We start from the raw sequence: 72,089 nt of genomic DNA on the forward strand, positions 1-72,089 counted from the left end.
CTTTCCAACCCTAACTATTCTATGATTCTACAATTCTACTGTCATGTCTGGTCTCAGTTAAAAGCCATTAAGAAGCCCACCAGTTGTACTCCCAGCTTTTTACTGCCAGTCAGAGAATTTCAGTGGTCATTACTGGTCCCAAGAAGACCAGTCCTCTCCTTAATCTTGTGATAACCTGCCATGGAACATCTGTAGGGATTTGTCCTACTGCTCTTCAGATAAGAGAAGCATAATGTACTGGAAAACTCAGCAATTTTTCAAGGTGTCCGGTGCCACAGTTTTAACATTTGTTAACAGGTTGGGATAAGGAACGCTTTGCTATATGTCAGATGAATAGCCGGATTTACTGCTAGGAAAGATTAGAGATTAGAAGAAAGTTACTTAAGAAACAGGTTTTCAGTCATGGAATAAAGTTAAAAAGATAAAATGACAATGGTATCATTAAGATTACACTTAACAAAACACGTTCTCCCTGACTGAATTCAATAGCAGCTGTGCTGTACCTCATTTTCTCTTAGTTTGGTTGGAAACTTATCTGCCACTATTAAGACAGGATGATTTTGTCATGATGGCTCTTGTGTCTGCCATAGGTCTTCCTTCCCCACACTCACACCCACTTGGGCATGGAAAAGCACAGGACAAAGGCTGAGAACCCCTTTCTGACTCATCTCAAAGCGGAATGTCTTGTCTCCAGAAGAAAGCTTTCCTCCTCTTTGCTTGTGAGTGATGCCACACAATACTGAGGAACACAGAATTACTTTACTCTCTCCCCACCTCTCCTCCCAAAGCTTCCATGATAAAGACTGCCACTGTATCTCTCAATTGGCACATTCAGCCTGCCTGTTTAAGACACATGTAAATTAATGAATACAGGAAATATTATAGGTACTATGTCTTTTTAGATCTGTTAGTCTTATTCTGAATGAATAAAAATAGGTAACAACTTGAGTAATGCAGATCCAGTTGCATGCTTTTGGTTGCATGGATTTTCTTTTACCATATCAAGTTGTATTTGTATTGCTGTGTACAGTAGGATGGTTAATGTATATATGTGAAAAATAAGGATCAATGGATGAAAAGGCTTCCATCTCTAGACCACCCTATTGAATAAGAGTACTCTCAGTGGATTCATGAATCAGTAATGATTTAGTCAAGCACAGAAACCCCAGTGAACTGTCTTTACTTATGTCTAGACCAAGCAAAGAACTACATCAGCTCAACACCCAAAGGAGAGTAGCATTTACAAAGCTAGAGGGAACAGGTAACAGTTTTGTCAGGAAGTACCAAGGGAGTCGGGACTCTTTCCTGATTGAATTGGGGACGAAGCAACTTCCGGGAGTGCCAGGCACTTGTCTGACTCCAGAGACTTAGACCTGACTGCAAAATCTATATCCATGTCTGGAATACAAAGAAAAAGTGGGACCTGACACTTCTGGAGTTTAAGAAAAGGCAAAGCAAGGATGGTTGTGGGTCTCCTGGCTGAAACATGCAGAGTAAGGAAGAGTGTTAAAGCTAACTGAGGTGACTGGTAAGTGTGGAGCTATTTCCTTGCACTTCTGCACACATGCATTTCTGTAAAGCTTCTTCCACTCTGTTGTCTGATATTGACATAGGTACAAAAATACTTTTATTTATTTTAACTTGACTTAAAGGGATTTCAAGGTAACTCTTTAGTGGCAATACAATTTATCCCTTTAGCTTTGACATTCCTCAAATCAGGATCCTGGGACACTTTACGGCTGATTTGAGAGCTGGTAACAGAGAAAATGTAGTTAAGAAAGCTCTGTGGCATAGACGAAGGTAGAGGAAAGTATGCACAGACCCCGGCAGTCCTGAGATATATTGTGGCACTCACACCTGAAGGCTGGTGGCAGTGCTATGGAATTGCAAGATAAAGGATTAGTGGACGTGCGTAGTGCCTGGTAATGAAGCAGGCCTGAACTTTCCATCACTTTGTGCAGTAAAGATACAGATTTCTGCACAGGTTTGGGTTCTGATATTACCTGTATTTTGCTGTTTCTCTGTCAGACTGTAGGTAAATCACCAGCTGCTCTCAGCGTCATTTTGCACTATATGCTAAAACATGGAAAAAGGCAGCTCACGGCAGAGAATTCACTTTGAGGTACACGGAAGAGGAATTGAAAAGAGCACTGTGGGTTCTGAACCTTTAGGTCTGGCCTCTGCAACAGGCCAGAAAACAACAACATCATCTGAAAGGCAAAAGGATTAAAAATCCTGTCTGTCATCCTACATCACATTTTCTGCAACTGCGGAGGGGTTGGAAGGCTGCAACTCTCACCATTTTTGTTTCTGAACACTAGGGGCAAAATCATGTGAGTACTCTGATAACTTCCTACTCCCTTGGAAATCAGTTCTCCTAGAACTGACAGAAACATGTTCTGAAAAGTATAGGAATAATGCTTATTATATATAGGAAGTAAGTAGTATAGGAAATAATGCTTATTTCCCCAAAAGAAGACGACTGGCATCATTGTCTTCCTTAACAGAGGGGATCTAAGGCACAGAGTTACTCAGGGACACTTAGCAGGTCAAAACCAACCCAGTCTTTCTTCTGCTCCCACATCCACCTGATAGTCCCTCTTGGGCTGTGACAGGGGCCCAGGGCATCAGAGGCATGGGGCAGTGCCCATGAGAAGGGTGTTGTGGTGGGTGATGTGGACTTCGTGCAGGGGAGGAGCACTGGGAAACACAGCTTCGGCAACCACTGGGACCAGTGAAGCCTCGGGTCTCCTTGTGAAGGTGAAGAGTGGTAAAACATGGGCAGCAGAACAAAAATTATTTTCCCTGGGGCAGGAGGTCTCAGCAGTTAGGTTGAGAGTTTGCCTTGCACTGAATTTCAGTGTTTCAAGGAAAAATGAAATTCATGGAATGTCTTTTTATATGCAGTGAGGATGGGAAAACAAGCTATTAAGCAGCTCACAGAGGTGAGGTCAGGCAAGAAAAATGTATTTATCTATCTATTGTTTCTTTTGATCAAAACATCATGAAATAAGTGTCCAGACACTCAAACACATGGTTGGTACTAAACTCAAGCTGTCCTTCAGACAGGCACCCTGCCCTTCCTCTGCCAGATGCTGACTAAATGAAGGAAAAAAGCATTTTTTCCCCTGCCTTCCTTATTCCTGGGCTGCTGGCCAAGTCCTCCCCCAGATCCCTGTGCCTCTCTCTCAGGAAACGGGAGTTGGTCTCACCTCTTCCCCTGTGGCAACGGGAGGCACCTCAGGCATCCATGCTGTCCTGAGATGAGCTGCCATGGCGGGGGACAGGAGAGCAAACCCTTCGTCCCCCTCCTGCCCGCACCAGCGTTCACAGGGTCTTCCCAGTCTTGCATGGGGCTGCCTGGCTTTGTGGGCCAGGTCCTGAACTCCATCAGTACTGCCCGAGGCCGTGTGAACTCAGCAAATTGAGCTGGCTGGCCCAGCAGTCGTGTCGTCCCCTCCATGGTGTACAACCTATAGCCCAAGCACAGCTGATTGACAGCTTCCTCCTGAAAGTCCACAGCTTTCTGGCCAGAGAGTTGACTGATTTACAGCTGTAATATCACTGTCTACCAGCAGTCAAGGGTCTCAAATCATTCCCAAACAGTGATGTTTGGTCACTAATGCAGCACATACTCCCTCCCTCAGTCAAAGGGAGTGGCATCACCTCCACTGCCTACAGCGGCCTTTTATGCAGTACATGAAAGTAAAATTGCAGTAATCTCAGATATTAAATGAAATCAATACTTGCCAACATAAGCTGCGCAACAGTACTGAAAAACTGTACTTCTTTACTAACCTAGTGGATCAGAGAATGTACAGTCTTGAGCTAAATGAGTCTTTTAGCCCTGGAAGTTTTCCTTGGGACTTAGAAGCACTCCTGTTGACAAATGCAGGTCCCTCAGATAAAGAGCTACTGGCATATTCAGGCAATCTTTTAGAGAAGATATAATTTTCCTTGCCATTATCGATGGTTTTTTTTGATATTTCTTTCTCATAATTTTCAGTTTTGTAAATAATTTTTATAAGAGCTATTTGGAAAGGGAAGAGCACGAAGCCTGGGTTTGAAAAAGGTTGGTTCAAAATCTTCAACTTTTCAAACAACTGAAGAGAACACTTAGGATTATTTTTAAAGCATTAAAAATCTTCACTTTTTTCTTATAAAACTAATTTGCAGCTATACAAACCCCCGTGTTGTTCCTCTGCTTGGGAACAACTGCTTCATTAAATGCAATGGGAAACATCGCATCGCTCTCTTCACTATCTTTTTGAATTATAGGTCTGAATTCTTATCCTTTAAGAAGGAGTATAGTCTCTAGACAATTCAAGGATTTAATCCACATATATTACTCATGCAAAAATCCCCTATGTAAAGGAGATTGAAAGAATGTGAAGAACCTTATTCTATTAAATGAATCAGTAACCATGCAGCTTGGAAAAAGCCTAGTGGAATCCCTTTAGGACCTTACCCCAAGCCTGATTAAAGGAACTCAATTATATCTGCTGACAAAACTCTCAGAATACTTTGTGTACTGTAACTGAAGTGTGACTGAAACCTGTCATTCAGGCAGAAATCAATTCACTCTTCCTATAGCAAAAATGTAAAACTCCCAGTACTACTAACTCTTATTTAATTGAAATAAACACTGCCACTGAAAAGATGAGTTGGGCAAGAGTATCCTACAGAGTGTTGACATCCAACTGTTTTCTGTGGAAGCTGAGTTACAGCAGCGCCAATTTATGAACTAGTGAGAAGCTCTGTGATTTAATTAAAGACAGAAGAGATAAAATCCTTCCTTCATAAATGAAAGCTAATACCCTCTAATAGAGTACAGATGAGGAAGAATACAGAGAAGCGTGTGTGAGTCTTCTTTCCTTATAATACCCTGGAGTTCCCAGTTCTGGGAAATTGCAGGATGGTTATTTTTTCAAGTATTCAGTTCGTCTGTATGTGCACAGACCCACTTAATAAACCAGAACATCAGGAACTGAGCCCTAGATTTTAAAAGCAGTCTACCAGTGCCAGAAACCCCATTCATTGGATGCCCACTCTGAAAGACCCAAGGGGATGCCTCCTTTGAATGCAGTCTTTATTGTACCATTCAGAGTAAATTTTGAGCTGCAACTTAACACCTAACAGAGGAGTCATGGCTGGGAAACTGGTAGAAGAGCCAAGGGTCTTAATTCCTCTCTGCCTAATGCAGAAGGAGAGCAGGGTGGGCTAGGGAATCAGCATTCCTCAGTACGGCCAGAGACCAGAAAACTGTCAGAAGTGCTTCCTTGGGATTTTCAGGCACAGTGCAAACAGACTGAGCAGAAATGCATTTAGAAATGTGCTGTTTCTTACAGTAGTGGTTGTACTCTGTGCCTGCTTCCCCTTGCCTTGCTGTTGAGTTGTCCTTGCATGGTAGAAAGAGGAAGCCTCAAGCATCATCTCAGATATCTTGGTAGTTAGAGTGCAAGATTGCTTGTGTCCAAAAGAGGCTTCAGACACACCCTGATGATACTCTTTGTTTTCCTGAATGTTTTCTGATTCTACTATGTAATCTCTGAGGCACGTTTGACCTTCTTGTATTATGCAGGATACAGGACACAGGAATTTACAAGGTGAAACAATGCTGTCTTCTGCCTTATTTTCTATATGCAACATTTTGTCTGCTCTTTTAGTTGTGGTTGTTCTCACAGAATAGTATCCCCAGTGTATGTAAAACAAATATTTTTGTGATTTTATTGTGCATTCCTACACAGGATTATTTTTTCCCATGTTACATTATTTTGTCCTTCTCAGCATCACTCCTCTTTGCTCACTGATTTTCCAGCCTCTCTAGTGAAAATGCTGAAGAGTGTATGTGTCCTAAGCATCTGTGGGATTTGGCTGTTGTTCAAGAGGAGGACAGTGCCTCTCCCCAAGGTTTCCGTGAGGCCCCAAATCACAGACTTTATAGATCATTTCTTACTTTTATTTGAAAACAAGGAAGTTATTGGTCTCTGGGTTTAGTTGTATGTAAATATACTGCTCAGAAGTACATTTAAGTATGTAAGTACATTGCCTAGGCACCAATACTTGTTCAGTGCCTTACTGGTAATCTCACAAGGAATTAATGGTATAGCCTGGTAAAATTTTAGCCAAAGTACAAGCACATAAATGAAAGAGACTGATTAATTTATCATGATGACTCCTTCAATCAGGTTTTCCATTAATGTGGAATTTGTCAAAGCGCAAAACGTTTGCACAAAGGTGCTTCAGATCTAGCTGATATGTAAGATGTTTTACACTGAGGGTGGTGGAACACTGGAACAGGTTGCCCGGAGAGGTGGTAGATGCCCCATCCCTGGAAGCATTCAAGGCCAGGTTGTACTGGGCTCTGAGCAATCCGATCTGGTTGGAGATGTCCCTGCTTCTTGCATGGGGGTTGGACTAGATGACCTTTAAAGGTCCCTTTCAACCCAAATTGTTCTATGATTCTGTGATTCTAAACTTGGGATATGCAAGATCTAGGTCTGACTTGGCACACAAAGGCCATTATTCTTCAAGGTCCCAAAACAGAATAGCTCTGAAATACTTGTTTATGAGCTGTTGAAGATTGCTTAGTGGCCATCTAAATAATCATGCTTTGCCTATAGTGTCTATACATTCATTCAGCATGAAGAATTCATAACAGGTTTTTGGGTTTTTATGCTCTTGTTATATTTTGGTAGGTAGTTTCTGACATCCTAAGTAGCTCAGTCTACAGTAGACATTTAGTCTTCTGACATCTGGAACAGTGGCTGTCAGCTATTTCCCTTTTCCTTTTTTTCCCAAAAGAGATAAAATGTTAGCTTACGTGTCAAAAAGCTCATCTGCATCTTACAAAGTAGTACAGAGACAATGGCAGGCGGCTTTTCCCAGACCCATCATGGAGGGGCCAAAGGGCCATCAAAGGCCTGTCTCCACAAGCCCAGAAGAGCACAGGGGCTCAGTGCAGTTGGTTCTGGGGGACACAAAGTAAGGACTTAGTGGAAGGTACAGCCTGTCTGGGTCCTTCCCAGAGCTGTCCTGGGGAGCCTCAGCCCCAGGCATGAAACCCACTACAATAAGTCAACAGGATCACCTCTTGTACTGGGGGAGATGACTACCTAGGTGTATGGAATGCATTATGAGATGCAAGAGAAGAGCATCTGGGGATAGCACAAGACTTACAGCGTGATGTTCAGTGGAGGAATCAAAGGGGGGAAAAGGGAAGGCACAGGGAAAGGGAAAGTTTGATGGTCCAGCTTATGTCGTATCTGTGTCCTTCAATTCTACAACAGATTTTTCTAGGAACTGAGCTCAGGGAAGAACAGTCTTGTCCTATAGATAGGAAGCAGGAACCTTGCTTGCTTTTGCACTAATTCTTTTCAATGTACTGATCCTAATGTTCCTTTTGAAAACAATGTTTCTTATCATTTGTGGGACCACATTTTAGAGGGCGGGGTCCAAATGAGATTCATGTTCTAAAAATGGCTTGTAGGTAGAAAAAGCATCAAGTAAATTAAATTGGAAATGTACAGGAAAAAAAGAGAGAATGAGCTTCAGAAGTGTGTGTCTTAATATAAAAGCAGGCATGAATGTATTAATAAATGCTAATTTGAACGTATCTGGGAATATAAAGATTTTTAGAAACGATATTATGAAACTAATATTAGGATAGTAGGATCCCTGAGGTACCTGGATGGAAGGAAGCATCTAATTTAATTTCCCCTTCACTGAATTCTGGAAATGTATTTATTATTTTTGGCCCATTCTGTCCCCAAACGTGTTCCTAAAATCTAATATGACCTCACTAATGCTGAAATTTTCCAGATCTTGTTTTTTCCCGTTATTCTAGTTTTTGCCTCAGTTCTGTATAAGGAAAGAAATGCTGAAAAGGGGTTATTTTACATAATCATTCCCTGTTCCTGTCTTTCCTATTTTTCCATGACCATTCAGCCTAAAAGATAGGATATATGACTACTCAGTGAAAACCCTGCAGTCATGAGCTCTATCTATTTTGTGGCCTTCAAAGTATTACTTGTATAAAGACAATAAAAAAGTCTTGTTCCTTTATAAGGCTGGCTGCAAGGAGTTTGATCTCTGAGAAGAACAGCAAAGATTTTCTTTCTCCAGCTCTTGAAAATGACTCAGTAAGAGATTTTGATCTCTATATTGTAAATTTGATATCCTGTGGATCTCCTCTTCACCTCGACTATTGAGTTGCCTGTTATATTACATCTTTCAAGCTTAATATATGATTGATTAAAAAGTGTTATTTTCTGCTTGCTTTTCTATGTTTCATGATCATTTTTATCAGCCAGACTCACTGATGTAGGAGAGTTCACTTAAACGGCATCTGTGTTTTGTTTAGGTACAAATTGTTGGAATATGTAAAAAAAACCTCTTAATACAAACTACAAACCTTTCTATCCTGATGTAGACAGGCTTCTGAGGATGTATCTCAAATACGTGCGGTTCCTCTAAAGACAAAATGTTCCCAACACATGAAAAGAAGTTAGCATCTACTTTATTCAATAAATACACACCTGTGATTTTCCTATATGTCTCTGAGTATGGTTCTTCTCTCTGAAACTATTTGTTCACCTGTCTGCTGGGGTCCTGAGACCCAGGAGTAGTAACCCAGGGCTTCTTCCTTACACCCAGGTCAAAGCTTGGAGATTTTTGACTTCTTTGCCCTCTTTCTTTGCTATAGGCTCTCTTCGGTGGAGAAACCTGTTCTTCATTCTCTGCTACACTTCAATTTAAATGGGATTTCACCATTTGAATACAGAATTGCCCTCAGAGAGGCTGCTCAGCCCTATTTACTGCTGCAAATCACAATGCTTGTTCTGCAATGTTACTACTACTTGGGTTTTTTTGCTTTATTCTCTGAAAGAATAGCTTTAGCCTGACCTGGATTTTCAGGTAAAAGTGCTTACTTCTGACAATACCCAGGCCTTTCAGACCAATCTCTTGCATGGAAGCAGCAACTATGAATCAGAAAACCATGGGAGTGCTCTCCTAAAGGAAGGCAGATTGGCTTTTAGCAGGCAGGAGCAGAGGAGGACCTAAATTGGCTGCTCCAAATGGAGTATGAGCTGTCATCCCTGCTCTATATGGTCCTGCAGCAGGCTGAAGGCCAGGCCAGCTTCCTCAAACAGTGTGACAGTGAATATGGTATATGTCCAGATAATTAGTTGAAATCCCTTTTGTCCCACGAAGCCTTGGCACACCGGTCAAGGCATTTTCTTTTTCTTATGCAGGCAGAAGAGGAAGAACTTTGTAGGCTGCTGCACAAAGGTTCATCGCAAGGGATCTCCCCTCTCAATTTCTATATTCTGCATCTCTGTTTTATTAATTGGAAGAGTGAGAAATGCCTCTTAAGAAAAATTGAGGCATACTAGGAAAATAGTGCAGCTATGGAGCTGCAAACAGCTGCTCCCACAACCGCAGCTACTCTTGAACAGTCGTAAGTCTCACAGCACTTGCAGTCAGCAACACTCTCATGCACAGATCCCTTACTGTGAAACGTGGGAAGCATGAGGTTTGCAAATGTGCGATCAACTTCCAACCTCAGCACCCAGCAGAGATTTGTCTCAACAACATCATTTGACAATGTTTGAACCCAATGCAACACACATATAGATAAGAGGAGGGCATGCTGCTTCGGAAACAGCATGGGCTTAAGGACCTTTAGAGTTTACCTGCAAGGTCATGAAGGAGTTTCCATGACAAAATAACGCCAAAAGGCAGGGTGCTCTGAGCCCCTTCCACAGGAGTACGGGCACAGGGTGGACAGAAAGTACATCCTCTCCTACTGAAAATTTCAGATGCTCCATCCTTCCAGAGGCAGAGCACAAGTGACCAGTCACAACAAGGGAGTGAAGACGCAGGAGGGCAATATCCTCAGATCTCTTTCTCTCAAGTCAAAACTTTACCACTACATCCCTGAATCCTAACATCTTTTAAAGCCTAGGTTCAGCCAGGACACATTCTGCCAGTCACAAAGAAGCAAATAGCTCACACGGGCCTCCCTTGCTGTAATAAAACACATGATGTGAATCTCAGAATGTGTTTTACATATTTATATTTCCCAGCACTGAGGGATGTTTGCCCTACATTCCTTCTCTTTCCCTGCGAACGGATGCGTGTCCTCACTCTACCTGTCTCTCTGCGGGAATGGTTTTCTGAACTAGACAAGGCTGCTCAGCTAAGGCAAGGCCTTTAACTAGCAGGTATCCCAGCAGGGCTCCACTTAGTTTCTTCGCCTCTGGCCCCCAAGCCACTTGGCGCAGCTTTCACACCAACTGTCTTCCCAGCAGCAAGTATGGTTATCTGAAATGTTTGTTAGTGCAGGAAGTTCAGCACTTCAGCATAAACTTGGAAGGATAATTTCTTGATGAATTAGCTTCACCGCTTCTCAGCAAAACCCTCGCATCACATCAGAGAGCCACGAGTATTGGCTGCCAGCTGCTGAAGACTGACGTATACTCCAGCAGTGTGAGGACCATGAAAGCCCAAGTCCTGAACCTCACGCTCTCCAAGCCACATAACTTCGTAAAACTGACAGAAGACTCAGCTCTCCGTGGAAATGTTGAAAATTTTACAGTCTCATTTTCCATTTTTTGGACATATAAGAAGCCTAGTGATTTCCCTGAGAATTTTGGGTAAATGAAATTCACTCTACAAGACTGGAAAATGACAAACGAGAATAGGTTAAGCATTGTATGATGTCATCTTCCTTGCTTTTTTCACCCTGGGGTATGCAAAAAAAAAAAAAAAAACATTTAAAAGGGATATAAGCACTTCAATCAAATAAGCTAGTGGTTTAGAAAAATTCCTCTAATTTGTCTTTAATAAATTAAGAGGGTACTTTCTAGAAGCATAGCATAATAGTTCTCTTTTTTAGAGGCACGCAATTTTGAGGCAAGTCTTCTGGATTTCTTCAAGTTACTGAAAACATTTATTTTCCACTACTTTAATTTATATCTTGCAGACTTCTTTCCTGCTCATGAGCACATCTTCCTCTTTACAGTTAATGTGATTTTCAGAAACACAGATGGTCAGGTTTTTTCTTTACTATTCAATTAGGTAAATAAATCCTTATTACTTGAATGACTCTCTGAAGAATAACAGGTAGATAAATCGTGTAATACTTTTTCCAGTCTTTATAACAGCCCCCATCTGGAATACATATATACAGTTTCAAAAGAACATTGATTACAGTATCCACTAAGTGCTAAAATAAGTTTTGTTTGCTTTGAATGGAGTAAGAAAAATATTTGTAAAAAAACACCTAAAAATTTAATCTGGAACTATATGAAAATAATAAGAATTATACCTAACAGTACTGGTTAGGATGAAAGCAAAACTGCCTGTTAAAAATCTGACCACTGATCGAAGCTTGTAATTTCAGCCTTCATCAACTGCTCTCTTGAGTGACTCATCAAATCAACGTTACCTAAAAAGTCAATATTAAGAAACCAGGTAAACCAACAAATACTCCTCTCAGTCACACAATTGCTACCAAACACTTTTGAGAACACAGTAAAGCGTTTTATTGTTTATGCTCATTTTCATTTACACATAGGAGGAACAATCAACGCAGTTCTATCACAGCAGGTGGACCATATCCTGCAACTCTGACTTTGACTGCTGAGTATGTGCAGACCTGTCTTAAGGTCTGATCAGAAAAAAAAAAAAATAAGGGGAAGCAGGGAGGAGAGTAATTTTACTAACATCAGTTAATTCATGATTCATGGGTATTTATTTTGCAGGTGATATAGCTCTTCTGAAAGAGCAAACTGCTTCACTTCTTTACAAAATACACTAAATAATGTAATTAGAGAATTCTGAATTTTGCAGTGGTTCATGCGGTAAGGGTGTGCAACTGACACAAAATGGAAAACATGGTTACAACATCAAACTGCTACTTCTGTTCCCAGCAGGTTTATGGAAAAGGTCATCAGACTTCTTGCTTTCCGCTCCTGAGTTATGGAGCAGAAGCCAGAAGTGTTTACTTTACAAAGGCAACTATGAGGACAGACTATAGATATGCAGTGCAGTTGAACAGGTCTACAACTCTTGTTTCTACAGCATTTGCATTTGCTATCGTTTTGAAATACAAATACAACTTTTGCACACTGTCACTTCTCACACATGTTCAGCTGAAGGAGTCATTTACAGACCGTACTGCGACGCTCCTATTTTAAATGCTGCTTTTTTCTCCTCTTGGCCTCACAAGTGAAGGGAGCAACTCTTTCCACCGAAATAAAGAAATTACAGGTGTGCAGAAGTACAACTATGCTACCAACACAGACAGAGACAACTGTGCTCTTGTGCACACCCCTACAACCGGCCGGAGAACAAATTAAGAAGTTAAGCCTGCAAAATAAATGGAGTTTACTCTCAAACTTTTTCTTCAGTCCAGATGAATTATAGACCTTGATTCGAGGCTGCCCTCTTTTTTTTTTTTTTTTTTTTTTTTTTGCAACTGATCTGCGTGACTATTGGAACAGCATCTCTGCCAGAGTCATTACACTGAAATGCAGAGCTGAGCAGTTTGGTGGCAGTATGTATTGACGTTTTTGCAGCATCATGAGTCTGGCAACTGGGCTTGGGGAAGTTTCAAGCAGTGGGTCTTTACAATAGCAACTTGATTCTGCAGACGAAAAGCAAAAGATTGGCAGGATTATTAAAGTTATCACGGTACAGGCAAGTAGGTGTTTCTGCAGATCGTGGCGCTGAGCTCAGCTATCAGCTGGCGGCCACTTCTGTCACAGGCGCAGAAAGGCACAGCTTTTCCGCGTGTGAAGGGAAACATCAAGGTGGAGCGTTTCAGGGTGGCTGAAAGGCAGCTTTTTCTCTAAGGATGCCCGCTCCCAGCCAGCTTCACTCCCAGCAGGAGCAGCCGGAGCCGTAAGGAGGCCAGAAAGTAGGCTGAACTTTACAAGTAGCCTTAATTTGGGGCCTGGCCTACCTTCCTTCCCTTAAAAAAAAATATATATATATACATATATATATATATATATACACCCGACGCTGGCTTTCCGCGTTGGAAAGTAAGTGCCATTTAGCACTAATTGGTCTAAACAGGGGCATTAGCATACGAAATGGCGGTAGGTTGGTTTACTAGGTGGAACGAAGAGCAGACCGCCGTGAGTCACTCCTCGCGAAATTGGAGGGGGGAACGGGTGTGGGGGGGTGCGGGACACACGACACAAGCACGCACCGTGAAATGTCAGGAGCGTGCAGCACCGCCGCCGTTCGCCGAAACTGGCAAAGGGGCTGAGGAGCAGCCGGGGGAGCGCAACGCCGTCCCGACCCTCGGTTGGGCTGGGCTGGGCTCGCAGGGAGCCCTGCAGGTCGCTCCCACCAGCGGGGCTCGCCCCTACCCCATGTCCTGCCCGAGACGGGATGGAAAAGCTGTTTGTGGGGGCCGTACCCTCCTCCCTCCCCCAATTCCCGATTCCCATCCCAATGCCCTTCCCGTCCCGAGCATCTCCGCTGGGGGAGGGGGGTGGGGGGGCCACCTACCTGTGGCGTCGGGCACGGGCATCCGTGGGGGCAGGCCCAGAGAACACATCGCCTTCAAAAATTTTCAGCCTGTGCATCGGAAACGTATGAGTTTGTGGAAGGCTTGTTTGAAGTCTTCGTTAGACATGGTATAGATGACAGGGTTGATGAGGGAGTTGAGATATCCGAGCCACGTGAAAAAGTCAAAGATGGCCATGTGGAACCAGCAAGCGTCCTTGCAAATAGGCAACACCAGGCTGATGATGAAAAAGGGCAGCCAACAGACGATGAAAGCTCCTAAAATAATCCCTAAAGTCTTCGTAGCTTTCCGCTCTCTAGCGGCTGTGAGCTTCTTCTTCTCCAGCAAAGCATCTGAGACCTTCACCTTCACCTGGTTCATGTAGACAGGAGAGCCCGTTTCGCTGGATCCCTCGGGGGCCTTGGAGTTTATGGACGTGACGGAGGAGGAGGACCCCGGGGAGTCTGTGATAAGCTGAGCCCGCGTTAGTCTTTTACCTGCTTTCTTTGGCGTCTGCTTCAAAATCCGCGAGCGGGCTTCCACGTAGATCCTCCCGTAGAGGGCTATCAGCAGCAGAGTGGGGAAGTAGAAGGCTCCCACCGTGGAGTACACGGTGTAGAGGACGTGGTCCGTGTTCACCACACAGTGAGAGACCTCCTCGGCCTTTGCCTGCCGCCAAAACAAAGGGGGCATGGAGATGCAGATGGAGAAGACCCAGACCAGAGCAATCATGCCCGCTGCCCGCTTGGGAGTCCGTTTCGTGGAGTACTCGACGGCGTCGGTGATGGCCCAGTAGCGGTCCAGGGCGATGACACAGAGGTGCAGGATGGATGCCGTGCAACAGGTGATGTCCGAGGACAGCCAGATATCACAGACGACCTGGCCCAGCGTCCACTTGCCGGTCACAGTGTACATGGTGCTGATGGGCATGACGAGGATGGAGACCAGGAGGTCGGTGACGGCCAGCGAGGCGATGAGATAGTTGGCCGGCGTGTGGAGTTTTCTCGTCTGGTAGACGGTGGCGATGACAAAGGCGTTGGAGAGCACCGTGGCCAGGGTGACGAGCGCCAGGACGACAGCCAGCACGATCTTCCCGGAGAGGGGGGTGGCATCTTGGTAGATCCCTTGCTGGGGGCTGCAGTTTCGGCCGTGGTAAGAGTCGTTGGCGGGGAGCAGCGGCCCTTGGCAGGGGCCGGCCGGCTCCATCCCTCCGCGGCCGCCGCCCCCGCAAGACGGCGGGGCTCGGCGGGGCCGCTACCCCGGCAGGACCCCGTCGGCGCCGGGGAAGGTCTGCAGCATCCCCGTGCCGGCACCACCTCCCGCCCGCCCTTCCGGGAGCACCAAGCCGGGCTCCCCGGAGCCTCACGCCCCGCGGGCGAGGGAGCCGGGTGAACCGGGGGCCAGGCGTGCCCGCTTCCCCCGCCAGCTCATTGCCCCGGGCATGGGGGTCCCGCCCCGGCCGCCCCTAGGCGCAGCCCCGCCGCCCGCCGCTCCCCACCGCGTCTCGACGGGCGCAACGGCAGCGGCGGCCCCGCATGCCCGCGGGGGGCAGCTTCGGCCCCCCCACCCCACCGCCCCCTGGGCCCCCGCGGGTGCGACGGCGGTTGCGGCGGGGGCTGCGAGGGCAGCGGAGCCGCCCCGCCGCGCCCTGCCTTCACACGCAGCCCGCCGCAGCAAGTTTGCAGCCGCGGGTGCGGGAGGAGCGGGAGGAGGAGGAGGAGGAGGAAGAGGAGGGTCCGCGGGAGGCAGGGGGGAAGACCACCTCCCATGGCTCCCCGCCGCGGGCCATGCTGTCGGGGCCCGGCCTCAGCCCAGCGCGGGCAGCCGCGGGCAGGGACCGGTGTGAGGGAGCGGCGAGCGGCCGCCGCCCCTTATATAGCGGGCGGCACGGCACAGCGCGGCTCCGCCGGCACCGAGCAACCGGTGCCGCTCTCGGGCGGGCTGCCCGCCTGCCCGCGGAGGAGGAGCCGCCGCCTCCCTCAGCCCTGCCTCCCGCACCCGCCCGACGGGGGGGGAGGGATGCCCACCCCGGCCCCGCGCACCGCCTTACCGCCGGCCCCCCGCCCCTGCCCCCGCGGGCGTCGGGGGGAGACCGGCCTCGCTCCCTCGGCCCAGCTCCTCCGCAGCGTGGAGGGGGAGCCGTCCCCAAACCCCCGCAGCCCGACGGTATGGCGGGGGGGAGGGGGTCTGCCCCACCGCCGCCCCGTCCCACGCCGGGGTTGCGAGTGCCGCTCGGTGCTGGAGCTAGGGGTGCGGGAAAGAGGCTGGGGCGAGCAGGACGGAGCGGGACAGGGGCGCAGCCGGAGAGGGCGGCCGGAGCGGGCGGGCGGGCGAGGGGCTCTGCAGGGCAGCGCGGCGGGCTCCGCCGCTGCGGGGGCTGCGCGTGCCACCGGGTCACGTCGCCTGCTTTACACTTAAACTTTTAGCAATCCAGCGCCTCCTGGGCTCAGGCTTTCTTACTCTGTTTTTTTTTTTTTCTTTTCTTTCTTTCTTTCTTTTTTTTTTTTTTTTTTTTTTCCCCTGATGTGCTTAGAAACGCACATCTGTGATTGAACAGCCCTGACGTGCCCTGCAGCATCCTTCGCTGCTCGGGAGGCGGGGCAGGAGGTGCACCGGGAGCACACGCGCTTCTCCAGCTCCCGCAGCTCCTGCCGGCGTTTGTCCTCCGCAGGCGCAGGAAAGTTTTGCACACAAAGGGAGGTGCAAGCTTGCTTTTCGCTGGGTCAGGGTAATTCCGAGCTCAGTGAAACGTCTGTGCTCCAGCCCTCGAGTAAATCTCCCGAAGATGCCACAACAAACCTTTTCAGGATGCAATAGTTTAAGTCTGCAGGCGTTTTTGTGCACATGTGCACATGGTGCTGCTACCTGATGATCAAAGGGCTGGAGCACCTCTCCTATGAGGACAGGCTGAGAGAGTTGGGGCTGTTCAGCCTGGAGAAGAGAAGGCTCCGGGGAGACCTTACAGCAGCCTTCCAATACCTAAAGTGGGCCTACAGGAAAGATGTAGAAAAACTCATCAGTAGGGCCTGTTGTAATAAAACAAGGGGTAATGGTTTTACAATAGAAGGAGGTAGATTTAGATTAGATATTATTAACAATTTTTTTTACAATGAGGGTGGTGAAATACTGGAACAGGTTGCCCCAGAGAGGTGGTGGATGCCTCATCCCTGGAAACATTCAAGGCCAGGTTGGACGGGGCTCTGAGCAACCTGATCTACTTGAAGGTGTCCCTGCTCCTTGCAGGGGGGTTGGACTAGATGGCCTTTAAAGGTCCCTTCCAACCCAAACTATTCTATGATTCTATTTTTCTACGTGTCTAAGCTCCCTTTGAGCGCTCAGCAGTCCCCTCTTGGATATCTCCTCCTGACCAGTTTCGGCTGTGGGAGGAAGGCAAACTGCTTCCCTGTGCCCCCATCCTTCTTGGGCCACACTCAGCACCATGCAGGGATAGGCACTGCATTTTGCTGTCTGGGACACGGTGCTTATGGCCAGGGTGAGAAACCTCGCCTTGGTCATCCTTGAGCAAGAGGGACTGGCACACCTGAGAGGATGCAGATCAAGGAAGGACAGCAAGAGGAGGCTGGCGAGGATCCATCATGGCCCAAGAGGGGTGAGGAAACTAGCAAGAGAAGCACTGAACTGATGGTGAGCCAGGGCTGCACAGTGGTGTGGGAAAGCCAGAGCCCTGCAGGGACAACCCTTTCCCTCCCTATTTCAGTACTGGGCAAGGTGCCCTGATCTTGGAATGCTCTAAGAACCCATCAGTCCCCTGAGATCAAAAAAGCAGCAACGGTTCTTGAGATTTTGTAAAATCAGTCCCAGATGCGCTCTTTAATTAGACTCTCTCAAGAAATGAGGGAAGGAGAGGATTGCCTTGAATTAATCAAAGTGTGGTAGTCAAGGTTTGCTTGCATTCACTGAACTGATAGGAAGACAAAATGTCAATAAGCCTTTCTGTTTTCCCAAAAGGGCTTGGGATAGGATTTGGTCTGTTTCCATGTTTTTATTTTGTGGTGCCTCCTTGTGCTCAGTGGAGCCTGGTAGTTGATTGGAGCCTCTGGGCTTTACTGCATCAAAAATAATAATACAGAGCTATCTACATTCTTCTGGTCTCTTTGACGGGCAGAGATTTTATAATCCTGGTTTCTAATACAGTGTGCTATTGCTTTCACTTCTGCTCGACATTTCTGGCTTAATATAGTTGTGCTTAAGTTGGCAGCTGCCCTTGAGCCTCCGTAGCTCAACATTCTTCCCAAATACGGCTACATATCTGAGACTGATTTAAATTTAAAACACCAATAATAACAAGAGGAAAACCTAGCCCTTCCTTTGGTTTTGGAACAGCTTTCCTCTTGTGGAAAGGCTCTTCTGATAAAGCCTCGAAGGGCAGTCGTGTTCTAGCCCTAGCCACGGTCATCAGCCATGTCGTGTAATGCAGACAAGGACCATATGAATGGGCAATGAGTTCTGGCCACCCTACTAATGTCACTGTTTACCCTCATTATAAAATGTTTATGTTCTCTGCACAGCTTCTGCTGTTGCCCTTCTCTATTAATTCTGGGTTATTATTCATTAGTAATTATCACTTATTGCTTCCCTCTCCGTCTTGGTAAGAAGATGCCTTTCTCCTCCCTTGTTTCTTTTCTTCTGTTGTGCTCACTTCTTTCTTACTCAGTTACGTAGTACTGCTGCTAGTGGTCAGGAAAACATTCACCCAGGGCATGCCAGGTCTAGCTGTGGTAACTTCACTTGACTTCCCACAAGGATCACCTGGTCCTCCTGGGCCTCCCATACTTCTCTCTGGTGCTCCAGTCTTGGCTTGGGAATAGCTGCAGTTAGAAAGTAAAGCCAGCTTCCTAATAGTGTTCCATGTCACGGACATGGTGCTGTGCGTCACTGCTGGTGGGGCATGCAAAAGCCATGTCCCCACCCAGGCCCTCGAACTGCTCCTCGCTTTAGGCTGAGTGTGCAGGTTCCCAGGATTTGTGTCGGAGCAAGAGGCGGTCCAGTTTTAAAAAATTACTCTTTCTCTCTGCCCAGCCAGGCAGCACATAGCCCCGTGCCACGGCTGGGCTCCTACGGGCCAAGCCTTGATGAAGGCAGGAACCAGGTTCTGCCTAGATCATCAATAAGTACTGGAGTCTTGGAGCGCCAGTCAGAAACATCTTGTGAATGACAAGTATTATCACATGAACGATCATATCTCACTGCTGTGCTGTCACCCTGAAGCTTGCATTTCATTGTTTACCTTCCCCTCTCCTAACTGGATCTGCAAAGATGCCTGTGGGAAGAGATCCCATTTCCTGAAGCTTTTGGCTTCTGTGCAGAGGCAGGCATAAAATTAATTTCTTTCTGCTGGCGTAAGACTGTTAATACTTCTTATATCTAGATTCTGATGTACTGAAACACCCAAATATAGAAACTGCAATGAAAACTGAGCCTATTACTGGTTTATTGCATCACAAACTGCCCATGTATAGCACACATGTCATCGATGACTTATAAACAAATTAGAGACAGACTCATAGAAACAAACCTAAGTAACTGAAAGGAAAAGCCCTCATCCTACAGTTAGATCTGTCCTGGCCACAGATAATGTTGTGTGGGTTTTGGCTCTTGGATCTTTTAGGTATATTTGAACACTGGGCTCAGTGTGCAATATAAACTTCACCTCTGCGCTTGACTCAGGTGGCAAGTTGTGTGTAATGCCATCTGTAGCCTCTTGCACTGTGATGAGATTCATCCTCATATTTTAAATAGTGCAATTCTGAGTCCTTCTGTTAGCAAAGATAACCTTCACTATGTAAATCAACGCAGTGGTATTTTGTTGAGTTTGCCAACAGACAAATAACGCTAATGTATGTGTGAAGTTTCTCAATGTTAACTTTGAAATATAGCTGAGGCCATTTAAATGCCAACACTTTTAAGTCACTAGTCAAAACAAAACCACCCAGCTTGAGTTACTGAAATTTAATTATAAGGAACAGCTGGGTCTGGTTTTGATTTTGACTCTAAGGACCCAGAAAAAGAAACAAGCACATGGGCTCAATAGGCACACATATACACTGAGTTTCTCAGCCCAAGGGAATAAAGCCAGATCAAGTTATCTCCTTGTTCTTCATACTGGTTAGGCACAGTTGCTGAAAAATGCACTCAAATACCCTCTGAAAAGTATGCAGCTACTCTTTAAGTAGACAATGGAGGTCAAGCAAAAAGAAACTCCAGTCCTTCCTTACTCTGTCTCTGCCACTTCATCTCCAGACACTGCCCCCATCCTGACACATTTCAGCTCATGGAGGCAGCAGTTGAGGTTGGTGACTGTTCCTCATTCATCTACAAGGGGTTTGCTCTTTAGTGATGTTCCTGGAGATGCTCCACAGGAAACCGCTTCAATCCTGCCCCGTCTCCTCTCCTTCCATGCTGCCCATTATTCTCCTGCTTCCTTACAAAGCAGAAGAAATGACTGCTTGTGTGAAAAGGGGTGTTGCCTCCTCCTTATTGTGGTTTCTACCTGAGGCTGCTGGAGCCTCTAATTCACACTAAAACGAGGCTGCTGGAGCCTCTAATTCATACTAAAACCAGTGCAAATGCCTGTTTTGCTGCCAGAGTGTCTGGCTGAACAATCATCTCTACAGTTCAGGCTGTCTCCAGTTGTATGCCTGAAGGGGTTTTAGCCCACTGGGATCTGTCTACGATGAAATACATGCAGATCAACTGGGGAATGAACTGTAAGAAATAGCCGTGACAGTAGACATAAAGGTATAGTTGCCTATCAGGGCTGAAAGTCAATGGCATAAAGTTTAACTCCAGCCTGTCACATAAGGAAAAAAAAAGAAAAAAAAAAAGAGAAGAGCATCTCTTCAGCATTAAAGCAAAGGACCCTTTGCTTAGACTCTGTAGGGTTTCAAATGAAAAAAACCTCTCATATTCTGTGCTCAGACCTGGCAGAAGATAAATCCTCAGCTTTCAGATATGGACCTATATCAGGTTTAAAGCTTCAGTATGTTCAAGTCTTTCTTTTTGCTTTAGAGGATGAAACCTGTAAGGGTTCCTTTCAGGATCCAGAGCTGATTTCAAACAGGTCCCAAATACCAAGTTTTCAGAAACAAAACATTGAATTCCATGTTAAAAAAAAAAAAAAGTCTGTACACATTTTAAAGGAACAAGCTACTAATACAGAAAGCTTGACGGAAACTTCTGCGATACAATGAATAACAGTAAAGAAGTAAAATTGCTGAAAATTAAGAATCAGATCTTTTCCTTGCAAAATCAGCATGTCAGCATTGATTTAAGGGGAGCTACAAAGATTTCTTCCTACTAAAGCTCTGGTTGTTCTGCATGGCTAATTAATATTTATCTAGGAAAGAAGGTAACATATGCTAAGCCCACTGCCACTATTTATAAGCATGCTCTAGTCTTCTTTGTTCCCGGAGGTAATCAGAAGCTAGAAGCTTTTGCTGGCATGCAAATTTGGGCTGCTAATTTAATAAAACACATTACCCATTAATTTGAGTTCTTTTAGGATGTCAGTGTTTACTAGTTGACAGTTTCTTCTGCAGTATGAGATTAATTGCAAAGTTTAGTTGTCTATTCTGCTTAGCAAGAGGCTTAGAGAGACACGCTTGCAACATGCTGAAATTCAGGAAAGGAAGAAATTTTGAAGGCCACAAAGGTCTTGTAGGCCTGCTTTCAAGACTAAAGCAGTAGTGAATGGCTCTGGCATCGTCCAAATGCCGGAGCTTTGCAAGGTTGGGAAGCCCTTTGAGGGATTCAGGATATGCGCAGTTACTCTCAGTAGCACTTTGCAAGGTAGCGCGCAGCTGAAGATCTCATTCTGGTGGCAAGTGGGACTTTCTGTAAAACAATTAAATCCAACATAATCTGGTCTTGGAGTGAGGCTGTTATGAAACTGTTGGTCTAGATGCTGCAAAGTGTGAAATCCACTCTACCAAAGGATAATCGAGCCAGTAAAGGCCATCAGTATCACCACTGCTCTGTGTAGCTCTTTCTTTGAGGAAGAAAACAAAGTCTCTGAGAAGCCAAAGTCTTGGAAGAGGTAGGTAAATAAAATTGTGTCACTTTAAGCTTCTGCCAAATACGAGCCAGTGGTACGTACCACCGGCTGGAGACAGAACTGTATCTCATCTGACTTTGAGAAAAGTAACCAAGTAAAACTACAGAGGCAGATCAGCAGCCCAGACTGGCATTGACCCAGTAATCTAGGGAAGCAGTATCCAATGCCATCAAAGGATGTGGCCTGTTATTATCTTCCAATCTTTTCATTATCCAAAAATTGTTTAACTGACTGGTCTCACAGAAGCCTGTAAAACTGTATTTATTCGTGTCTACTGTGTATGTGTGTGTACTGGAGAAGGGAATACTTAACTGTAAAAGATAGATGTGATCTCTATTTAGAAAGATACTTTTATTTTTCACTACAGGAAGAAGCCAGTCTTAAAGGATTCAGGTCTCAGGTAGAACAAGCCCAGATAAAGGTTTTGAGCTCATCTTAAAAATACCTTGCTTCTGGGTGTAGCCTTTAAAATGTTAATGGATTTCTTTTAAAATTGAGATGTGGTCTTGTCCTCATTTGCAAGATCATGTCTGTGTTTGTGGAAGCAGAATCAGATTATTCTATTTTGTAGCTTTTATATTTCAACTGTGAACTTCATGGGTTTCCCTTTCCTTCCTTGAGAAAATCTTGTTACGCCTCTTCCCCAATGCTTATGCTCCTCATAGTCCTGTCTTTACACCCCAGGAGCTCTGCAAAGGCACATGGAGTGTACAGTTCACCTCTTTAAGAGCAAGCCAAGGCTTCCAAACCCATCAGTCTTCTTCTTACCAAGTACAAAAAAATATGCATCTATTATTTAAAAATAATAATAATAAAAAAGCAACCTGCAGCTCTCTCTGGGTTTTCCTTGGCTTTCTCATCGCTGTCAAACATTCTTTGAACTTGGCCCAGATCTGTCCACACATCCTCTTAGTTCATGACTTTTCATCCTAGTCATGAACATTCTCCCCCTCACTTCCAAGCTGCCTTCTCCATGTCTTGCTCCTGCAGCTGGGCACACCTCTGCACAGAAGCCTGACATCCTGTTCCCCTGTTCTGCTCAAACTCCTGTCACTGGGAAGGAGGAGAGAGAACATCCTTGCATATCCCTCCAAGACTCACAGCCTCCCTCATGTTTAAAACAGAGCACTAAATCATGGGAGATTTCTACACTCCAAAACTCTAAACCCCATGTAAGGTGCTGGAAGAACCTCAGGTGAAGTTATCTCGCTGCCTCGGCTTAAGGGTGGAGCTAGCGAGGTTTAGTAGCTAAAACTACTAGTCTGGTTTCTATCATGTTTCAGATACTTTTTTCTAGCCTTGGAAGCTGCTCTACTCCTACCCAAATGCTACCACACATTTCCACAGCCTGCTGTTGTGGCCATGACCTCCTTCTCTCTTCATCCCTTCTTTGTGCATCCCTTCCCTTATCTCATTCCTCCACTAATACCTCACTAACAAGCATATTTTCTTTACATGACTTTCAAAGCCTTTGGTCGTTTATCTGCTTCTCATCACATATTCAGATCAATTACTGCCTCCCACTAGCCTCTGATGCTGGCCCCTCCCAGAGTCTCATTTGATTTCAATCAGACATCTCCATGCCTTCTCAGGTTTGAGAGAAGGTTCCTGTCACAGGCACAGATATCCTCATTATCTTCCCTAAAAATCCTCCTTTGCTCTGATGCTTACAAGACACACTTGACAAGAGTCAGGCTGTTGATTAAGGTATGACTGCTACCTATTATTCTTCCTGGTAGTATTTTGTTTGCCAATGTTCTCCCACCTGCCTGTCTCTACTAGCACTAATCTTAGACTGCAATTCTTTAGAACAGAGACGACGTATTTGCTCTAAGTGCTTGCAAAGCCTTGAAAATAGCTTTGAGGGTCCTGATGCTGGGCTTGGAGTGGCTTGCTGTAAACTGCTTTTGTAGCAATAGTAACTATTAACAACATCTTATCTTGTGTTGTTTTTCATCTGTACAGTTCAGAAATCACTTTTTTGGATCCAAGAATGACACAAGGTGTACCCTTAGCAACATGTGACTGATCCACATAAACTGACATGATCAGTGCAGCAAAAAGTTCAAAATAAGATCAGTCGGAACCTACAAAATGAAAAAAATCCTCATTTTCTGTGTGAGTAAAACTGGAATGTTTTGCTGTTTTTAAAAGATAAGAACTGTCCCTTATTTTCCTTATGCAGCTAGCCAGAAATAAAAGAAAGTAAAAGATCAGACTATTAAAATGTAATGTGCACCTGGTTGTTCACTTCTATTGCAGCTCTGAATTCTGAACTGTAGAGATAAAAAGGAAAAAAAAAACCCAACAACCCAAATCTGCTAGAAAAGACGTTCCCAAAGACTGGGGTTTTGGGAAGCAGAGAGCATGATTACACTTCCCCTTCTGCATCTGCTTCTTATCTGTCCTAAGAGATCAAGTTCTCCAAAGTCCCCAGATGATAATTTCTCACTTAAAGTTTGATTATAAGAACTGGGGGTTTCATCTTAAGTGATCCTGCCTAACCTTTGCCTAAAGTGTATACACCTGAAATAAAACTTCAGGCACCTGCTCATGGCAGGCAGGATCTCTATTCTCAGTGGCTTTCCAGGCCTCTTCCTCTCTCCTTTGGCTGTAGTGCAAATATTGGCATTTATTCTAGGAAACCTCTTTCATTAGGGTTTATGTTTCTTGCTTCAGCAATGCAGACTTTCTTACTGGCTTAGCATTATTTGTAATGTTAGATGTTAATTTACTCTTGTCTTCCACTGTGCTGGCCCATCAATGGCCTTTGGACCAGTGGTGACAGACCCAGTAATTTAAGTTGCTTTTCTACTTGATTCAATACGAATCTGGTAAGATCTCAGCAGTGTTCTCATTTCCTACATCAGGGACACTTTGTAAATTCCTGCAAAAAAGAGTTTTTTGTTTCATGTTCTCACAGAGACTTGTAAGATTTCAGTAGCTCCCTTTTCAAAAAACAGCGTTTTGGCAGCAGCGTTCAGTCATTGCCATTTTGATTGCCATTAAGTACACAAAGTCCTCCGAGATATCGTCCTCTGAGCAGCAGTGAAACATGGGTCAGTCAGATGATGACAGCCTAATATTATCTGGCTGAAACAGTATGAGGAGAGATATTCCTGGGAGCTGATGGTCGTGTGCACTTACTTTCTTGGATTTGTTACATGAAAATTACTAGAGCATGTTTAGATATCCTCCTTTCCTTCATGGAGGGAGTCCTTTAAGCTTGTTTCGGAGATTTTAATCCCACTTTAAAATCATCTGCTGTCTTCTCAGTACTTCACTCCTTTTTCTGGGCCCAATTCTGCTTTTTTTTAAAAGGAATTCTAACTTTTTTTGCTGCTTTTCAATGAATCGTAGAGTCATGGAATCATTTAGACTGGAAAAGACCCCTAAGAACATTAAGTCCAACCGTTAACCATTTTCAAACCTTTCACTGGTGTATCAGCAGTTTCCAATAAATTGCCTATCAGATTTACCAAAGACCAGAGAAATGAGGAAACAAATTACTTGAATGTCTAATCATAAGCATGTTCAATGTGACCTTGAAAAGGGAGGACTGGATGAAATGGTTCCAGGGCTTTTTCATGAAGTTTCTACATTTTGATATATTTGAAGCTAAAGGGCATGATTTAACTCTCTGTAATTTAAAGAACACTTGGTGGGCACAGCCAGATGAAGGAAAGCAATAGAGGAATTTGAGAATATTTATTCAACTGTTTTAGATAATGTAAGTCTTTGCATCTTGACAAAAGTAGATTATACAAGCAGTAGCTTTACTGAATTATACAATACTCAGATGGAGGTGATTTTCAAATGTGTATATCTCTGTAGGAAAAGTTTGTGTGGGTTACTCTGAAAGCCAGGAATGTGAAAGTATAGAAAATGAACAGCAAATGATCTCAGGGACCAAAAATCAATTTTGACAAAATAAGGACCAAATCCCACTATCATTTAAGTAATATAACTATGTCCATTTGCAGTTAAATTCCACCTACACTACTTACATACTGGATAGCATTTTTTGAATATTTGAAACCTGTTAGAGAATTTGAGCATCCTCCTATTACAAACAGAAAAAAAGTTTGAGATAATGGCAATATCTTGGCAGGTAATTTTTTTAGGCTGGAGTCAAATTGAACTTGGCACCACATGGGATGAGATTGTTTGGAACTGATATAACCAGCGTGCGGAAGACAAAAAAAAAAAAGGACCAATACTGGAGATCATACGTAACTAGACTAGTGGAAATTATGCTTGAAGAGGTTTGGATAAAGACAAAATCTTTGATCAACACATCTAACATTTATCTGTAACCACAATTCATACACAGGAGAAAGAAAATGGTTAGATACTCCTATGAACCATCCTTCCCTATTTATCTGTGATACAAGATGAGAGAGTAGAGGGGCTGCTAGGGACATAAGTTCCTTCACTCTGATAATACCACAGTCACCATAGTTAAATGTTGTCATAACTATATAGCAGAAATCAAAAGTTAAGTAAACATGGCTCTTCAAGTAGGGAATCCTTCTCTTGATTAGACAATAATAATGAAGTAAGCCTTAAATGTAATTTGTTGAGAAGTGAACAAGCATAGTGGCAAAAAGTCCTGCAAAATGCTAATGTAGTGGGATGATAGAACAGAATGGCAGCCTGAGTGTATCTACAAGCTGTTTTAAGAAATAAGAGCTGTCTATACACAGAAACAATGTAGAAGTTGGGGAAATACATCTACCCATCTGAGGCTTCTTCAACCCATGGTCAAGTAACCGATTTTTAAAGACCCAAGGAGTATTAGGGATTATGATAACCACAGGGCACACAATTTCACCAACCCTACTCTGACTCGAAAGTTTGTGACTAGTTTGTGACAATCAGGCCATAGAGGAGAGAGATAGGCAATATATTTTATCAGCCCAGCTGAGATACCTGGAAGAAAAGCAGACAAATCTTCAGGGACACAAGAGAGAGGTCTTCAGCAGGTCACACATTTAAACGCTGAAACATCCCAACTCGTTCTCTCACATCCCTTTTTAATCTACTCCACTGGTAAGTTGCTTCCTCTGATAAAATTTTCCATCTTCTTTTTAACATGAACTTGGATGCCTTTGGTGTTCAACAGTTTCTGGTCTTTCCATGCTTTTTTTTCTGTTCAATTAAAGAGTACCTGGTATTGAATGACTTCTGCCAATATAGTTCTCTGTAGCCTGCAATCGAATAGCCTTCAATCAAGCTTCCTTCCTAAACTCTTTCCACAGGTAAAATACACTTGTGGTCTTCAACTCTGAATCCCCATTCCTACTTTTTGTGATATTTGACTTCTCAGTCTCATTAGTTCTTCCTGCACCATTCTCTTAAGTTGTTTCCCTTACATTAAGTTAGTGTAAGAAGATTGAAATATATAGATCTCAGATACATATGAAATACATATGTATCATTATATGTAGATCTTATATATGTTGATATATATGTGATAGAACTATATATATGATTTAATATGTATACATGTATATAGATATATGTGTATGTGTGATATATATAAATATAGGTCCAATATAATCACAAAAAGGAAGGGAATAATCTGTTGTTCGTGATCATGATGGTTAGTATAAGAAGAAATGGGAAATTGCAGTCAGGAAGTTTCTTACAACACATTTGTAAAACTTTTTAGTTTACCTTGAGAATAGTGAAGCTCTTAAGCTCCTTCTACGAGGAACACAAAACAGTATAAAATCACAGCTGTAGGTTTTATTTTAAAATAGCTGTTTACTAGTAAATTGCAGATGTACTCTACCATTTTATAAACTAATCAGTGGAAGCAAGACAGGGGACAACTTCAAAGAGAAGCTCCACCTACGTCTGCTGTGTTGGTGAGGCAAAGCCAAAGGCTGACCTGACCTGGTGCTGGCACAGGTCTGCTCCCCAGATCAGGTCAGGCTGGATGACTTCCAGATGATCCTTCTCCAGCTGTCATTTCTACATTTCTTTGTATTAATGCAGCAGGATTTCTGGACATAGCCATGAAGGATTAATAAATAGTAATGATTGAATTTTGGAAAGGTAGCTTTAGCTATCAAGACAATGAAGATTTTGTCAACCTTGACATAGACTTGCCACTTTAAGTATTGTATATGGGTGGGAGTGGGGGGAATCACCATTTGGGTTAAAATCCCAGCAGGATTTGGATCCTGCCTTGTTGTGCCACTGGCTAGCACCATGTGTTAACAAAAAAAAGGGTGACTTGATGCTAGCAGTGTGCTGTTTGGTTTTCAGAATTAATTGCTGTAAAATCAAGGGAACTAGAGGAAAAGGAGATCGGACTAATGAAGTAAGAGATAGGAGGGGTTGCCAGGAATGTGCAATGTCCCAGTGGAGAACAGGAAACAGTGGTATTTCACCAATCCAAGTGTGGTTAAAGGGAGGACACAATGTGCTAGAAAGCAAAATTGATGGACTGAAGCAAATCTGTTTAGATTATTGATCAAGGCAAAGTTTTGCCTTAGCGCATTTGAAAGCAAAGTGTTACAATTCTGTTACTATTATTGTTGTTCCTATTAGTTACAACTCAATAGATTGCTTTTGTGCTAGGCAAACCCTGTGGATCTTACAATCTTCATAAGAATTTTCATTTAGCAGGAACACTCAGCGGCTTCTTCTCTGACTATTTTTTTATGCTAATAGAATATTTGTATGACAGAACAGCTCTTACTAATCTAAGGATTTAATAAGAGGTTCAATTGCAGAGGTGTTTTTCTGGAAAGCAGAAGGATATTTATTCGCTCCTCAAATAGCCATGAGGAATGTTAAATGAAGAGGTTTGTAGTTTGAGAAGAATACTGGGTTTAAATTACACCTGACCACTTCAGCAGAAGTGGGTTTATAACAATCAGAGCAATGAAGGAAAGAACAGGGAATTAGTTCATTTGTTGCAGACAAGTCAGAAATTTGAGTCTTCTGTAAGCTTGGAAATTAGCCTGTAGTAACACATGTGAGTTCAGCTTCTCTCTGATAACCACCTCTCTGATGGGTGTCGTGACTGTACAGTGCAAAATGCGTTTTTGTGGTATGGGAGTCTCAGAGAAATCCCAAACCTGTTCACGCTGTCTGGTCCCTCATTAGTGAGAATAAAAGACTCGCCGTCTCTCTCTGATAAGTGGAATTTGGGGGTCAGCATTCAGCCATCAATACACACGGAGAGCCTGGTCTGTGCTGATGAGTGCTGTTACAAGCATTAGAGCCCGTGCCAGGGCAGGACAGAAGATTTGGTGCTCCACGTCTCTCTCTCTACTGCGGCAAAAAAACCCAGGGAGGCTGCCTTAGCCTAGTTGCCTCTGCAACTAAATATTTGCAGCAGACATTAGATTTTTCCCTATAAAAATGTGTCTTTTGTGAGAATGGTATAAAGTATCCTAATGTAAATGAGACTCAAACCCATATTGCACACTAAAGTAATGCTAATTTGTTACAAAAGGAAGCGCTGCTGTTCAAGACTGTATTAATGAAACGGTGAGATGTATCCATCTTGAAAGCACTGCGGGGAAAGGATGCTGAAGCAATTTATTAGGAAACAAGGAGAACTGAAAAGATGTATTTTTCATAAACCAATGTTAAATATGGGCGGTAGGCTTTCACTGCAGCTCTACAAAATTCATATTTACTCCTCATTAAGGAAAAGAATATGCTCTTTCTATGTTGTCACCTAAGTTGACACTAGAAGACTCATTTAATGAGTTGTAATTAGGTTTTCCTAGATCTAAACTGGAAAGGAAATCAAAACTGCAGAACCACATTAGTGTGGGCCACAGAAACCTGATATTATACCCTGCAAATTCTCAAGATTTTACTTTGTTTGCCAATTGTGATTCTGTTCTCCATTCCTTTGCAATGCCAGTTGCAAAATTCAGCCTTACTTTTATTTAGTGTGATACTTTTATATGATTATGGCAACCATAGATGTTATATAGTCAGAACTATACCTGTAAGACCAGTCAAAAATATGAAGTCATATTGCACAGTGCTGGAGATTTATCTAGCCAATAATCACATGATTACTTGTAAAACAGTGAATGGAAATAAAGGCATTTCTTACTGTGGTATGGTTTTGTTTGTTTTGTTTTTATTATATCAGGAAGTTCAGTGATAAAGCCAGCTACTAACAAGGCAGTGGCAGCTTTGAGGATCTGGATATTTCTGTTCATTGAAACAGCCAGAAAATATTTCAAATCTTTGAGATAGTCTTAAAAAAAAACAGAATTCCTCTTATAAGGAAAATTGTGGGCATTGTAAGTCAGTGCTTTTCTTAACCAAACTATTAATTTGTTTCTTTTGAAACTTTGTTTAAGAAAAAGGAACTGGCACACAGCTCAGATGTTTAGTGTTTTGTCAATATGTGCTGCCTTGGGATCCTTTTCTCTCAGAACAGAAAACTGAGCAGATTTCTTTCCATATGATTAAGGACTTCTGCAAATCTGCACCCTCTTCTCCCTCATCTCCTCCATTTAACCGTGTGCTGTTTTGCTGAAAACTCCTCCCTCCCCAAGTCATTGCATTGACAGTTTCCTCTGAGCTACAACCTTCTTGCTTCACCTTTCAGTTCTATCTTTCGTTCTTTTTCCTCACTGGCTTTTTTTGCAGTCACCCTATTGCCTTTATGAAAGGTCTCCTTGGCACATGCCTACAATGTTATTGAACTTTGCATCCTTTCCTGTCACTGCGCTGTTTCTCCCCCTGTTCTTCCATCCACACACTCAGAAATCAATCAGCACTGATTACCCGCTACATCTACAGGGGGTTCAGAACTGCTGTTTTGAAAGAAAAATTGTGGAGGAATTCAGACTTCAAAGGGGGTCTCATTCTGTTCGATCAATTTGGACTGAGAAAGGTGGAGTAACTTACTGTTCTCTGAAATGAATGCTTCCACCAGTCGATAGCTGAATAACTGAGACCTTGCAGAACACATTTCTTTTCAAACTAGTAAAATGCTTACTTTGTCTCTTTGGAAAAAACTGAATGGTATCAACAAAAGCAAGGGAGGGAGGGCTGTTGTTATTTTAATTTTTGTTCTTGCTGGCAAATAAAACACTGGAGAAATCTAAAGGTTTGTGTTCACGATCTGGCATATTCAAATAATGCAGATGCTATCACAGAAAATTATTTAAATGCCTAATCAGCCTATAGCCACAAAATAATAAGATCTTAAGCCAAGGAATCTTTGGGGTCACATTGATTTATTTAACAGCTGATGCATTTCATATGATCACAGCAAGCAAACAGAATTGATTTAGAGACTCTATTTATGGAGATCAGCTCACCAGGAGTTGTAACTGTTCAGTCTCCTGAGAAGACTGTCTCACGCTGTATTACTAACGCGCAATGCAGAGTGACAAATTCCTGTGACTATTTACCCTGTTCGTGGCACTGACAGATCAGTACCACTATGCCTTTCTGGTAAACTTTATGGAATCATAGAATCATAGAATCATTTATGTTGGAAAAGACCTTTAAGATCATCAAGTCCAACCCTTAACCTAGCAATGCAAAGTCCACCACTAAACCATGTCCCTAAGCTCCACATCTAAACATCTTTAAATACCTCCAGGGATGGTGAACCCACCACCTCCCTGGGCAGCCTGTTCCAATGCTTGACAATCCTTTCAGTAAAGAATTTATTCCTGATATCCAATTTAAATCTCTCCTGTTTCTTTGCTCACTGTCAGTGGATCACAGAAGAGTTTCTTCTTGTGGGGAGTCCAGCTGGATCAGGAAAAATCAAAATGCAGGGGGTGAGGGAACTGAGGAAAGCAAAGTTTGAGAAGAATGAAAATTAAAGTCTGGAGGAGGTGAAATCAGAGCACTGGAGCATGGTGTTTTCAGCACATACGTAAATGCTTAGGAACTCACACATCATTAATAGGAAACGTATTTAAAAAGCAAAGCAAACTTCTAGCGCTTGGTTCTCTCAGATAATTTTGGAGGTTTCTCGAGAGTTTTGGAAATCAACTTGTCATTAAAACACATAAATCTGAAAAAAAAAAATTACAAACAATAGAAAAGTGTGCCTGGTATACTACTGTATTATATTGCCTTTGAAGCTCAGCCATAGGGGAGATATTGTAATAGGATGTGCTGCTTCTCTAGCTTGGGGAAAGGATAATGTAGGCTTGTTCTTGTCAGTTGTGTGCTACACTAGCAAATGTTATAACATCCAGTAGACGCATTTAAAAAACACATTCTTTGAATTGCAGTTTGCAAAAACAACAGTTGGTGGCACTTTGAAACAATTTTTATTTCTAAGTGTGCATTTGCTGATTGTAGGTGTGTAGAAGATTACATTAAAATATTAAATGACTAGTCTATAGTGATTCAAATTACAGTAATGACACAGAACTTATCAACCGTCTTCTGCACGGTGCACAGAGAGCTTGCTTAAACTGAACCTGAAGATCTGCATTTGTAAAAACAAGAGAAGGTGCTCAGGGAGATTAATTCTTCTTTAAAAATGTCAGAGAGAAATTACCAGAAGAGGCAGTAATGACAACGGGTGCAGGGGAACTCACTGTGTAGTTTACTTCAGCCCACAGAGACACTGAGTGCCGTGGCACGTTTCTGTGGACAGCTTGCCTTCAACGAGTTTGCATTTTGAAGGGATTTTTTTTTTTGTTATGGCATGGTATGTAACATGCATATAGATTTCTATTTTAACCAGCACCCATTAGGTAAATGGACATTTCCCAGGATTTGAATCCCCAAGAAATGTGAAGAAGAACAGGGAGAGACTACTATGGCCTTACCAGAAGAATCAAGCATTTATCCACGGTGTTTCTATCAATCAAGTGCAATTACACCACCTGCACAGAACTGCAGCATGTCTGATATCACAGAGGGTAACCTGGGCATTACTGGAGAAAACTGATAGTTTGAGAGATATTCTCTCTATGTTATCACACACCTTGTGTGGATACATGACATTTAAAGTGGTTGACAAGCAAAACCTCTTTCCTTAGAGATTATATATAAGCCTTTCTTCCACAGCCCTGTTTCTTTTGGGCCATTTCAACTCCAGAAGGGACACATCACCTCCTGGTCACAAAGAAAGCCCTGAATACCAGAATGACTTGCTGCATTAGCTGCAGCCTTTTGTTCAAAGGACTGGAAGACCAGACCACAGCTGGTGCTTTGCACTCTCTACAGCTTGGCCAAAGGAGTTTCAGTGCCTTCTGTTCCGTCTCTAATTCTTGCATATTGGAAATGAGAAGCCTCTGTCAACAGAGGATAATAAATCTGGAACCACTGCCGGGGTATACCCCTCCCTATCATCCTGCGGATCAGTTGCAAATTATTCCCATTTGCCCTTTTGGCCCTGAATATGTTCGTCTTGATGGTATAATCCATAAGTTATTCTTATTTAGCTTTCTAAATTACATGTTTTGCAGTTATTAATAGTTCTTTATACTGGCCAGTTTGGGTTCTGTGACAAAATTTTTCCCTCGGCTTCAGACAAACGTTACTTAATGCGTTTACAAATATGATCTTGCCTGGGAATATTTTGCTGCTTTCTCATTTGTCTCCACAGGGCTTTTTGCACTGAGAGGAGTGCTTGACATATCCAGCATGATAAGGCAAACCTCCTTATTGTGAGCAGTAATGCTGCCTGGCATTCTAGGTGTTTCATAATGTGCTGGTAGATTTGGTGTAACTGTGAGCTAAATACAGATTTGAAGTGTACTGGCTTTCATATACTTCCATGTACCTTAGCTTTTGTAATATTCTTGCTTCAGCTACATTCACATGATGCTTAGGCAGCCCAGCAATGCCTACAAGTTTCACAACTTAGTAACTTTCTGAATGCTTGATACCCCTGCACACCTCTCTTTGCAGAACAATACTTCTTTCAGTCTGAGAGTACAGCTCCTGCTTCAGTTTGAGATGATCTTTCAGGACTTTTCAAGACAGTTCTCTCCAGTGCCTAATGCAGCAACTTGTGTCTGCACCCACAAGTTGCTAATGTTGTTCTTTTGTATGCCTGACCTTGTGCTTGCAGAGGGCTGAGGAATCCTTTGTTTAGGCATTTGGTATACCTGCCCAGATGGCAAATCAATTTTCACACACTGATGCTTTCAGTTCAGGCGTGGATGCAGAAATACCTATTTCCTACCTGGCTTTTACCTTGCCTGCACGTAGACTTATGGCCCGCCCTTTGTACTGGCTGCCAGCCAAGGCAGTTGTTTCTGCCTCAGCAGGTACTATCCTTCACTACATTTCTGACCTGCAGACTTGATTGGTTTTATCATGCTACATATAATTCTTTTGATCCTGCTCTCTCTCTGAGCAGCTCTCTCCAACTGGGTACCTGCTCCCACTGTGGCTGGGAATGCTGTTGTTTCAGCTGGAAGCTTGGGGTTGCAACCTGGGACTTTCCAGCTCTGATCTATTCGGGTTTTTTTTTTTTGTTTTGCAGAGAACTGTCATTCTGGACTCACAGTCCTATTTGTAACTGTCATTACTCACAATTTCTGACCTGCCAACCACTCCTGTAGACTGTTTTTTAAAAATAATTTAGCCTGTTATTAATACCAGCTCTGAAGTGTTTGTTTGGAGTAGGTGTAAATCAGTGTCCCCTCCAGAGCTTTCTTGCAACTCTGGTTTGTGACCGAATTTCTTTCCCGAGCTCCCCCAGGTCAAGTTTTGCGAACCTCAGCAGTCCCCTGCTCCAACGGGTATCCCTTCTCGGAAGAGCATCAGGTGGACAACACTCCAAGTGAGCGAAATTATCTGATCTTTCTCACTGGTTTTTTGTACTCTCTGAGGAAGAGAGGCAATTCATTTTAGTGCCTCATCACTCCCTGAAAACCCCCAAGTCCCCTGTGCTGTCAACAAAGAGGCAGAGGTGTCTCTCTTTGGTGGATGAGAATGCCCTCTGTCATGTTGGAAAACCACAGCTCTCTTTCCACTGACTATAAAGATCCCTTTATAGGGAATATATGTCGTTATATTAAGTGGATTGGATCACTCTCACCCTCCTTTATTCCTTCTTTCTCTTTGTCCCTTCCCTTCCTCTTGTTACTTCCTCCCTAGGCCAGGTGCCAAAAATGCTGGCAAGGCAGTATCTCAGCTATCAGCTTAAATTGTCAATCTGGCTTCCACCTCTTTCCTTTCAGAGAGCAGTGTAATTGAAATTCCTCTTATTTTAGGCAGTTGTAGTATTTTAAACTCAGAACTATGTAAAGAATTGGCGATAACGCTGAACTGCTTAGCTGCGAAGGGGTGGTTACAGACCAAGTGAGGAAATGTTTGCATAAATCCTATGTAGGCAGATGCTTACCTAGAAGAAGCCGTCATTTCTGCCAAAATATTCAGAATCTCTTTGGCATCCACCACAAGACAATTGTCAGACTTGATTGGTCTGGAAGAGAAAGGCTTTTGCTTTCATTTCTGTGTGTTTGGTGCCAGCATGTTTCCCTGACAGGGATGTGAGAGGTGACCGGCTGAGTTCATGGACTATGGAGATGCCAGCACAGGGAATCTCTTTCCTTCTTCTTCAGCAGAGGTGAGTGGAAACTGCAGTTGCTCCCAATGAGGATGGGCTGCCAATTTGCTTAGTTTTTATAAAGTCCCCAGGTTGCATGGGCTGGTGCTGCTTAAGCATTGCAGGTGGCAGGGTGGGTGAGCCCAGGCTTTGCTCTGGAGCCAGAACTCTGAGATGAGAAACTTGGGAGGTGTCCTGGCTGGGGAAGCTTGATTTGAATTATGCCTTGTGCCACGTTTATCTCTTTCTTTTTTTTTTTATCAACAAGGCTAAAAATCGGGGATTTCAGAGACACAAGAGTCCCAAATTCCTGTTTAACACTTCAGTAACTAGGTGGTAAGTAAAACGTGACTCTGCATTTACTAAAGCAGAGAAACTTGATTAACTTGCTGTTCACTTCTGTTGTGCCTATTTTGTCAAGTGTTAGGGGGCAATAGCAGGAGAAGGAGAGAATATAGATTGTAACATTTCTATATGGACCCGACTGGGCTTATTCGTGGCTTACTTCCAGAAATGTGAATGTGCAAATGATGGGACTGCAGTGGGAGATTTGCTTGGTTTTATTCTAAAGGTGGAGAGACATGCTTCAGCATGAGAGACATGCTTCAGCCCTTAAAATGTTTGCATTTCTCAGTTGGTATCAGCTAATCAAGAAAAATCATGGGCATGGAGCCTAAGGAAGAGGCTAAAAGGGAAATTAAGACTGGACACAAAGATGGGACTGTTTTGCCTCAGGTAACCCGAGTGATGGTTTGTAGTCTGAAGTATTGGCAAGGGGAACAATGAGGCACAGCATTATCCACAAAGGCTAAGAGAACTGTTTTACGAAGGCTGACTGTGGAGTTGCTGACCTTAACAAAGAAGGATTTCTTATGCCACAATAAATATGTGGTATAAATAAATTTTAAAGGAGAAAAAAAAAGTGAAATGTCGTATCTTTTGGTTTGTTAATGGAGAAATACTGCACAGCATGTCTCATACGCAGTCTACCAAATGTCACTAAGCACTATGGATGAGAGGGAAAACAGAATTATCCTTTGGGAGATGGACTGTATTGGGCAACTGAGCATCTCCTGCATGGGAAATCTCTTGCACAGAATCAGAGTTGATTGTTTTGTTCAGCTCCAGTATGAAAACATTTTCTCAACATTCACATTGTTTGCAGAACTGATACTTAAATTTCTCAGCCATCTCCTTAACTGCAGTGTCCTCTGTCTGAAAATATCTATTTAAACTCTGTTGCATCCTCCTAGCAACCTGTTCTGACACGCATCTCCCTACCAGGTGATACCAGAGATCTGTATGGCTTTGCAGATCTAAGTATGAAATACAGAGTTATTTTTCTATTTTAATATGAATTCAGCTGCCAAGGCAAGCATCTGCATTACCCCACTTTAGCATGCGTGCATGCTAAATCCATTATTTATAGGCAAATTTCTGCTCATGACTATCTGTATGCCACTGGCAGAAATTTGCCTACGTGTCCCTTCAGAAATAGGTTGTCATTGCGTAACCTCACCTAACCAGCTATACTATCAGCATGTGTAAACAGTGCATCTCAAAAAGAAATTAAAACATTTAAATGAAACATTTATTTTCAAGTGACACCGTATGTTACAGTTGTGAGTCTAAAATTATTAAAAGCTGACTTACAAGGTGATATTTTTTTAGCGCTTGCTGTTTGGGAGCCAGTCTTAGTTGTCTGTTAATGATAAGAAAACAAGCCACTAATGATGTCCCAATAAAATAACACAAAGAAATAACAGCTAATTCCTATAAGTGGTTACACATTTAAAAACTAGAAAAGCTTCTTCCAAACTAGAAAACTGTATATGTAACGTGTAGACCTAGCCTTAGAAAACATACTTGCAGGTCCTGTTGTCTCATCTGCAAAATATTTCCTACCTGGGGGAGCAGTGGCCCTGTCACAGAGGGCTGCTCACAGAAGTAAAGGGTTGAGTGATATCCAGTTGTCTCTTGTCTATCCAAACCCAAAACAAGCAAAAAACCCAGTTATTTGCATAGAAGAAGGCTCTTTTAAAAGAACAGATGAACAACATTATGATATCTGTTAACTCTGTTGAGGTCAAAAGGTCAACAAAAAAAAACTTTAAAAAGCTTTTCATGTGTCCGAACAGGCATAGGCTTTTGCAGACGCTGTCAGATTTTTTTATTTCACTTGTCTTCCTGTGTGAGACAGTCACTCAACAATGGGATCAATTACTTTCATCAATACCTCGCTCAGTATTGGGAAAGGTCATATATAGTTGTCTCCCAGCAGTAGGGTAATTTGCAAACAGGCGCTCCTCGTATTGGAGTCATGCCCAGAGGATTCAAGCAGGAAGGGAACACCACTGTGCTGGGCGGGCACAAAATAAAACCGTCCATGCTTGCCGTTGAAATAGGAATGAGCTGTGACAGCAGAAAAACACAGGCAGCAAAGGCATGTGAGGGAAGGGGTAAGTGAAAATAATGGCAGAGGAACGGCAGAGGAAGGCAGTGCCTTTGAGCCGCTGTTCCCTGAGGCTGAGAACTGTCTGTAAGGGGCAGCTCATTAGAAGACTGCAGCTGTTTCTAGCACCTAAAGCAGTAAGTAGATTTTCTGGAGGAGCTGGTGTCTGAATATTTCTGAAAATCTCCCCATAGCATGACTGCGGGAGCCACAAGCTACTGACTGCTACTGAAAAACTGACTTTTGCGTGGCTGTTGACATGGAAGATAAACCCGTCCAAAAGTCTGTGTTTCCCTGTGGCTGCTTGCAGCATGAGTCAGTGCGCGTTCCTCCTCCACGTCCATTACTGGAGTCTGTTCTGTCCTAGATGTGGGAATTACTGATATCGTCAAAGGTTAATAGCTAAAGAAATAATTTCATTTGTAAGAAGCCCCAACTGACAGGCTGTTAATCACATCCCAGGAGAGCTTGCCAGCTTGCATTTTTGAAGATGCAAGGAAATAATGTTATTGCCTGGTATTTGTTTTACAGCACTGTCTAATGAGAGTGGGTGCCTTGCTATTTTATAGTGTCCAGATATGAAATATAGCAGTGCCTGTCTTGAAGTGTTACTCTGTCTTGGTACACATTTTTGGGGAAAATGGCATGCATTTATTATACTCCATATATACAGAAAGCTGTGATCCTTGATTAGGTTATTAAATTGACTCACGCTCAAAGGGAAAACAAAATATTTATTTGCAAGTGAAGATAAAAAAATGAAATTAAATTGAGCTTCACAGAACGAGATGGATTTCAGGGGCTGTGAAATCAGAGTGCAAAAGGAAACATTGCATTCTAAATATTTTATTAATAATTATAATTGCTTTAAGTATATCATAACTAGGTTAGTGGTATTTGTTGTTTTGCTTTAGGAACACATTTAATTTCTCAATTGTCTACTGACAAACATTGCTTTCAGTGAAGTCAACATGAGAACAGCATCAAGAAGGAATCTAAAATAATACAGTCGAGTGCCATGAAATGCTTACTAGCTTTTTCAGCCACTGTGTGCAAGTACATTCATCTGACTGTCACTGGGATGTAGATACACCACAGGATAGGTAATGACGCTGTTTGGGTTGCCCTGTTTCCAAATTCCTCTGTAAACATTTCTTCTCTAAAACTGGAGAAATCTTCTGTGATGCACCTTCTGTGATGGCATCATGATCCAAATTCAGAATACACAGTTATGAATTATTGACCATTTCTGGCCATTCTGAATATTGAAATGTAGCTCATAAGCATACATGTGACCAATTTTCTTCAATTAACATGAGATGCTGTCAAAGCCACACCAACTCTTCTGCACAGATTGCCAGAATTGTATCTTTCTTTACATTCATTGCGGGTAAATAGACCCACGATAACCAGCAAATAAGGAATTATGGTGGCAAATCCATCAGCTGAATCCTTGGCTCACAGGCATAGCTATATTCCAACAGCAATATAAGATGAGCTGGGCTTATTTCTACCCATAAGTTACACACAAAAATTAAATGTAAAATAAAGCAGATACTGGAAACAGCAGGTAGTGGTTTTGTACAAATTTTTCAAGTTGAGGATTGCAGGATTAAAATCATCCAAATAGAATCATAGAATAGTTTGGGTTGGAAGGGACCTTTAAAGGTCATCTAGTCCAACCCCCCTGCAAGAAGCAGGGACATCTCCAACCAGATCAGGGTGCTCAGAGCCCTGTCCAACCTGGCCTTGAATGTTTCCAGGGATGGGGCATCCACCACTTCTCTGGGCAACCTATACCAGTGTTCCAGTACCGTCCTTGTAAAAAATGTTTTCCTGTTATCTAATCTGAATCTACCTCCTTCTATTTTAAAACCATTACCCCTTGTCCTATTACAACAGGCCCTGCTACAGTTTCTCTCCATCTTTCCTGTAGGCCCCCTTGAGGTACTGGAAGGCCACAGTAAGGTCTCCTGGAGCCTTCTCTTCTCCAGGCTGAACAGCCCCAACTCTCTCAGCCTGTCCTCATAGGAGAAGTGCTCCAGCCCTCTTATCATCTTTGTGGCCCTCCTCTGGACTCTCTCCAACAAGTCCACGTCCTTCTTTTGTTAGGAGCTCCAGAGCTGGATATAGTATTCCAGATGGGGTCTCACCAGAGCAGAGTAGATGGGCAGAATCACCTCCCTTGACGTGCTGGCCAAGCACCTTTTGATACAGCCCAGGATGTGGCTGACTCTCGGGGCTGCAAGCGCACATTGCCAGCTGATGCTGAGCTTCTTCCACCAGCACTCCCAACTCCTTCTCCTCGGGGCTGCTCTCAATCCATTCTCCACCCAGCCTGTATTTGTGCTTGAGAGTGCCCCGAGCCATGTGCAGGACCTTGCACTTGGCCTTGTTAAATAACCCTAATTAAAATCATATTCATATTTTGAAACCAAAAAACTTGACATGACTAAGTCTTATGCAGTACAAATTTTACATTATCTGAGAAAATGATACTAGATGGTACTAGACTAGATTGTGATTCTTGCATTCACATGGAATATCCTTTTCTTCCTAAATGAAAATACATTGGATTCACTCCAGTATTTGAAGAGCAAAGCACTACATCTTAATGCAGTAACAGCCCACCTGAGCGACACTGTGAAGATCCTGACCTACCTGAAGATGAAACAGTATGAGGTTTGCTATTCCAGAGAAACTCTTCTTCACTGTTCATATGTTCTGCCGCTGCTAAAGGTGCTATTACCACATAAACACACAAACCAGACCTTAATAACACTCAGTTGATCGAGAAGTAGAAAAATGTCAGTGACTGTAGTGACTACATGCACAGGTTTTTTCCTAAGAAATTACTTGACCTCATCAAATGGTTCATATTTTTATGTAACACCTAAAAAGTCTTGAAATCCCACATTGCCCTCCAAAATACAAATTCTTCACAATACATCTATTATTAAAGCCTTTAGCAAAGGTCTTAATTTCAAAATAAATTAATGGAAACCTGAATATACATCCCAGTCCTAGTCCAAGATGCCGACTCAGGTGAACATTTTGAATCTCTTATTTTGTCAGTATGCATCTTCTAAAACGTGGAGATCAATTTTGCAAGTAAGAATCCAATTGTCTCCAAAAGTGAGTAAGTAATCCCAAATTGATGTTTGAATAATTCAGCAAATTTAAAAAGAAACTTATTAAATATTTCCATCTGTGGAAAATCCTTATGTACCATAAATATAAATCCCCTAAGCAAATTTGCCACAAATATAAGATCATATATCTCTTGAGATAGTTCTTCACCATTGCACCAACATGTTGTCTGAGGGGATTTTTTTTTTGAGGAAGTTAGAGGTAACAACTTTTTATTTAATCATGAAAAATTTATTGCAATGTTAACTACAAAGAGCCCACTCCTACTCCATAACCATTAAAATGCAGGAAGTCACCTGTTCAATAATGCAGAATTGTTGTGTATTAAAAATTTAAATCTATAAATATTAATAGAACACAGGTCAGTCTCTTAATCAACAGAGGTGGTTGTACACATAGCTATTGTTGTAAGCCTTAAGGTTGCACATTTGTTATGGCATAGAGCAAAACAGACATGTTAAAAAGTAGTTGTCTGCTAAAGGAAATTTTATTTTGTTCCTTTTTTTCAGATGAAGGATAAGAACAAGAAATCCTGTATTAATTCTGGGGTCTGTGGTTGTCCTGTGGGAAGAAAAGGTTCCTATTTCAATCTAACAAGTCAATGTATGTAGTCAGCTTTACAAAGGCATGGCATCAAGGTGTTTATAAGTAACAGCAGGCAAAGTCACGTTCTGCAGCCTCACTCCTTTACACCACTTTGAGCATATAAAGATGTCAGAAACATGATACTGCTTTTCAGGGGACTGAAAAGACCCAGGCAGTGTATGCCCAATGTATCAAATACCAACAGAGAGGTGATTGCCATGCAGGAGATGAGAAGGAAACTCTTGGGTTATCGCCATCTGAGTATTCATGTCCCCAGGAATGTGGAAGCTGAATGGGCTGTGAGAGGGCTTTCAGTGATGCCCGTCAGCATAAAGCAAACCTGAAGTACTGGAAAGCTACAACTAGCTCCTCAGCAGTGATTCCTCTTAGATGTGTCAGTAGTTTCTGGATGCAGGTAGCATCCACCTTACTTCTGGCTAGAAAAAAACAGACTCTTCGTTGTAGTAGAGATACGTGGTCCTTTGCAGCCTTAACCAAATTCACATCCCTTCAGCACTCTCCAGCTCAGCCAGGGTAGCTCATTAGCTATGTCCCTGAGTGGTGGCCTACATGAAAGACATGCATGTGATTTGACAGCAAAAAGGAGCTTAGCACAGGTCTGTCCCAAGTCTATGTCTAGAGAAACGTGATTCCTTCTCCACTTGCTGCTCTCCCAGTCAGCCGCTCTGGGAAACCACTGGAGCCTGACCATGCTATTATGTTTGCCACACTGATGGCTGATTAACCGTGGCTTACAAAAGCTGTGTAATATTGCAAATGGAGGCAGAAACAGATGTCTGCTGCATGCAGTGGAAGAGTGAGTTGTGGGTGCCTGGTTGTCCTCTTCAGCTCCCTGGGACGGGTCTGCTGCCAAATGATGAGGGACATGTGTGCCTGCCCACAGTGTGCGTCTCTCAGGGCACCCACCCAGGCTGTATGGTTGGAAACAAAGTGACAGTTGTTTTATGCCATATTTTCCACCTTTGTAGAATTGGTTATGCTTGTTTAGAAGAAGCATTTATTGAGAAGGGGCTGGGAACATGTCACTGTCATGGTGTCAGGTGGGAATTTATGATAAAGCTCTGAGGTTACAGACACTGGGAAGCCCACCAGGCCCCTGTGCCCTTGGCTATACCATGGCACTTTGCTTGGAATTTTGAATTTAATTCCCTTGAGGAAAGAGTGACCTCAAGCCTGTCTGTTACTTGGACTAGGAGTATGTGAAGGTTCCCCTGAGCGTACACAGGAGTGAAGTGCAGAAAGAGGTCAGGATCTCATGCTTTTCTTAGACAACCTTTCCTGTTGCCACTGTCAGAAACAGAAATAGGAATAGACAGACCACTGGTCCATCCAAGCAGGGCATCTCTTGTGTTCCTGTGACTATTTCCATTCCTGGCCTGTTCCAAGATACTCCTCCCCCAGCTTTTGTGAGAATACAAATGCAAAAATGGGAGCATCTTGCTGCTGTCTTAAGTGATTGCCTTATTCGTGAAACATTTCCTGAGTATTCACTATCTGCCTGTCTTTCTCAGAAAGCCCACCAACAGAATTGCCTCTGGATGAAAACACTGAAAAGACAGAAAGGAAAGAATTAAGGCAACTTTGCCACAGCCATAGGAAGCCTTAAGAGGACCTGAAGGTTTGTCCAGATTTGGTGATATTGTTTGGGACTAAATGCCAGGCTGAGCAAGGCTACATATCCTTGTTGTGAAGGACAGGGAACATCCCAAAGACCTTGGAGAAGAAGGAAAGACATCAACCCTGTTATATCCTTGTTAAGGAAGGGTATGAGGAGGACACAGACATCCTGGAGAGAGTAATCTGTGCTCTCTGAGCCAAGGCAAACAGCACAGCCATAAGGCAAGACTCACTGAAAAAAAAAGGAAGGAGTCTCAGATAGGTGCATTTCTGCATGGGTTTTTTTTTCATTTGCTTTTTCTTACAGGCTTATAAGTTCTTCCTTCTACCTCACTCAGGTAGAGTGGTAAGAAACTGCAGGCCAGAGCACAGGAATAATTCTCCAACACACTACAGAAAAAGCTGATCTTCTCAGATGTGTTGCCCTTTGGCATAGTCAGGAAAACACATGTGTTTTCACCATTTCTCAGAATGACAGTGTTGAACATCTGCCCAAACTGCTCCGCAGGATGCTCCTCTGGCCCTGCTCCTTGATGAATCCATCAGCACCTGGGGTCAGGCCCACACCATGGCCTCTCTGGGCCCTCTGAGAAATGCAGGCAGAGTCACCTCATCCATATTCATCAATGTTCGTTGTGCTGAGACTGTTTTCTAGTACACTTGATTGCTCATGTGAGGCCTTCAAATCTCCAGGCTTTGAGAGCCATTCTCAGATGTTCCCTCTGCTTGAATTTGCTGAACTGGCTTGAAACAAGACATCCATTTCATATGTTTAGGAATAACTCTAAAACTGCTGCATGGAGTTTTGTGACTGCTATTTTCCTGGCTCCTGTCTCCTTTTAAAACTGCCTGTCTTGTTCCTTACCAGTGCCTATTGCTGGTGTATTGTACAGAGTCATCCTCTCCACATCTGCTGAAAGCTCAAATTTCATTGGAAACATAGGAGAAATGGGCAAGGGAAAAGGGGTTTTGTTTGTTTGTTTGTTGGTGTCGTAGTTCAGCCCTGATCAGGACCAGACTACGCAGTTTCTCTCTCACTCCCCCCACCCTCCGAGAGAATAGGGGGAGATAATATAAGGAAAAACAGCTTGAGGTTTGAGATAAGGACAGGAAGAAAATCCTTAAAGTTACTGTTACAGGCAAAACAGACTCGACTTGGGAAAAACTATTCATTTATTATTAAAAACAGCAGGAGAATGAGACAGAGAACAAGATAACCTCCTCCCACCCCTCCCTCTTCCCAAGCTTAACATTATCTCTACTATCTTCCCCACCCCCAGCAGCACAGGGGGGAAGAGGGAATGGGGGTTGCAGTCAGTTCATGTGTTGTTTTACACTGCTGCTTCATGGTCAGCGGAAGAACTCCTCACATTCCTTCCCTGCTCCATTGTGGGGTCCCACCCCTACGCCACAGTCCTTCGTGAAACTGCTCCGGCGTGGGTCATCTCTTCCACTGAGAGCAGTCTCTTCAGAACAGCTGCCCTAGTGGGCCCTCCACGGGCCACAGCCGCCTTCAGGCATCTACCTCCCCTGATGTGGGATCCTTCACGGGCTCCAAGTGGATCTCTGCTCCTCCGTGCGCCTCCATGGGCTGCAGGGGGACAACCTGCTCCACCATGGGCTGCACCACAGGCTGCAGTGGAGTCTTGGCCAGGAGCCGCATTACTCCTCCCCCTCCTTCTTCACTGACCTTGGCGTCTGCAGCCGTTCCTCACAACAGGCTGGCAGACGCCTCTCAGGATCCTTTTTACATCTTATTCACTTCTCATCTCCTCTCCACTTCTTTCAGCCGGGCTGGGCCGAGTTGGGCCCAGTCGGCCGCCTGGCAAGAGGCCAGAGGGTGAGGCCTGCAAGGCCCATGAGGCCTGCGCCTCCCCCTCTGCACCTCTGCCCCCGCTCAGCTTCTTCACATCTTCTCTTCTCTCTCTTTTTTTTTCTGTTTTCCCCTTCTTAAATACGTCATCGCAGAGGCGTTATCATGGAACATTCTGCTACCAATCAGCTCGGCCTCGGCCAGCAGCAGGTCCGCCCTAGGCCTGGCCGAGTCCACTGAACAAAGGGGAGCGACTTCTAGCAGTTTCCTACAGAATCTACCACCTTAGGCCCCCCCTTACTAAACAAAACCACAACAGTTGGGAAGGGGATTTGGTGTTTTTTCTTTTATTCTTAAAAGGTCCAAGGCTGGTACATGAACAGTTAGAAACTAGTCCATATAGGAAGAAAAGCAGAACACCAGAGTATCTTCAGGAAAGTCACCACAGATTCCTCAGCTAGCTGTGGAAGTAAGCAGCAAATCACGTTGACAATGAACAGTTAGATGTAAATTCCATTCACTGCAAAGCTTTCATTCCAAAGTGAGGAGCCCCTATATGATCCATCCATGCACTTCAAAGCATGATTTGATGATAGGGCTTACTTCAATTTTACGCTAATGAAAACCATAAATAGTTTCATGACGGTGGAATGAGGAAAATTCAAACTTGATGGAGACAACTATTGATAATGAAATGTTTTTAAATTAGACACATTGGATTGACATTTAATATTTGTTAGGCAATCTGGGCCTATTTAGAAAGATTTTATTTAGCTAACCTAGTCTGAAAGTGAAAAGCAACTTCATAGCTGTGTGTTTGTCCTAAACGTCTTCGCCTGCATTTCTTAGGGCTCTTGATATGCTACTTTGTGGAATGCTCCCTGCTTTTCATGGTGTGACAGCTCTGCAAAAGGTTGATGGCTGCTATTAACATAGTGGAGAAGGTGTGGGTCCCATCTGTATATCTGACTGCATTACAGAATAGAAGCCACAGCCAGTGCCAGATCTCTGGTCTCCTGAAATTTTGCCCCTCTTAGGATGACCATTTTTATCCCATTGTGATAGTTTTTATCCCATTTCTGATTACATTTTTTTTTAACTCTGCAACACTGAAGCCAAACATGGCTCATGAGTTGATCTAACTTGGACCTTGGCAGGAGGAGGAACTCAGGATGTAGCCATAGTTAGTAATTTTTAAGTACAAGGTTAAGTAGTCTGAGGTTAGAGAGGAAAAGATCAGCAAAGTACTACTAATCGATTGGATACAAAGCCAACTGTATTCATTTGTAACCAACACCTGTGCAATAAAAGACACTAAAAAAAACCCCAGCAAAATCTCTTCTTTTATATGTTTTACCAGCCCTATGTTCCTCCCATGAGTCCTGCAGAACTTCTCAGTTTGTTCACTATTCGTTTTCACTCCCTCAGGTTCATACAGTTTCACATAGCTGCATGTGATTAGCACCACTGCCATTTTTTACTTCTTTGTCATCTCTTTAATTTACTGCTAGACTTTTTACTCTTTGATCCACTAATTGGATCCTTTCTTTTTTCTCAATTTACAGTCTGATCTTTTAGAAACACTGAACCTGGCTGCTCCTTATGCCCAGTTCCTTGCCCTCGCTTGCTTTATTATTCGTTTCCTTCCTTCTGCTCATGGCACATTGTGGTTTTCACAGATGAACTTTGTCATACATCTATTTTTGAACAATTATCATTAATAAATTAAACTTTACCAATCTGTGTGCTCTCGCAGAAGGAGTGTGGGCCTGGAAGCAAGGAGGATGTGGCTTTTTGTTTATGGGTGCTGCTTTATATGTCAGCGCCAGAGATTCTCTCATCTCTGGAAAGCAGACAGGTATGTTTAGTGATGTCTCTTGTAGACAGACTCTCAGATAATTATTTGGGAAACATATTCCCTACTAGTAAAACCTGAGAGATTGCTCCAGGCCAAAATGTGACCTAGTGTCTGTGTGGTATTTCAGAAGTGCACGCTTTTGCATCCTCTTTTAGTCTTTCTCCTTTCAGAAGAATACGGGGCATCTAACAAATACCAGTCTTCAGTCTTTTGGGGCTAGTTGACGGCTTACATGCTGAAAGTACAAAACTTGTGATGAATCTGAGGAGTTTTATTCTTTTGTCCCTTATGGGGGCCTCTGCTTAATTGAGGTATTTTATCTTTTAGCTAAGGACAAACAAGTTTGTTAGATTATGCCCACACCAAGTCTTGCAATGCTGGCATCGTCTCTCCTCAGCATCTGACCTGTCTTTTCAGAGTAGTTTGGCATAGTTAAACCATGCCTTTGGTTTAACAAGCTCCAGTTTTGTACTTCACTAGAAAGCAAACTTCTTAATAAAAAAAGGACTAGATTTACAGTGACAAAAAGATGCAAAATGTGCACACATTATGTATCATACAGGCTTTTAAATACTGAGACTTTTTATTTGGAAGAAGAAAGGAGAAGAATGTGTTTACGTACGTGTCCTAGATATAGAGGCATAAATGCTGAAACTTTTGCATTTGAACATGTATCACAGAAACAAAGTAGAGATTCTGTGTGAGGAACATCAGTAGGTTTACTGTGTAATAGCTTTTATTTGAAATTTATCTGCAGTCTTTCATAGCATTCACAGTGATTTACAGGATTCCATTTATAAGCTTTGTACAATTTACACTATTTGCTGTAAGCATGAAAGTTGACTACAAACTATTAAAACCTATTTATCAGAGTGTTTTGTGCAGAAGTCTTGAGACTCAGGCTGTACCTAATGCTTTTGGAGGAGTTTTGTAGAGACAAAAATCTCCCCTGTGTTTCAGCATTAATGAAGGACAATAAAATTGCTATGGTATCTATAGACATAGCAGTTTCTCGAGCAATATTCAGAGTTAATTGAAACAAAAGAGAGAGGTGAATTCTTCTCTTTGTTGTTTACCATGAACAGAAGAGTCCATTGCGTAAGATGCAGCTACCGAGGCACAATAAGAAAGGATGGCTGAGATTCATCAAAAAATGGAATTTGACCAGCACTGGTGCTAGTATATGAGAAGGAAAGAAAGAATCCAGGTTGCCACCCATCTGGAAAGGCATTTTATAATGGTTAAATATAAAGCCCTCTGAACAATTTTTGGCACTAGAAAAAGTCCCAAGGAGCCAATAAGAAAAAAATTAAACATGTCACAGAAGAAAAAGCAATGCAAAGCCTAACAAAAAAAAACATTGCTTGTTCCCTTCAATATCTGAAAGTAACATTCCAGCCATAGATCTGTAGCATCAGGGAGAGATGAAACTTTTCAAAAAAAACATGCAAATTCTCAAGTGCATTTCTTTTTTAATACTTTGGAGAGAGACAAAGTACTATTACATTTCAGTAAACCAAACATTACAATTTTGTCATGTCATATATACAATATAATATTTGAGTTTGTCTAAATAATATTCTAAATGTCCAAATTAGAGAAACTGTTACAATTACATGGTGGATATACTAAGCCAGTGAATGTATACTCTTGCAATAATGCTGATGATCTTCAGTCCAATAATTGGGCAGACATTAAACCAGCAAAGAGGTATTCATGGCACGTGGTTTGTGTGTGTGTATATGGGCATACCATGCACTTAGTTTCTTCAAACTATAAATTAGTTACTGTTCTCAGAAGCAGTATATCAGATTTTCTTATGAAGGATACAAGGGTTTTTCCAGTATAGAAATCATCTATACTCCTCCTCTGTCATGGAGAAATCCAGACTGTGGTACACAATGGTAGAAGAAACTACATATTTTGCGCTGGCTTCTAGAACTGGCTGGGTGATACTTTTACTAAGCAGGACACTGCTTGATCTTGAATATAGCTGGAATATAGTTTGGTGTTTGGCAATGTGAGGCTAACAGCAAATTGTGCTTCCTAAAGCACACATGTAACAGGCTAAGAAAGTTTAGTTCAACCTGATGCAACACCATCTTCATTGCCCAGCTCTTCTCTCAGTTATACTACTTAAATTGCAGTACGATAACTGTTAGTGTGGTCTGACGTGATAGTATTGTAAACACCTTGTTTTCCTTTGTGTTACTATGGACAAATTTAATAGATAATTGCATATTAGATTTTATGCCTCTTGTTCATATAACACTATGACTCCAGTTCAACCACAAAGACACTTAAAATTAAGTTTCTGTTTTATTATAGATTAAAATGTTACTGTGAACAGTTCTACCATTGTCTCAATTAGATCTTATAAATGTACTCCTGTTAACCAATTAAATAATTGTGTTTTATAAGATATTCCATTAATAACAATTGGCAAACATTAATTCAAATTTTTAGGAAGGTATTACCATGAATAAAACCCATCAGCAACATATCTCCCAGTTGTTGTCTTTTTGATTCTATAATTTCAATGACTTATTATCTCAAAATTCAGGACAAAAGGCCTTGACTCAAGACATTTTAAGCTGATAGAAAGTCTAACTGATTTCAAAATGCTTAGAATTGGCTTTGCTAGTCACTGCTAATATTATCCTAGATTCACAGAAAATCAAAGCAGAAAAGTCCTTTATGTTGTCATTTAGTCATTTAAACAGAATCAGAAGCTGTCACGAAGTTCAGTGACTACAAATCACATCTTAGGAAATATAGTTCCTGGTGTTGAAAAAATACGTATTTAAAATATGGTGGTTTTATTTTATTTTTTTTTTATTCTACAGAATGACATCTTTTCTTATTGTTCATTGCTTTCTGTTTCCTGGGCTATACACAGTGGATGCGATATTTTTCCAGATGCCAGGTTTTTCCAGTCAAAACTATTTTTTCCGTTCTAGCCATCTGTAATCTTTCAGGATACCCCAGAGTAACAGCAGAGCTCTGCTTCTTGGAGCATTCTCTTACCCAGCCTGTGAACATCTTGTTTTGCACACATCTATGCTCATGTGGGCAGCCCTTCCACTTAACAGATGTGCTAATGAGGAAAAAAAATGGAACTATGCTGAAATGGCAGGTTTGAGTGCTTAGTGATTCCTCTTGTTTTTCCTGTGTAATTTTTTCACAGAATGAAAGTTTTGTTCTTTGTTGGTTAATCTACCTTGGAGTTTAAACATACCATAAAGCAGTTTAGCTTCCAAGTGTACAACATAATTCATTTATCTCCCTCTTGCCATGCCACTGACATGCTTACCTGCCTCTGGAGTATCATTGCTAGCTCTCTTGAAGACTTTTGTTAAGCTTGTATAAGTTCTCTGCTTACTGCATTGCCATTCCTTGCTCTGGAGTGAATTTTCATGCACTAGCTGCTGCTGCTGCTGGACGTTCATTGCTTTGAACGTCTCTTGCTCTGTAAGATTCCACAGACTTTTTCAGGCATCGATCAGGGGAAGATCGGAGAGGAGTGACTGATTAAGCATTGAGACCGTTCTGTAGTGTGATACAACACCCTGTTCAGGCTTGCAGAAAGTGTGAAGATTCCTGTTCATGCTTAATTTTAAAAGTTCTGATTGTTAATCCTTAATTATGCTGGTAAAGAGTTCCCAGTGGCACAGAAACTGGAGACTCTTCCATGGAAAAAGCTCAACTCAGAGTGCAAAAGACATGATGTACAGCAGTGCTGCTCTCCTTTTACGATTTTTTTTTTCCCAGCGCAGGTGACAGTTTCTCTGCTTGTGCTGGATTTATCACTAGCTGGGAATCCATCAGAACGACTGTGCTGGTAGCTGCTAATTGCACAGTGGTTTCAGGTTGTCGGGTTTTGATAGATAGTGTACACAGAAGTCTCTTAAACCTCATCTTCCCATCTGACCAAAGTCTTACAGTCAAGCCTGGTTAGAATAGGTTTTGTGTCCTCTGCATTGAATTTTGGAGCTTATCTGTAGAAACTTAGGGTGATGTGTGATTAATTGCAGGGCTTTGGTTTTTTTGGAAAGTTCTTTTATGCAGGACTCCCTACACTGGCAAGAAGATGTTGACTACCATTTAGTCGCTGTTTCTTCTAGTGTCATTAGTTACACTTTTGCAGTTTATTTAGCTTATTCTTGGTCTCAATCCACCAAATTCAGAAGTTCATTGGTACACAACATCTATCTTAAGAAAATGTACAGATAATATTACTCTGTCACTTTTTCATTATCTAAAAACTAAACATACCTCTTTGGTGATACCTCAGAAAAGCTACTTACAAATTTCAGCCACAATAATGATCAGAGGGCTGGAGCACCTCCCCTGTGAAAAAAAGGCTGAGAGCACTGAAGTTGTTCAGCCTGGAGAAGAGGAGGTTCTGGGGAGACCTTATTGCAGTCTTTCAATTCTGAGAGGGGGCTTGTAAGAAAAATGGAGAGGGACTTTTTACCAGGACCAGTACTGATAGGACAAGGGGTAATGGTTTAAACTAAAAGACGGTAGATTTAGATTAGACATGAAGAAAATTTCTATGATGAGAGTGGTGAGACACTGGAATAGGTTGCTCAAAGAACTTGTAGACGCCTCACATTTGGAAGTGCCCAAAGTCAGGTTGGACAGGGCACTGAGCAAGTGGGAGGTGTCCCTGCCCATGGTAGGTGGGCTGGACTAGGTGACCTTTAAAGGTCCCTTCCAATCCAGACCTTCTAGGATTCTAATTTACTGTTTCAGAGTTGTATAGGACTGAGGATACAAAAGTAAATTTGGCTTGTGATAAATTTTTTGGTATAGTCATCCAGATTCATATATTTTTGACTCATACTACATTTGTTGACATTGTTACTAGCTTCTAAATAATTGCCTTTAGTTTCCAAATATAGCCTTATTTGAAATACATAGTTGAATGAAAATATAAGTACATGCAGCTAGAGCCTGTTAACTTAAGAGCAGCATGTTCAGGAAAGGATAACCAGCATTTTGTCACTCTGAAATTTTTAAGGAAAATACCTGAGTAAGCATTTAGCAGTAGAAAGATGCCACTTTCATTAGTGCATGGAGTGGAAGAATTTGGGAGGTTTGGGTTATTTTTAGAGGGGGGCAAGCTAGGTGCTGTTGCATATAATGGTTGCCTGGTAACACATCTAGGATTACAAGATAGCAGGGTCATTGATGTAGGCTTATTTCATCAGTAATAAGAAAAAAAATTAAACAACCAAACCCACTCCAGCAAACTGTTGCTTGGCAAGTTCTGTTTTTCAGCGTTTTGTGAGCAATTCAGTGATTCCAAGCTTTCAGAAATATATATTCTAGAAATGCAAGACCAGAGTAGCAGTTTGTTAGTCACTGCTTTTGTTGTATCAATAAGAAAGCCAGTTTTGCCTTTGGGCTTGGATTAGATTTATTTTCATTTGCCTTGCATGTCAGTTTACAAATACACAACAAGCTTTGGACGCTCCTCTGTATGCTCTTCCGCTTTAATAAATATTTGTTGATATTTCTTTTGTAACATATTTGGACCTGATCCTAAGAGTATAACTCATACTGAAAGCAAAATCTATTTAATAAGATCGCTCATGTATTCAGCTACTACCTTTCTTCATTAAGAGTGGCAGAATTAGGTTCTACATAAATGTAGACAAGTAAGCTTTTCTAAGCATGTGTACCTAAATTCATATTTAGGTATTCAGTTGCTGAAAAAGTACCCTAATTTGCACAGGCGCTGAGTACTTACAATGAACATTGTTTGCCGTGGGCATTTTTGATCATCAGAATGCCTTGATTTAGGCAGCATTCAGCAACTTTGCCATCAAAATATACTTGAAATTGTTGGTTAGCAAACACAGTTGTCATTGCTGTATTCTTAAAAGACTACTTTTTTCTCTGAACATGTCCTACCTTTCTGCCAAAAACACCACTCCAGCCAAACTAGGGACAGGTACATAAGTCACCGTGCAAGTGGTTTCTTAGAGGTTCAACCTCTTCCTTTGAAGTCTTTTAACTTTCCTCACATCTTTTACTACACTGTCAGGGACCAGGAACTCATCCTACATCACATCATGTTTGTTGCTAAGTTTCTTTAAAGCTCTGATGTAAACAGGAACCGATAGTGATTGTTGATGAATCACACTGGCCCTTGAGTTTCTTTTTCAGTAAAATTAATCTTCCTGGATTTTGCATGTACAGACTCAGCCTGTGACCTCACAGCTGTGACCTGTGCTGAAGCACAGCACAATGAATCATAAAGGATCTTGTCATAGACTTGGGGAAATTATCTTTTGTTACCCTCTAGACTCTCTTAATAAGGAATAGAGGAAGAGTTAAATTGGGGAGCATTACCCACTAGTGCAACTTACTCAAATAGCCAGAAGGCTCAGCCAGCAAAAGGTGGTCTGTCCTAGGCACAGGACCTATAATTCTCCTGATTTTTTTTTTTTTTGGAGGGGTGGTGGGGTTGGTGTAGAGAGTGATGTTTTTGTTTTCTGATCTATTCTCTTGTTCAATAGATGGTTGTGTCCATCTTTGGTGTTCCTTGACTCCACTGGAAGACTTTCACATCATCAGTAGTTCACCACATCTGCTAGGCAGACTTTTAACATCAGATATGGAATATGAATATAGGCTCTTGTGGAAAGGGAGAGGAATAAAATGTGAGAATCCCTGCTACCAGCTTTTCTGTAGCACCCCAGTCCTACTTCGCTTTCTTCTGTGTAGGTGGTGACATGCATTTTCCTTGAGAAGCAGAACCTCTTCACACTCACCCTTTCCTCACAAAACAAATCTTGATCCCTTATACACCTCTCATGTTTGTGCCATGTTTTGGTCTATATGAAACTGCAGCTTTTGATGGACAATATTTTCTCAGTATGAATAGGTAAGTATAAAAGATCTGCCTTCATCATCAAAATGAAGTAACTAAACCATTGCTTCCTCCAGATATCATCACTCCATCAGTCCACTTTTTCTATAGTGGAGATTTTGCATTTCGTAGTTTTTGTTTTTTCTAAGAAAAAGATCTTTACCTTTTAAATCCGCTTTGCTTTTTCTTCAGCAGCATCTTTTGTCTCATTTCTAATATTATTTCATAATTAAAATAGAGAGGGGAATCTCCTCCTTCCTTTCTATCTCCACGGAAAATAAAAATAAAAACGGAGGTTTTCTCTTGGGTATTCTGACTCTTTTAATTACCCTCTCAAATTTGATTTAGTTTTTTTTTTGTTGTTGCTTGAAGTAATTTTGCTTGCCAGCAATTAGAGATAGCATGTTGTACAACAAACTGTTTCAAACACTGGAGGAAATATCAGGAAAACAGTTTCCATGGTGTTCAGTCAGACCTGCATAACTGTTGCTTGGTGAGGAAAATAATACAAGGATACTTAAGAGCAGCAAAGCAGAGGACACTTGATGTTCTGTTGTTCAAACTGCCTGTTCAACCATACTGGCCAGACCTTCCAGCCAGCCTGCTGATGTGTCGTGCCACAGTATGGATGGAGTATTTTACCAAGGTGAATTTGTTCATGATTCTCAGTCTGAAGGCCAGATTATTAAATGATTCTCTTTCTTTTTTTTGCTTTGACAGCTATGATTAATAAAAGATGCTGAAAGCATGATTTATGAAGGGGCAGATCTACAGAACTCCCTCCTTCAAAGCCCAGCTTTCTTCTCTTAGCTCACTGCTCACATGCAGGAAGATTTAACTGTTCCTTGAAAAAAACATCCCTGAGCCTCTTTGGTGTTGCTCCAAAGATGCACAGTCACGCAGAAGTTGGAGGCTGGGTACCGGCCATCCTGGAGCTGCAACTCAGAGAGCCACAGTTGAAACCAGTGAAATGTGTTGCAGCTCCTTAAAGCTAGAAATATTATTTCTTGCTTCTGCTACCCAGGGGAATGGGATAAGAGGGAAATATCTCTGCAAGATAATCTGCATGTGGGACAGGTTCACTTATGAAACTATATGAGAACTGAAAAGTTTTGTTTCTATTTGGATGAACTTGTGACCTGGATATCAAGCTTTACTTGGACAGGGCAACCTTGTGTTTAGGAGTTCCCACAAAACAACCTGGCACTTCCCTCAAAAATGAAGTCAGCCCTCTCTGCCCAAAGAGAAGAGAGTTGTGTGTTGCGCCTGCCTTGATCATGAGCAAAATCTGAGAGATCCAGAGGCCTTCCCCACATCTGCATGGGGCCATATGACAGTGGAGATCACTGAAGCTTCAGAAGCCCAGGGCTTACCCTTGTTCCCTCATCCCTTGCAGCTGTAGCTTGCAGAAAGGCAAATGCCGCATGCACATGCACATGCACCAATGGGGTGGTCAATCCAATGGACTGGGGATGGATAGCTCAGTCCTGTTCTGTCCTGTGCTTCAGTGGGAAAAATAGAGCATGTTTTCAGTGGCTTGCAGCAAATGGCTGCTAATGGGCAGACTTGCCTCTGCCTGCTTCATCCTGAGCAGAGCACCTCCAGCAGCACTGCCCAAGTGTTATACAGCCCTGGCTCTCTCCAGGTTCAAGGCTCTTCCCTGTGTAGCTGTGGTTTTAGCTATTGCATTACATTGATTTATCAGTCCCTGTTAACTCCATTCCCTGTAGATACAGTCCTGCATTTCACTGTCAAGGTAGGAAAAAAAAATTTTTAATGCGTTAAGCCAACTTCTGCCCACAAGTGCTCCATTAATTCAATCAAATCTATTTTGGTCTTATTTCTGCCATCAGTTCTGCCACATTTTGTGCCAGCTCAAACCAATAAACTAAATTATTAAGGCTCGGAGCTTTACTCAGATAACATGGGCACTTTTCTGAGCAGCACAGAACAAAGGTTAGCAGCAGAACGCAGCAGTGGAAAATGAAGAACAGAAGGGATATAGCATAAAGACATCACTAGTTTTCCAGCCAGTCCTAGCATTATTGCACTTACTATATTTTCCATGTCATTTACTCCATCCTCTTCCCAGTTAATTTTGTAATCTGAATCTGAGGACTCAGGCTGGGGAAGACAACTTTCCAGATGTTTCTTCTGGAAAAGGGGAGGCTGTTGTAACTATTCGAGAATTAAAGTAGAAATAGTGAAAACGGGGAGAGGGAAGGCTGATAAATTTTGTCTGGGAAAATGAATGTGTTTCATTTGACTTCCCTTGCACTATAAAATGAGTGTAAAATGAACAAGATTTGGGTAAGCAGCTTTAGTTTAGAATGATCCCAAAGCTCTTCACAAATGCAGCTGAGTTTGGTTTTAGGGGAGACCTTATTTTCCACTGAAGAATCATATGATGCTTGGGTCAGAAGACAAGAACTAAAGCCTGGATTTGTTCCTCCTAAATTGAGGGGTTAAGGGTCAAGACACCATACTATAGCAATCAAAGAGATTTTCAGCCACTGGTGTGCCTTTCCAGCTCATGACATCCAGAGTAGGGACTCTAACCAGCTGCCTTCCCCAAGATCTCTTGCATTTGATTGATTCCCCCTTATGTGAGGAACACATCCATCAGTATAGAAAGACCTCATCTCATCCCGACCTTTGTGCTAGCTAGGGAGGGAATAAGAAAGAAGGGGTTGAGTGAAATAAACATTGAGGATTTTTTTTTTTTAAATGGACAAGTGTGAGGATAAACTAAACTGGAGTGGATTGGAAGATATCAGCAGATTTTAGGGAGAGAGATTAAAAATAAAAACAGCCCTGTATGTTTCTTCAAGGGTTTGTCAGACATAATGGGATATGGGATACTGGCAGAGACACAACCTAGGGGCAGGAAATAGTGTATATATTAGGAAGTTCATGGGGGACACAAGATCTAGACAAAATACATGAGATCAGCTCTGTGTAAAACTGGCAGAGTGCAAGCTTTCATGATTGTCTATGGGTCTCTGCCATAATACTTCTGCATGGCCCAAATCTGGTTTCTTCACCCTCTTCACCTTCAGGGAAATTCCCAGATAGGCAGCTACTTCATACGCAAGTCCTAACGGGGACTCACCATGTTTTACACTTGATGCTGCTTGTGCATGGTGCTTATTGCTGTATGGACAATGATTAACTTCAGAAGGAAAAATACCACCTTCTATATAAAAAAAAATCCAATTTCTGTATGAGCCTGGATTTAATATTTATAGATATGCATATTGTTTTCCTTGTTTAAAAAGCATATTCCTCCTCCAAAATCTGTGTCAGAAGCATGAAGGGGAGAAGCACACTTATTTGTAAGATTAAGTTCCTTTTATCTTCCTCACCAGCAGTCTTCACTCAGATAAGATAAGGCAGGTTAAGAGGTCTCTGTAAAGCAGAGTTCCGGTTCTCATCTTTCTTAGTATAGACTTTTCAGTTTCTTCCTAATCTTTCCTATTACTCCCATGTTCACCCTTAGAAAGACTATATTTTGAGCTAGGCTAGCCTGAAGACAGTATTCCTAGCACAGCAGATGTTTCTTGATTTATAAATGGGCTTATAATATTTTTATTTTTATTCTTCACGCCAGCCTTTTGTAGCCTAATATTTACTTTCTGATTTTCATCTCTGTGGCGCAGTGATCTTCAGAGAGCTGTGATTAGTAATTTAGGACTGCATCTAGATTTATTGTAGCATTGAATTTCATGTTGCCACCTCGCTATGCTGCTTATTTCCCCATGTTAGTCCTTCTGTTGCAATAAAAATATGTAAAATTTAAATTAATAGCCAAGTTAACTGCTGCTATAGATACCATTTCTGTAGCCTTACCTTTAATGGTTTGAAGTGAGAATAATGTTAGTTAAAGATTCGTAGTTTAAACAATGTGCCTTTGTGTGACCTGTCTAAAAGCAAGAAGCATAAAATGCTAAAATGCTAGCTCCATCAAGAACCCCTGAAGAACTGCTTAGGTTTGCCAAACTATTAAAGAAACTAGGGGAAAGGTAATTCCAGCAGGGGTAATTCCACCAGGACTCATAGACCCTCTACCCAAATTGTACCACTGACTCAAAAGAAGTAGGCAGAGTAACAGGACTGAGCACGCATACTACATTCACATGCTAGGTGAAGAGACTCTGACCAATCATTTAAAAAAATAACAATGCATATGTGTTTAAAAGTTGAATATGTTCATGTTTTTTTTATAAATAAAAGACAATTTAGAGCTTTAAGGTGTGCTGTCTTGAGATAGGCACCCATACCTGTGCATCTATGCGATAAAAGAAAATACTTCCACTCTGTGTGGACTGGATCTTTGCACACCAGCTGATGGACCCCAATCTGGGACAACACTTCTAGTTTTGCCTGGGTTTGCTTGACCCCTGTAATTTTACTATCGTACTGTTTATCACCTTCCCCAGAACACTGCTACACATACATAACTGCACTAACTTTATCAATACATTTGCTGTACCTCAGCAGTCAGTTTTTTGACTCTTAGCCAATTTTCAGTCGATGGCAACAAATTGCCTCTCACCTTGATCCTGCTGAATTTCTTTATCCGCTTGATGTGAGGGATTTTGTCAAAGGCAGTTTCAAAATCTAAATACATAATGTCAATTAATTTTCCTTCTCCTAGAAAATATTTTCTTGGCATTTTGAAAGACTGCTAAATAGATAAGAAGACATAATCTCCCTTCTAGCATACTCACCCTCACTAAACCCTATGGTCATGAGGCTTTAGAGGACATATAATTATGGTTGTAATTATCTCCATAACCAATTTACAAAGTACTAATTCAAGACATCAGAATTATTCTAATAAAAATATGTATTTATCAGACATTAACATTGTATTTGAATAAGAATTAATGCTTTTTGAAAAGTTAATGTTTTTAAAATTTATTTCTCAATAGCAAAAAATGTAGGCATTGTGGAAACTTGCCACATTCAGAGGATAAGCTTCCCCTCTGCAAGTAGTTTGTGCAGTCATTAGAAGGGAGACCACATGGTGTTATGTTGATCTTTTAGAACAAGATATCCATATGGGAGATCTCAGTACTACTGATGTTCTCAGTTACAGCAGTCTTGTTTGGCAGAAAAATACTTCTGACACTTAGGTGAAATTTTCTGCAGGACCTCTCAATTGTTACACAGGCCTTTCATTTTTCTTCACTTATGGGAGAACATGTTAAAGCACACTGGCATATATCAAACACCCTATGAAACAATGACTCTTTATTCTTTAGTGTTGATTTGGCATTAAAGTACTTCAACATTTATTCATTTAAACAAAGTTTCATTAATGATTATAAGCCATCATTTTGAACAGTCTTAAAGACTAATAGAACGGGTTGTCAGATTAAATAAAAATCAAATTGTTAAGTAGCAAATTAAAACATTAGATCACACTTTTCCTTCAATTTACCTCTAGAATCCTATGTCATTTTTACAAGGGGTAACAATTGTCCATATCCCTTGTTTAATTGGTCAAAATGTGTCACCCCATTATGCTGATCTCTATAGGTCTCTGCTATGTTCCTGTCCAATTACCATTTTTTCCGATTTTGAACTGCCAGAACATCTTGTTACAAAGGACTGTACTCCAACTCATTCTAAGCAATGAATAACTTTCTGCATATCATTTCCCTTCCTTTCAAATGGGATAAGCTTTCCTAAGCTTTGGAAAGGTCCTGGAGAACCTAAACTGAAGCACAGTCTTTGAAAGGGTGATTTAAGCCATCTTGAGATAAGCAGGAAGACAGATAATGTGCATGGCCTTTGGGAAGCACCTATCTCTCCCCATTGATTGTGGAAAGTAAACAATGCATCTACATCGCCCAGTGCAGTGCTACGCACAGGTACCTGAGCTTAGTCTATACACAGTGCACACAGAGCACAGTGACCACTCCACCCTCATGAATTAGTCCTTCTGAAAAAGCACCAGTGTGGCTGATCACAGGATCTGAACAAACACCTCTGCTTGACACTGGTATTCAGAAGCGCCTAGTGATCTTTCTATGGCAATACTCTGCAGTGAGCAGATGTGCCGTAAAGGCATAGGCAAATGTCAGATGCAGATGGCAAGTCCAGGCTCAGAAGCAGCCAGGAATGTGGATATATTTTGGTTTTGACACCACCCACAGAAACATCAGGGTCTCACATAAAGCCTGTGGTGATATTCTAATGCTAGAAAGGCTAAAGGGAACCTTATGGCTTTACAATTATTAAAACAGGCAACCAAAGAGAGAATAAAATTTCTCTAGTAATTTAAGGATTTTGAGGTTTTGACAGATTATACAGATTTTTTTTTAAAACTGTGGCTTCATTTCTCCCTTTTATTAATATAATCCTTTCCACTTGAATGTGTAGATTTTCTCTGTATGTACAGAAAGACAATTTAAATTAACTTTTGGGGTTTTTTTTTTATTCTAACAGAGCACCACTCTGAATAAACATTTCATTTATTCAGAAGACTTCTTGAAGAAAAACAAATTTTAAGGATGGAAGACCACTAGAAGAAAATCCAGTAAAGAATATGACTTTCAGTAAGTTAAGTCTGCTACTTGTTTATTAATGTTATTGTCATCATGGATCTCCTGACAGAATTAGCTGCAAGAAAAGCAGAAGCTTCTCTAACCTATCCCGATGTGCCATTTCACTCAATTACAACATGCTTGCCTCGTTTTCTCTCTAGAGCATAGGTTAGCTGTTTGCTCAAGCCAATACTGGATGTAGTCTAAACATGATTAATGCTTTTAACCAGATGGCTGTACAGATAGCTCTTTTTCAATTATTTTTTTCAATATTTTCTTCCTGGATCTCTTCTCTATATTTATCTTGAAGTTTTAGCACCATATGTGCGTTTTCTGTACCTTTTAATTACTTGGACTTGCTACACATTTTATTTTTGAATGACTTCACAAAAGAATGAAATAACCAAATTGTTACAATTCATGGTCATGTTCATACTCTATTGTATTTTTTAAAGTGTTTCTGGTGCCTTATTTAACTAATGCTACATCCTCTGAGATATTCCAGAGATACTCTCAGAAAAGACAAAAGGTTTGTCCATTCATTGAGCAAGATGTTAATGAAGACTGAGTTCTGCATTTATTGCATTCCTGCTTTTAGATACGCAAATCTCATCATCAAACAACAAATTTAAGTAAGCTGTTTCTATGTAGAAATACCATAGTTTTCCTTTATAATGGAAATCTGTGTAAATGAACACTTGATTTTGCAAGTAATTTTGGTGACTGCACAAATATGTTCCAAATTTTGGACTGTATTGAAAGAAGGGGTTAATACTAAGGAATCAAGCTGATAAATAGTGATCAATGATTTACTAACCTTGAGAGAAAGAACAGTAGAGTCATAAACTTAACCTAAGGAGATACTTTCAGGATGCTCTAGCAAGAGCTAAGATAAGTTAGATGGGAACACCCTGAGGGGGTACAGACACACTGGCTGAGACCAAGATAAGGGGACTTAAGAAGCTTAGAACCAACCGATAGGGTGGAATAACCAAGGAAATTGGGAACAGCAAGAAACCACCCTGGCAGCAAGAACAAAGCAGGACAAAGGTCTGAACCCACGCAGATGGACACAGTGATAAGGAGGAGAGAATGACCACCAGAGAGACTGTGACTCCTGAGAACAGACACGAGATGGACACAGAGACTGGGGAATAACCTGTCGGGGGAGGAAACTTATGATAATGATTTTTTGGAAACCTAATTAATATATAACCAAGTCCGCAGGAATTCTATGAATATGTATGTCTATGATGCATAAATACTGTACCTGTTCCTTAACACATTGCACACGTTCGGAGGAGCGATCCCCCGTGTGCCCAGTGCTGTAATAAAGAATACCTGCTTAATAGTTACATGGACTATTAAGTTTATTTTATTTTAGCCTTTTCGGCTTCAGTATTTTCCAGTCAGATGTTTAAATTTACTTATGTGAATAATATAATGGAAACACTTTTTTTTTTTTTTCCCTAAATGTAAATATACTGCATGTATAACATCTCGCTAAAGATATCTACGCACAATAGTATTGGCTCTAGTCTGTGCACTGAACAAGAGCTACAGATAATTTTTGAAGTAATCTACAACAGCAAGAAAAGATTTTTAATATGTTTAAACAATTTCTTCTGCAAAAATTTCAGCTTTTATTGTAATTAAGTATTTGTAGTGAAGTGGCCTGAGCTGGGCCTAGATCACATTGATTCAATACATCTTCCTGGATGTTGAATGTGGTGAGTTTTTATTTCAGGGAGACCTCTCTGTCTTTGAGTCTTTTGTTCAGTCCTTCCTTCCACGAGCAGAATATTGGCACTCATCATTGCTCTCATCACCTCCAAACTGCCAGTATGATTATCAGTACACATCTACGTTATTTTTTTTGGTTCAGGCAATTTTCTTTGTGCTATTTTGAATAAAATTGAAACTGTTTCTCCTTTGAAGGTGACAGCTCTTAAACTTTTTCCTTAATTCGCTCCTATAAAAATGGTACCCACTAAAAGGCAAAATTTATCATGCTGTTGTAAAAGCTGTTAAATACTTTTAACTCAACTTAAAGTCTTTAAACTTCCAAAAGACTTTATCAGAAGAGTTTCTTAGAGAGAGAAAAAAAAACCTCATGCAGATAAAAAGCTAATTAATATTGGCAATGGATTCACAAAGAGGAAATAACATTCCTCTCATACAGTCAAATAAATGATACTTTCCTACTCACTCAATCAGAAAGCTGTCATCTTGCCAAACAGTATAGCTCTGTGGTCCAAATACCAGATTCTAAAACTAAATAAAAACAGATTGTGGCACATGTGCTGGACAGTTTGTTCTCAGATTGCCTGCAACGTGATGTGCTTCTCAGCTGAGAGTGGTGGGCTCAGGTGGTGCCTCCAGAGGGCTGGGAGATGGTCACCAGCCCCAGGGGAGGAAAAAGTGTTTGTGGGCGCGAGGGTCATGGCAAGACTGCAGGAGCTGTAGACCAAGGAGATAGCACTGAAAGGAGCAAGGGCTCGACTCACTCATAACTCAATGCCCATAGTGGCAGAGAGAAAATTTTTAGGGAGCAGAGGGAGCTGGCTGCAAATCAAAACCTATGGTGATCACAACAGCCAAGCAGAGAAGTTAAGAACTTGCCTGTGAGTATACGGTGGACAGAGGAGATTTGTTTATATATAACTTTATTTCTGCTCTGTTTTATTTAGTTACTCTAAGTTTTCTCTCTTTAAAAGGTTAATTATTTTGGTTTATATTATAATAAAATCTGGCTTTGAGTTGAAAGAGCTTTTTGGTTTTCTGGTCTCCAACTTAAGGCAAGGGTCAAGGCACGAATCTCAGAGCTTTACCTGGCTCTCCTCTCACAGCACTGGACACACATCTTTGGCTTAACAGTATGCAGCATTTGAATTTATCAGACTTGGCTGCAAATTAATGCTTACGTCCTGTGAAAATGCCAGGGTTTCAAAATTTGCACTGTGTCAGACAAAAGAAATATTGACAGCTTTTTTTACATGGCAGTAAATTTTCATGGCATCCTACTCTTTTGTTTTGCTTTGTCATTCTAAGCTAAACAACACTTCTTGACATTTCCAGATACTGGGTTCACTGTGACCTTAAATGAAGCCTTAGTTTCATCTTCCTCCAATTTAGTCTGAATTTTAAGCTGCTGCACTGATGCCTGAAGAGCTGGTCTTTCTGCTTCCACTCTATTTTAACTCAGCTTATGAAACTTAACTATCTCAGTGCTCTGTAAACCAACCCCAAACTAAATATTTTATTTCCCAGTGGCAAGCTGAAATATTTCAACCTCTGCTTTTGGGTTTGGAGGTTTTCGTTTGGTTGATGTTTAATTTTGAAAATTTCCCAATCAAGTCTACACATAATTTATAAAAATACTGGGCTTAAGTTAAGCAAGAAGTTCCCAAGGAAGAAAACCCTCAAGTTATTTAATAGTCACTATGGTTTTTTTTTGTCCTGGCATTACGAGGCACTATGGTTGGGACTGATTTATGTCTTCTCCCATGGGCTGCTTTCCCAATTTGGACTTAATCTTAGATCACCCAGGAACTGGGGAAAATCTACAAACATCCTAAGAAAGTGTTTGACTTACAGAAATGTAGGTTGGATTTTTTTTTTCCTTGTTTCACTGTAGTAGTATGGTCTTTGTAAAGTACTAAGTTACGAACATCCATGCGCTCTTAGGTATCTAATAGAGACCTTACATTTCAATACTATGCCATTATTTTAAGTACCCTTCTGTAGCTAGACACCTACTTCAATTCCTGGAAAAACTGTGGGGTTTTTTGGATTCTGACTCCCTGTTTCCTTGTTGGTGCTCTCTCCTTATCTTCTCCTTCACAGCATTTCCTTTCTCTCCTGATAGTTTTCTATGATCACTTTCAATTATCACCAATACCATGCTGGAGAGCTGGGCAGGTCATCCAAAAAAGGCTCCTTGGCACTTGGGAAAGGCACAAATAATCTTGGGTCATCACATGTTGTTACTTGTTTACTTATTTGCAGGCTGAGATCCTAATTCTTTAGTCTGAATTGATTCAAAGTGAGCTAAAGGTCATAGTCATTTTGGCCAGGCAGTCGAGATGATTTATAATTTGTGTTTCTCCGGTTTTAACCAGGGTCAAATACTTAAGAGGGCTATGTCTGGGATGTTAACAGTTTCCTAATGTAGGTACAAGGGAATATTTCTGGTATCCATTCTTTTCCTTTTTTAAAAAAAAAAAAAAAGAAAATTTGAATTTATAATGAAGAATATACAGGAAATTCATAGATTAAATATTTTTCTGTTTATTTTCTTTCTGCCTTTCTTTTTAAAAAAATGAATATGGAAATTGTGCAATAGTGTGTCTTTCCCTTTATGACTCTTTTACTTCTATACTAATTTTCTTTTGTTTCCATAATTACAGTGAAATTCTATCATGTCAAAGCATATTTTCTCATTGATAATTTCATTATTATTACACCACCTTTTTATTATATATTTACGGTTTTCTTCCAACACTAATAGCTTCTACAAGTCTACATGACTCGTGTGTTACTGTTTACTTCTGATTAAAACATAAATGAGAGCATCCCAAAGAATATCCCATTTCCTCATTCACACACGCAGTTATAACTCCATGTGTGTGTGTGTGTTCGTGTACATATCTATCTATCTATCTATCTATCTATCTATCTATCTATCTATCTCAATCTTAAGCCTGAAGCAGAGAATTTCATAACTGTGCTATGGCTATAAGTGAATATTCTGAAGCTGTTAAATAATGCATTTTTACATTGAGATTATGTCAAGTAGTCATAGTATTTGTGACATTTTCCATTCTAAGTGTCTTGGACTCTATAATCACTATATAATTACATTATTATTTGTGCATAAAATGTTGTGAATACCATGTTGCCCACAAAAACTCTGCTTAAATCTGGGGAAATGTAGACAAATAAATAAAAAATCTTTTGCTGTAACCCCTTGTTTTAAAATGTTGACAATTTGACTTGAGATTTTTTATATTATCTTCTGCTTTCACAATCACGTTTATGTTAGACTCCAATTTATTGCATATAAAACTATTTTCCGGGAACCTCTGTTACCAAGATCTCAGACTGAAATAACATATTTTCAATCTTTCTATAGAGAAGAAATGTTATCTTTCAGAACGTGAAGGTCTGGAAACTATTCTAATGCATAAGGAACCTTTCAGTGGACAGGTACTGCAATTAAAGTAATATCCCTCTGGAATGTGACAGACTTGCAATAACTGGATTCCTTGTCTAGTCTAATTTGGAAGCCCAGAAGTAACCATTGAAAACCACAGGAAATGAGGCTTGATTTGACTATGTGTGACCTTGTGCCTTGATCTAGATTAGTTGTGTTATGGTTTCTGAAGCCCTAATCAGTTTGGTTAACAGCCACCTTGTCATAAGCACCCAGTAAACAATACTTCTGCCTCAATCTATCTATTTTTATTTTGCAGAAGGTGAGAGTTTTAGAGATATGAATTGAAAACTAAAAACCAGTAAAGCAAATACACAAGTAGATAGGAAATGGCAAACAAATTGTCGCACTGCCCAGATGGCTTATCCTGTTTTGATAGCAACTTCTAACTGCTGCGTATATCTAATTTAAATGCAGAATAACTACCTGCAGAACTATGCTATGTATATTGCTAGTTAAGGACTGTTTTCACAGTTTTACAAAGAAGCCTCCTTTATATTTTTTATTCCAAAGGAACATATCTATTCTCTTGTAAACAATTTTTTTTTCTGTTCTTTTTCTAATCTAATACGAAGAATTTTAATATACTTAATCTTCACTGGATTTATTGATCAACTTGATTGATTAAACAGCAATCACACATGTAGGTGTCTGGGATGTGCTTTCCCTTGCGGTTTTTTTATGAACTTGCAATTCTGTGTGCTGAATACTTATCAGAAGTAGTCATATTAGTTAGGACTGTATTTGATTATAGGGCTGTTGTGTCTCACCTTCCCTATTTGTGTAAGGTGATTTCATCCAGAATGTTATTTGGCTTGTCCATTATAATGCAAAATAGTATTCCCAAATAACTTTCTTCTTTTCTTATCTATAATTTGCTTTCTCATGGCCCTTTCTGACTGCTTCAAAATTTCCTCATTTGAATTCCCATGGTCTGACTCTCCCTTCAGCATAAGAACAGGACAACTTAGACAATATATCTAAGTATTTTGAAGCTTCTGGGATTGCTGATACTAGTTTTCTTTCCCTCAAGCTCAGCTTTCCTCTACATCCTCCTCTTGCCATCGCTTCAGCAATCTTCTTTCCTTTGGACATCTTGCAGAGCAAGCATCCTGTGAGTAATATGGGGCTTTGTGGTTCTCTAATGCTACTTCTCCTATCCTATTTCTCCACCCTGGAAGACTTCCAATAGTACAGCTCTGCCCTTAGCAGTGCAGTTGTGATGATACTTAAAGAGTAGAGAAGGTACTTTTTAGCTCTTTACACTTTTAAATGAGGCTGTCTTTGTTGTACTTCTTTGTAGATTTTTTGAAATACAAGGAAACTTTTCCAGGCTCTGGAAATCATTACACAAAGGGGTAGACTCCACAGGCCTCTGCACAACAAGCAGGTTCCCTGTGTGCCAGTGAAAGGCAAGATGTGAGGACACAAAAATGTTAACTGCTAGACATGAATCTCTGTACTTCAGGAGCTATAATCTTAGAAGCTCTTGAAGTCCCAGACCTTCTGATAGCTGCAAATAAAGATTTTGGCACAACTTCTAATATCCAGCCCTCAGAAGGGGTAATTCTCAGGAGCACAAAGGAAAACACATGCGTATGGGTGCTGTAACTGAAATGTAAATGTCTTCAACGATAATTTAAACTGCTGTGACCAAATGTATGCACAGATGAATTATTAAACCAGCCCCCTGGCACATTTTGATCTGAGCAAACTGGTACCCTTTTGAGCCACTCCACAGCACAGGCTGGCCTGTACCAGGGTCCAGTCACAACAGGCAGTTTGGAAGTGGCCACCCTGTTTTGGGGGCTGAGGAAAATGAACAGTATGGGCACAGCCAGCCAAAGCCAGCCAAAGGCCTGGGGATTAGTGAGTGGATCTTGGGACTGGTACATTGACTGGTATAGACATAACCATCTTTTCTACTGAGTGCTTGGATATGCATTGCAGAACTGCAGCTGGACAAAATCCCCAGGGAGGGGTGGGGGAGTAGGATCTGACAGCCTCATCAAATGCAATTTAGCTCTTTTATGGTAGAAGCGCCTGAGATGGGCACGAGGGGGCAGTGCCTGAAAGCCAGGCTTTTTGAAAGCTACCGTCCATATACAGGTAGCAACTAGGATCTCCATGAAAGGGCAGGGAGTGGACTTTATGGAGGGTCCCAGTATTTGGACAATGAGCTCTAGGAACCCCAGAGACAAGCCACCACAGATGGTCCAGAAAACATCTGTAATACTACCCAGAGAGTGAGCTCTGGGTTTAACTGCTGGCTGGTAATAGGCCTATCACTGTAAATTTTTTCGCTTCATAAGATTTTTGGTCAGGTAAGGGGGAAAAAAGGAACCCTTATGGAGGACTGTAAACAGAAATTCAATCAGATTCCCCTGTGGACAGAGATAAGGAGATGGCAAAGATAGCTAACAAGGTGTGTCATACTAGCTAACTATACAAACCAAAAGGGGAAGCACTATCATTTTAGGCATTATACCTTCTACATGGTTATTTCACCTCTGTAACACTTTGCACTTGTGCAGAACAGGACTTCCTTTCAGTTTAGAACAATAGACCTTACGGCCACGATCATCCATTGTCTTTCATTTCTTGTATCCTTCTGCCTTCTTGGAAATAGATGTAAAATACTGCTGATCAGTCTAGATCTTTTTAAAGCACCCGATTCTTTCCTGTACAGCAACAGGAAGCATAATGAAAGTAAAATCATCAATGGAGAATAGGTGTATGCTGTCCAGAAAAGATAATATTAAATTGCTGGAGCTGAGAATCACTATGGTAGTAACCAGCAGTGAAATAAAGGTTAGATAGATGAAAACAGAAAGGATTTTGATCAGTTCTGTTCTGGAAGGATTGCAAAAGAGAATTCACTGAGGCAGTCCTTGAAGTCCTGCCACAGATCCTGAAGATAAGTGAATAGAGATTCTACATTTTTAGTAAATTCTTATTACTGGGATTACAATTTTCCAGGTATCTGCTGGGGGACTGTATTAAAAAATAATTATAAGGCTCAGTTATTACTGAGGACAGGAATAACAAGCATAATGGAATACCAACCATAACTGGGATATAGATTTCTGCATCATGATGAGTTGAGTTGATGACTGAGTTAATAGAAATGGGATAATATTCAGTAGCACAAGACACAAGGCCAAGGATTCAGGCGTAGTTTCTAGAGCTTCTGCAATAAATTAGCTCACCTGTTGGAACAACAGACCAAAAAAAAATTTGATAGCTGGGAGTGATCCTGTGATAGAATGATGTGATGCAGTCATCTGAAAAGAAAACATATCCTCAAGAATAGGGAACTACTAGACAGTACTCTAGCAAGAGTTTACCTGGAGTGTAATGTATAATTATAGCTGGTTACACAAGTAAATTAAACATGCTGGAAAGTAGAGAAAGACTTCTAAGATAATTAGGGGCAAGAAAGGTTATCAAATGATCAGAGGGCTGGAGCACCTCTCCTATCAGGAAAGGCTGAGAGAGCTGAGATTGTTCAGCCTGGAAAAGAGAAGGCTCTGGGGAGACCTTATTGTGACCTTCCAATACTTAGACGGGGCTTGTAAGAAAGATGGAGACTTTTTACCAGGGCTGATACTGATGGGATAAGGGGTAATGGTTTTAAACGAAAAGAGGGTAAATTTTGATTAGACATAAAGAGGACGTTTTTTACAGTGAGGGTGGTAGGGCACTGGAACAGGTTGCCCAGAGAGGTGGTGGATGCCCCATCCCTGGAAACATTCAAGGTCGGGTTGGATGGGGCTCTGAGCAACCTGATCTGGTTGGAGATGTCCCTGCTCCTTGCAGGGGGGTTGGATTAGATGACCTTTAAACATCCCTTCCAACCCAAACCATTCTGTGATTCTGTCTTCTGAAAGGAATTTGGCTTTCACAGCCTAACAAAATGTTTCACGTCTATAATACTGTGTTTTAATACACCAGAGAAAAGCTATTTGAACTAATAGCCACTGCTGGCACAAGAACAAATGGATATAAACCAGCCATTAATAAATTTATCCTGAAAAGAAGGTTTCTAAGCATCAGAGCAACAATGTTTTGGAACAGCTTTTCTAATTGCAGCACAAAATTTAATGTGGTTAAACAGCATGATCACAACCTGGATTAAATTATGATTGACCAAAATAGCAGAACTCTGATGCATTCCCATGGCTTGTATTACTAGAGGGAAACATTATATAAAGTCTTGGGCAATAGAGGTATAGATCCTATATCTCTAGATAAGTTTCTGAATTTAGTGCACACTGAAAAACACATTTGCTGTTGCTGATTTTTTTTCTTGCCTCACTTGATGCTTAGTTTCTTTGTTTGTTGTTTGTTAACAAGACTTTGTGAACTGATTATATGTTGGTTTGCTACTGTTTAGGTACTTAACTATATCTCAGTCATTAAATACACATTGATTCTTTTAATAATATAAATAAAATATTTTATTATTTCAATAGATTAGATGTTTGCAATATATTGTTAATCTTTTAGTTATTGTTACTTTTCAGTTTGGCACACTGATGTGTAATGTCCATGTCCCTCTCCTCTTACGGTTTTATTGGTTGCTATAGTTACCAGCCATTGCTCCTCTCATGTCATTTATTTAGGCTAAATTCTTAGTGACCCTAAATTTGTTATCATGCGCATCTTCTTGTTTCTATTTCGTAGGATGGCAAGGTACCCAATTTGTTATGAGGAAGACTTCCAGATAAATGAGTATGGCTTGTCTGCATGACAGTCTGGGCTTGCAGGGCTGAATCTCTCCCTGCACTGCCATATTTTTTAAATTCACATTTACAATAACTCAGCAAGGTCTTATACATGCTGTAACAGAGTCCATCTTGATATTTATTATTTAATCTATTAAAACATTTGGCTCTCTTCACACACTGTTGGGGACCAATTAAAAGTCCAGAAAAACTATACAAAGTTTCTCATGTAATTAGACGTTTCAGGGCATGCTATTAAGGGCCATCTGTTCTCCTGGTTGACTGAGTACGACTGAGAAATGAGATGTTTTCTTTTGTACTTGGGGTTCCGTCTGTCTTGATTCTATATTTGAGTAATGCTGTATGGGGATGGCGGCTGAATTTCTTCCTAATTTGTATAGTCATTTAAGTACGTTTTACTGGGTAGGATGTTGAACCGTTTAGCATTTAAGATGCCCGTTATTGTTTTAGTGCACATAACTCTCTCTTACATTTTTCTAGGAAATCTAGGAATCTCCATTGCTTTTCTCTTGCTTACATTCCCCCATCACCTCTTTTTTTTTTGCCTTTCTACCAATGATTAAATTTTTCCATGGAGTAAATGGTTACAACTAGAGAGAATTCACTGACATTTCATGCATTTTGAATTTGGCTAATAAAGCCAAGCAGATCTGAGCAGTACAGCAAAACATATGCTGTAAAGTTATGAGAACTGCCTTACTGTCTCCTCTGTCACATCTGTGTGGTCCCACTGAAGGCAACTTAGAATATGTCAGACTGCCACACGACGTGGAGATACTCTAATTAACTTTTAATTTAGGTATTTCTGCTATTCATCAATAACACTACAAGGAGAGTTCAGTCCCTTTGTATCAGTGTAGCTGGTTGTCTATACTTTCCCCCCCTGAGTGCCTCTAAATCCTAACAGAGCAATGACACACAACAATACTTTCATTTAACATTTCTAACAACAACTGATTGCTTCTGCTAGGTTTTTACACTAGCACATGCACATTTAAAACTTAAAACTGGCTCTAAATACTTTCATTTCTTGTATAAATTCATGCAAATAAGATCAAAGGTCTTGTATGCTCTGCACGTAGCAAAGTGTTCACAAATCTGTGCCAAGCCAAGACATCTGGTCATCCTGCTTTGGTTACGGCACTGTGTTTCATTATGTCTACTGTGCTTTGATGTTTCATTCACTTTATCTACAGCAGCAGGTACAGGTATAGCAATATTCAGACAACACATTTATTCATCATTCACTTAAATGCAATATTGTATGAAGAATTAAACGTGAAATATAAGGTAATAATACACTGTCGCTGCACACTTAGCACTGTTAATGTCAGTGCTTCAGTATCACCCTTAGGCATGTATTCCCCATGCTTGCCCAGGCTGGATGGCTTCCTGACAGTTTAAGGAATGGTTATCAAAATCCATAAGTTAAAAATAAAAAAAAAAGTGAAGATAATTGTAGGCACTTAGATTAGGATCATCTCACCAAAATTTAGACAAAGTTAGTTACCAAGGAGTGAGTTAGTTACCTTTCACTCCCTTTAGCGTCAGCGGAGAAACCAGGAATTTCCAACTTGCATTATTTTCCCTGACTTAGGGAAGGTGTGTAATTAGATATCTCATTTGAAGTGAGATGAATCACCTAGGAGCTCACATCCCTTGTCACTATGAAGACCTCAACTTTGGCTTCTCTAACTTTTAGCCCCCTGAAGTTAACTCCATCCCCCTCCCAATGTGTGTTTCCCTGGCCTGCAATGCGATGAACTCAGCATTTTTCAGCTATTAGTAGCTGACTCTAGAGATGTTCTTCCTCTCTCTTGAGAAGAAAGGGCATGCATTTTTCAATAAAAAAAATATAAGTGCAGCCGCTGTGACTGCGAAGCTACAGCTGTTCATGATGTACACCATAGTGAACAGGATTAATATAGTCATCTGGCATTTATTATCTACTGTGAAGGGGATGTGGATACTTTTGGGTGTAATTGGAAAGAGAATTTAACTTCCTTTTTAAAGAATTCTCCTTGAAATATAGGGTATCTTTTTTTTTTTTAATTTAAAGTGAGTGA

At 41.4% G+C, this 72,089-nt stretch overlaps 1 protein-coding gene and 1 long non-coding RNA gene across 2 annotated transcripts; one reads left to right on the plus strand and one right to left on the minus strand.

Moving 5' to 3' along the window:
- Positions 1-11,525: 11,525 nt before the first annotated feature.
- HTR1B (5-hydroxytryptamine receptor 1B) lies at positions 11,526-15,447 on the minus strand. The gene is made up of 2 exons (XM_086745485.1): positions 13,528-15,447; positions 11,526-12,652 (listed from the first exon to the last, which is right to left on the minus strand). The coding sequence occupies exon 1, from the start codon at positions 14,729-14,731 to the stop codon at positions 13,592-13,594; it is 1,140 nt and encodes a 379-aa protein (XP_086601611.1). The 5' UTR covers positions 14,732-15,447; the 3' UTR covers positions 11,526-12,652; positions 13,528-13,591.
- Positions 15,448-34,959: 19,512 nt separating this feature from the next.
- Positions 34,960-60,077, plus strand: LOC147601218 (uncharacterized). Its single transcript, XR_015257959.1, has 3 exons — positions 34,960-35,148; positions 35,396-35,463; positions 59,963-60,077. It is a non-coding gene; the product is annotated as an uncharacterized LOC147601218 (long non-coding RNA).
- Positions 60,078-72,089: the final 12,012 nt, after the last annotated feature.

This window comes from Chlamydotis macqueenii, chromosome 3, assembly GCF_036417535.1.
Source record: "Chlamydotis macqueenii isolate bChlMac1 chromosome 3, bChlMac1.mat, whole genome shotgun sequence".
In the NCBI taxonomy this organism is placed as follows: Eukaryota; Metazoa; Chordata; class Aves; order Otidiformes; family Otididae; genus Chlamydotis; species Chlamydotis macqueenii.

What these genes read in the sequence shown, in the direction of transcription:
- HTR1B (XM_086745485.1), bottom strand. Translation starts at nt 14,731, where the DNA reads ATGGAGCCGGCCGGCCCCTGCCAAGGGCCGCTGCTCCCCGCCAACGAC.